This window comes from Pseudoliparis swirei, chromosome 17, assembly GCF_029220125.1.
Source record: "Pseudoliparis swirei isolate HS2019 ecotype Mariana Trench chromosome 17, NWPU_hadal_v1, whole genome shotgun sequence".
Lineage (NCBI taxonomy): Eukaryota > Metazoa > Chordata > Actinopteri > Perciformes > Liparidae > Pseudoliparis > Pseudoliparis swirei.
In genome coordinates, this window is record NC_079404.1 from 9453809 (window position 1) to 9510049 (window position 56241).

At 44.1% G+C, this 56241-nt stretch overlaps 5 protein-coding genes and 2 long non-coding RNA genes across 13 annotated transcripts; 3 read left to right on the forward strand and 4 right to left on the reverse strand.

The window, feature by feature from the left end:
- The first annotated feature begins 1744 nt into the window (after nucleotides 1–1744).
- LOC130207011 (equilibrative nucleoside transporter 3-like) lies at nucleotides 1745–8317 on the forward strand. 2 transcript variants are annotated; one of them, XM_056435369.1, is made up of 8 exons: nucleotides 1754–1820; nucleotides 1960–2075; nucleotides 2763–2874; nucleotides 2962–3378; nucleotides 3817–3899; nucleotides 4200–4426; nucleotides 4566–4728; nucleotides 6398–8317. In XM_056435369.1, the coding sequence occupies exons 4-8, from the start codon at nucleotides 3064–3066 to the stop codon at nucleotides 7023–7025; spliced, it is 1416 nt and encodes a 471-aa protein (XP_056291344.1). In that variant the 5' UTR covers nucleotides 1754–1820; nucleotides 1960–2075; nucleotides 2763–2874; nucleotides 2962–3063; the 3' UTR covers nucleotides 7026–8317. The 2 variants fall into 2 exon arrangements, with proteins under 2 accessions (XP_056291343.1, XP_056291344.1); XM_056435368.1 differs by lacking the exons at nucleotides 1960–2075; nucleotides 6398–8317 and having other exon boundaries at nucleotides 1745–1820; nucleotides 4566–5162.
- Nucleotides 7758–15435, reverse strand: LOC130207010 (prosaposin-like). Its single transcript, XM_056435367.1, has 14 exons — nucleotides 15306–15435; nucleotides 12811–12944; nucleotides 12566–12640; nucleotides 12182–12307; nucleotides 11319–11534; nucleotides 11094–11237; nucleotides 10939–10995; nucleotides 9862–9996; nucleotides 9661–9753; nucleotides 9377–9560; nucleotides 8901–9064; nucleotides 8736–8816; nucleotides 8514–8621; nucleotides 7758–8404 (listed from the first exon to the last, which is right to left on the reverse strand). The coding sequence occupies exons 1-14, from the start codon at nucleotides 15337–15339 to the stop codon at nucleotides 8369–8371; spliced, it is 1587 nt and encodes a 528-aa protein (XP_056291342.1). The 5' UTR covers nucleotides 15340–15435; the 3' UTR covers nucleotides 7758–8368.
- Nucleotides 15436–20142: 4707 nt separating this feature from the next.
- LOC130206946 (uncharacterized) lies at nucleotides 20143–23899 on the reverse strand. 3 transcript variants are annotated; one of them, XR_008834214.1, is made up of 5 exons: nucleotides 23810–23899; nucleotides 23524–23680; nucleotides 21530–21627; nucleotides 21181–21254; nucleotides 20143–20735 (listed from the first exon to the last, which is right to left on the reverse strand). It is a non-coding gene; the product is annotated as an uncharacterized LOC130206946 (long non-coding RNA). The 3 variants fall into 3 exon arrangements; XR_008834212.1 differs by having other exon boundaries at nucleotides 23524–23669; nucleotides 23810–23898; XR_008834213.1 differs by lacking the exons at nucleotides 23524–23680; nucleotides 23810–23899 and adding an exon at nucleotides 22626–22956.
- Nucleotides 23816–27860, forward strand: LOC130206945 (uncharacterized). The gene is made up of 2 exons (XR_008834211.1): nucleotides 23816–24709; nucleotides 27608–27860. It is a non-coding gene; the product is annotated as an uncharacterized LOC130206945 (long non-coding RNA).
- On the reverse strand, nucleotides 27214–31730 carry LOC130206942 (hemicentin-1-like). The gene is made up of 8 exons (XM_056435233.1): nucleotides 31640–31730; nucleotides 31226–31386; nucleotides 31008–31154; nucleotides 30358–30495; nucleotides 30142–30263; nucleotides 28577–28800; nucleotides 28328–28390; nucleotides 27214–27737 (listed from the first exon to the last, which is right to left on the reverse strand). The coding sequence occupies exons 2-6, from the start codon at nucleotides 31347–31349 to the stop codon at nucleotides 28600–28602; spliced, it is 732 nt and encodes a 243-aa protein (XP_056291208.1). The 5' UTR covers nucleotides 31350–31386; nucleotides 31640–31730; the 3' UTR covers nucleotides 27214–27737; nucleotides 28328–28390; nucleotides 28577–28599.
- LOC130206938 (hemicentin-1-like) lies at nucleotides 31720–37860 on the reverse strand. 4 transcript variants are annotated; one of them, XM_056435229.1, is made up of 10 exons: nucleotides 37620–37858; nucleotides 35969–36159; nucleotides 35551–35696; nucleotides 35361–35442; nucleotides 34869–35138; nucleotides 34249–34419; nucleotides 34007–34161; nucleotides 32307–32476; nucleotides 32034–32204; nucleotides 31720–31810 (listed from the first exon to the last, which is right to left on the reverse strand). In XM_056435229.1, exons 4-9 carry the CDS (start codon nucleotides 35419–35421, stop codon nucleotides 32081–32083), a joined length of 951 nt encoding a protein of 316 aa, XP_056291204.1. In that variant the 5' UTR covers nucleotides 35422–35442; nucleotides 35551–35696; nucleotides 35969–36159; nucleotides 37620–37858; the 3' UTR covers nucleotides 31720–31810; nucleotides 32034–32080. The 4 variants fall into 4 exon arrangements, 3 of the variants coding, with proteins under 3 accessions (XP_056291204.1, XP_056291203.1, XP_056291202.1); XM_056435228.1 differs by having other exon boundaries at nucleotides 35933–36159; XM_056435227.1 differs by having other exon boundaries at nucleotides 35551–36159.
- Nucleotides 37861–44168: 6308 nt separating this feature from the next.
- On the forward strand, nucleotides 44169–54530 carry tmem87b (transmembrane protein 87B). Its single transcript, XM_056435225.1, has 19 exons — nucleotides 44169–44694; nucleotides 45619–45679; nucleotides 45774–45865; nucleotides 45957–46091; nucleotides 46193–46246; nucleotides 46420–46588; nucleotides 46861–46922; nucleotides 47316–47499; nucleotides 47590–47689; nucleotides 47809–47902; nucleotides 48942–49013; nucleotides 49837–49945; nucleotides 50099–50157; nucleotides 50257–50360; nucleotides 50442–50515; nucleotides 50628–50698; nucleotides 51846–51898; nucleotides 51996–52026; nucleotides 52729–54530. Exons 1-19 carry the CDS (start codon nucleotides 44545–44547, stop codon nucleotides 52768–52770), a joined length of 1716 nt encoding a protein of 571 aa, XP_056291200.1. The 5' UTR covers nucleotides 44169–44544; the 3' UTR covers nucleotides 52771–54530.
- The last annotated feature ends 1711 nt before the right edge of the window (nucleotides 54531–56241 follow it).

The window sequence follows — 56241 nt, forward strand, 5'->3', positions numbered from 1 at the left end:
CATGAGTAAAGTTGTATTTTCAGAAGCGATATGAAGAATTTTTAAAAATCGAACTTCATTTTTCAGCTTTAGGGCCATATTTTCTCTTTCCACTTGTACCTGAGGACAATTGTGCCTCATTATATAGAGAGCTGAGACAATCCGTCCATTATTTTGCGGGGTTTAAAACAATTAGAAATTATTGAGCTTGATTATTTCGTTGGGTAATAATATGTTTTGAATGTTGAAAGTGCTTCCATTGATCTTTTTCCAGTAAATGTTGATTTCTTTAACTTTGCACCTTTAATTGAAATGTATAAAAATCAGACGCAATCTCCAGGTTAATAAATTACATTGCGTGTCCAACAGCTCCTGGCCGGCCCCTCTGTCAAATTTTAGAACCGATTGCGGCCCGCAAGTCAAAAAGTTTGCCCACCCCTGCGTTAAAGGCTTGTCGAGTGAGGCGCGCACTGTGGAAACGAAAAGAAACATCTGACATGTGGTTCACCTCAATAGTTTTGACACAGTGCGTATCACTCCCTCCAGGAAATACACCACACCTTAGTTCTTCTGTGACTGATGGAGTTATTCGTCTCACGTGCCCCTCAGTCAACACCACCGCCATCAGTCCACCGTCCACCTGTATAAAGACATGTCAACACTCGGGTTGGGTACCGGAAACCGGTGCCAATGTGGTACCGGTTCCAATACAACCGGTATTACCCGGACCGAAACGCAACGCACATTCTGGTGCTTCTTTCCGGTGCCTGAGCCGATTGAAATTGAAAAAATATATTGTTGTGAACTTCTCTGGTGACGCCGCCCTGTCAGCAGGTTACGAGCCTCTCATTTAACTTTGACAGCGGAGGCATTAGCCGTGTGTGACTACGTGAGCCCGTGTGGAGCACACCAGCGTCAGGCTGGGCGCGACGGGGAGACCGTCACCGGTCCCCCTGAACACGTGGAGACCGATTATGACAAGCAGCCTTAACTCAGATTAGTACCGGAACGTTGATTGCAAATCTTGCATTCATAAAAGTAGCCTAAGAAATAATAAATTAGCGTGACAGTCTGCTAGCAGGTGTGTTGGTGTTCAGCGATCCCGGCTGTATACCCGGTGTTACCGGGAATATAATGACGGAGGAATAAAGACCGTGGGGCATCACTTTGTTTCAGTATAACTCTGTGTCAGAAACAACATGCATTATTTACAGTTAAACTCTTTCATCACATATGTTCTTCTCGGTAGGTAAAAAAACAAGGACCAAATAAAATGCTACTCTGACTTTTTTTCAACATGTGTTTTGACTATTTATAACTTTTTCAACATAATTATTGAAATTTAAAATTACATACTAGACACATTTATTGAAAAAAGTATCGAACATATGGGTTGTAGAATAAAGCATGCAAAGTTAAATTGGGGTCTGCGGGTTCCCAAGTCGGTATAGGAACATAGGAATAAGGTTAATTTATAAAGGCCTTTATTTTACAACCGGAACAGAACGGAACTTCCAGTATGTGGGTTGGCTTTCCGAATAATAGTGTGGATTATTTGTAAGATTTGTGTTTATTGTTTTTAAATAAAGCTCGTGCATGGGCTATAATGAGTATTACGTAAATGCAAGTCGCGTGGTTATGTGGTGGAACATACGTGTTCGGTGTTTTTAATCATTCTGGTTTCGACTTTTTAAGATTTTAATTTGAAGGATTCCTACCGGTATTGGTGGTCGCTGCTGTCAGCTGACCAGAAAGGAAGCTTGCTCTGACATGGATTGTTATGTCAGTCTCACACTTTGGAGAAAATACAGGATCACCAGTCGGGGAGGTCCAGCTGTGAGGTATGTGCATCTTGTGTTCAATGAGCCCGACATCCGGCCCGGGCAGAGTGTGTTAGCCGACTGCTCCGTTTAGAGCTGAAGTGCACGCGTCTGCGATTCAGATGCAGCTTTAGCTGAATTAGTGTTTGATTGTTTACAGCCGCATCCGCACACAAACACAACGTGGCCTGGTGTCCACTCGCCTGAAGAGCTCAACAACTGAGACCGCGGCCGAATGGGCCGAATACTATCGCAAATAATAGTGATAACATGTTGGTAAGAACCTGCTTTCCGCAGCTTTTCAGTTATACCTTTCAATTAAGTTTGAGTCCGCGAAATTGGTTATCGTCACGTGATTTTTAGTTCCTTATTATGGCACATGTGACACTTTAGGATGCAAGGTCAGCTTTGTTATGTCAAGTCAGCCTTCCTTAAACCTCCTCAAATAGTTATAGTCACAACATCCTCTTGTGCAAGCGGGTGGTGCTGGCAGAACAAGTGAGCTGGAAGTCTGTAATAGGTCAAACACACACATGACATGTGACATACATTACTTGAATGTATGAAGCATTTAACTTGGTAGAATTGCCAAGCCCCTGACTCGAGGCACGCCAGCCCAGGACCATCTCCTGCTGGAGGAGAGCAGAGGGTCCAAATAGTCGTGTTTCCAGTGCCCCTTCTAATATTGTTGGTGCAACGGTGGCACACTGGCAACAGGACATTGTGTTCATGTCAAATTCCACATTATCTGAATCACCATGAATCATTTTTAAATTGTGAGCTTGAGGCAGCATTGTATCATGTACTTAACAGGGTTTGTGTCAAAAATGAACCGAGTATGGCTTCTCTATTTTGGGACTTGTATGTGTATCTATAAAGGAATACATTTGAGAAAATACCTCTCACTATGCCCACTGATGAAAGATGATCCTCTGGGTTAATAGTGATTTATTTCCATTGCAGCAACTCAGGATCTGAACAGTTGGAATGGTCTCCCCCAACACAGAGATCTCTCCAGACTATGGCTTCACAACTAATAGTGTGTCTTTTCCTTTATGGACAAGCACATGTAGATGTAAGCATCATACAGCCCACTTATTACAATATAATTATTTCACAGTGAATTTTTTTTTTTCAACTTGTAATTTATTTTCCTCCACAGCTTTCTGTTTAATACTTCCTGTCTTCGTGCTCTTAAACTGCCACAGTGTTCCCCATCCCTCTGTTCTTCGCTTTGAGAGTATCCCTAATCCCGTCTGTGAACATGGACGACGTGGAGCCTTTGCTGCCCAGTCTCAACTCCACCGATGTTCCCACCGCTCTTGACATCAACCGTGAGGATGAGGAGAGCGAGGACCGGAGTCCCTCTGTTTCCCCCATTCCCAAACAATCCTCAGTGCCTCTGGCTATGCGCTACAGCCCAGATGACTCCTACTGTTTGGTGTACATCATCTTCTTTCTGATGGGCATCGGCTCCCTGCTGCCCTGGAACTTCTTCATCACAGCCAAAAACTACTGGCTCTACAAACTGAGTGACAACACTCAAGGTGGGAATGAGGGGCAACGGTCAGACCTCGGGGTGAGTAAGAGGGATAGCAAACACAACTACAGCCACTCTGCTCGTCGTGCATGCGTGGACAAGGGTAGATGCACGTTAAGCGCAATTCTGCATGCTATTTTATAGAGCTGTCACGGTCTTGTGACAGATGTGAGGCCCGAGTGTCCTGTCGCATGTCTGAAAGAAATCCATTGCAACACAATTCTACAATTGGAAACGCCACGATGCTTGCCGAGGGAAACTAAGATAAATAGGTCGAGCGCTACGGTCAGGGTGGTGAGGATGATCTGCTTCCTCTGTTTCAAGCATGGGTGGAATCCTATAGAGTTCTGCTATTGTGAGATTAACACTTGATTTTCTTATTTCATCGTGAAAATAAGAAATAAAATATGCTTTTTTACATTTTGTGTGCGTCACTGAGTGTGTGGTCCTCAAATGTTTTGTCTCCACTATTTACAGGACTACTTTGAAAGCTATCTGGCCATTGCCTCCACGGTGCCCTCTGTGCTCTGTCTGATCCTCAACTATCTCCTAGTTAACAGGTCAATTCTCACACACACACACACACACACACACACACACACGCAGCACGTTCCCTTCAAATGATTTTCTTTATCTCTGAATGTCGACCGTGTCGACACATATCACCCTATCAAGGGCCTTACAGATTGTCATTGTGAACAGCACCTCTGCAGCAGAATACACGTGGGGATAATTAATGACTTGCTGTCCTGCATTTGTCCAACAGCCCAGCACCAAACGCGTGCTGCTGTTTGTGTTTTCAGTTGATCAGCCGACCTTTGACGCACTAATGCCTCATCCCCGTACATCTCTGTCGGTAGGCTATCTTCCAACGTGCGGATCCTGTCGTCTCTTCTTGTGATCCTGCTGGTGTTTGTGCTGACCACGGTGCTGGTGAAGGTGGACGTGTCGGACTGCAGGACAGAGTTCTTCATCTGCACGCTGGCCAGTGTGGCTGTCGTCAGCGGCGCGTCCAACCTCTTCTCGGGCAGCGTGTTCGGGATCAGTGGTCATTTCCCCATGAGGATCTCTCAGGCTCTTATAGCAGGTGCAGCTCCTTTGGGTCATGTTGCCTTTTGTAGTATTTCCACATTACCGTCAACATGCACTATTTAGCCGCTTCATTAATGCACGTCTCTTTTGCACTGACTGCACAGGACATTAGTGGAGGTCCTTTCTTGTCTCAGGCCAGGGCATGGGGGGCACGTTGAGTGCAGTCGCGTCAGTCGTGGACCTGGCGGTGGCGAAGGATGCGACCGACAGCGCTCTGGTCTATTTCCTGACAGCCGACGTCTTCGTCTTGCTCTGCATCATCACATCTCTGCTCCTGCCGAAGCTGGCGTATTCAAGGTCAGTAGCAGCCAAAGATGTTGTGGTTCCGAGACAGATACATATGCATCAGCCCCCTGTCAGCCGGCATTCGGATTTGACAAATGTAGGTTACTACACCTTCCCTTGTCCTGTCAAATGACCATTCATCTGAATCCTATAGGCCAGTGAAGGTGTGTGCTCATGTGCCATTTCTCCCAACACCACCAGATGGTGCCAACGTTAGAAATGTTTAAATCTTACACAAAGTGGGTCAAATTACTTAAGAATAATTGTAATAAATAATCTTACCTATTCCAGTGATTGGTTTTGTGCATTTTGAAATGGCAGATACTGTTGGATTAAGGTCACTAGCAATAGACATGATAAACACATCTTTGTCTTTTATTTAATGCTGCATTTAACACAGTTGGACTAATGACTCATTTTAAACATTAAAAGGTTTATGTCATATGTATTTGTCTCCGTGACTAATGGTCCAGTATTGAGGGGTAACGCCATAATTGTCAACCTCAAATAACAAGCTGCGAGGGCAAATGTGCGGTGTCAATGTCGTGTTTCATTCACTGAAAGTGCTTTTTAACTGTTTTTTATAATACATTTGACTATTATGGAAAGGACCCTGCAAAGAAATATTACTTTTTTCCCATAACTTTGAAGGCAACAAAAGATCTCACTCTTTACGTCACCTTGTATGTTGCCTCTCTCTCCGCTCGAGGACTCGGAGCGCCTCAGCTCTAAACACTGGTGTGTGGATGTCATATTCAAAGACATCCACATTATTGAAATCCTCTAAATATGCAGCCATGACATTGAATATCTCCAAACAGTGAGATCCAATCTCTGTACTCCAAACCGCCTGGAACACCCCATTCCACCTTTTTATATTTATTGTTTTGGCAACACAAGATTTCTGGTTTAATTCATTTTATTTTGTACAGCCCAAAATCACATATTACACATTTTCCTCAAAGGGCTTTACAATCTGTACACATAGACATCCCTGTCCCAGGACCTCACATCGGATCAGGAAGAACTCCCAAGAAATAGAAAAAACACTTTCACAGAAAGAAAAAAAAAAGGGAAGAAACCTTCAGGAGAGCAACAGAGGAGGATCCCTCTCCAGGATGGACAGATGTACAGATGGACAGAGTTACAACACATGAATATGACAAATTCTTAATAGTGAGTAGTAAGCATGGACCACGATCCAGATAACCACAATCCATGTCAACAGAAGAAGGTAGAGAGGAGGGGCATCAGGGCACCACGGCAGGAGGCATGCTGAAGAAGGCAGGGTCAATGATGTGGGAGGGCGGGAGGACGAAGATGAGACCAATGGTGAGAGGCGAGAAGGCACAAAGACTCCGGTGAAGAAGTAGAATGAGTCATGTGCATTAAAGGGACGTGAATCTGTCTCCTTAGTGTTGTCAGAATCAGAGCCTGTCGGTGGACGTTCATTCATTGTGCCAAATTGCCCTAAAATGATTACACTGCAGCCCGTGGGGCGTATGCAGCGCTCTCGATCAATACTTGACCGATTTCAGAAACGTCCATTAGTCAAACACATGGGAAAGTAGGATAGAACAATAGCAAAGTATTTAGGTTCAGGGGACAGGTCCAATCCATCTTTTTAAGTTTAAGTCTTGAGATTTGACGTGCGAGTCACTTTATTTGCCGTTCTCTCGAGACACTGCATGCAGGCGGCAGCCGGCATCAGTTCAGGAGTGATGAGCGAGGGCGGAGCCGCAGACACGGGGAGCAGAGTCTCCATCCCGCCGCTGAAGCCCATCCTCAGGAAGACGTGGATGCTCGGTCTGAGCGTCTTCTACGTCTTCTGCATCTCCATCATGGTGTTCCCTGCCGTATCGTCTGGGATCCAGTCCGTCAACAAAGACAGTGGCAGCCCCTGGACAACCACTTATTTTGTGCCGCTCACCAGTTTCCTCCTGTTCAGTGCCGCCGACTTCTGCGGCAGGCAGGCCACCGCCTGGCTGCAGGTCCCGGGGCCCACCAGTCGAGTCCTGCCTGTCCTGGTGCCGTGTCGCTCCGTCATGGTGCCACTTCTGATGTTGTGCAACTACCAGCCAAGGGACCACCTCCACACTGTGCTTTTCGCCCACGACGCGTACCCTGTGGTCTTTAACTGCCTGCTAGGCCTCACCAGTGGCTACCTAGGCACTCTGCCAATGATCTATGGTCCCAAAGTCGTACCTCGAGAGCTGACAGAGGCCACAGGAGTGGTCATGGCCTTCTTCCTCACTCTGGGACTGGCTGTGGGGTCGGCCTTCTCGGTGCTGATTGTGCACTACGTCTGACCAGGCTGTTGAGCATCAACAGGGATATATTAAGTTATACGGCAGATAATTGCTGGACAGCAGAGCCTCAAAGCACGGATGCAAAGTGCACCAGTAAAGCCAGTGGTCTGCCATCAAGGGAGCGGACCGATAAGCCTCTCAACCATTAAGCCTCATAGTAATATGTATTTCCACTGATGTGGCTGATGCTGGGCACCTCGGGCTGCCATGACTTAATTACACATTCAACTTCAGTAGGCGCTTGTCCATTTTTACATTGCAAAACTAAACCAAAGGGATACATTTGTGGGGCATCAGTTAATCCTATTTTAGTTCCACTAATAAAATATTCAGATGGCAAAGCAGCAGCAGTGAGGATTACAGCGGCCACATGATGCACTGGGTTTGTATGCCTTGTTCAGTCTTTAAACTGAACATTAGTGAAGTTCATTATTTTTAAACAAATGCAACTAATGAAATTAGAAACCTAATATTTCAGGTTCCATCTCAAACATACACCCGTTCTGCATTTGCTGTTTTTAAATCTGAGACTGAGCTCCACATTTTTTTGTACTTATGAAATACAACTGAACCATGAACTAGACTTTAAAAATAATATCTGAATTTGACAAGGTTTGTCATTTTATAAAAACAAGCCCAAACACCCTCAGAGCCAGTAAGATTTGATGACAAGCTTGATAGGATGCAGTTAGGGTCATTTTACAAAAGTGAAGAGAAAAAAAAGAAACCAAGCGGATTGGGATCACTTTAATTGTTAAACATTTACAGACTGACAGTTGGCTTACGTTTGAGCATTAGAGATGCTCTGTTAGAAACAGTGATTTACAAACTGTGCAAACAATGGGAGGTACACTCGGTAATAGACACATTTTCCCCTCTACAAAATACAAATTTGTTTTGGGCTCAGACATACTGCCGTCATCCTGAACACAGCAGTTTCTTCCATTTGCGTTCACTTGCCCTAGGGAGAAAGATTCAAATACAGGGGGGGGGGGGGGGGGACACGAATCAGGACAGCAGCGCTGCTGTAGACTTTAAATGATTTTTTACAATCCATGTTCTTACAGAACACACCCAGCAAGCAACATTGTTAAGTACAACCTAAATGATGCAACCCGACGGTGGCGCTTTTTCCAAGTGAAGCAGCAACAAGCAGAGCTGCAGATCACATCTCTCCTCCCTTGCCACACACCCCCAAAAAACAAGTCGAGTCCCTTTCCGCCATGACATTAAAAATATCAAAAGTTTATTAAACAAACTGCAGTCATTAAAAACAATAAAGGGGGACGCAGCACGAGAGTAATTCTTCTTTCAATTCCCTTCCAGGTCAGGTTGCGCTTCCTCTACGCCCACACATGGCGTTTGCAGTGAGCCACCGCCTAAAACACAAACAAGTGGTTAGACAAGCCGTGACGCAAATGCTGAGAAAAAGAATACGTAGTGGTGGGCAATAGTTAAAAAGAGGCCAACAATGACTGAGCCACTCACATTGCAGCGAGACGCTGTCTCCATGTTCTTGCACCAGAACGCAGGGCCCCAGCTGCACGGCTCTGTTCCCAGCAGCTTGCGCTCGGCTTCAGGACAGGCTCCCACTTTCTGGTTTACACACCAAAAAACAGATCAGACACTAGCCTGGTCTACATGAAAGCTACCAAACAAACATGAAGACTGTTCTTATTTAGTCATGGATGAATCTAGTTTACTCTTTACCATGCACACACAGTCGGGGTGGAGCATCTGGAGGAGCAGCTGGATGAGCATCGGTTCACACTGTTGAACCATCTGGTCACACTGTTGACAAAGACACACAAGGGTTTACATGGAGGATTGGTCAAAGGTACAAACTAAGGAGCTCAAACTACTACAACTAATTACCTCGGTCTGGAAGGAGTCGGGCAGGAAGCTGCAGACTTTCCTCACAGCCTCTTCAATCTGTTCCTCCGTTGCATTCTTCTCCAGAATGCCGTCAATGTAATTAACGGCCATCTTGCATACATCGCAATAGCCACCGGTCTTATAGAGAGTCATGTCGAGTGCAGCTGGAGAGAATTTAGAACCAGAGTCACCGTTATTATCCATATGTGGAAGAAAATCTTTGGCCATTGGATGTAAATGAAAACATTTTTTTAAAGAGACATGACAATAAGACGTCGCACCTACCGGAGCATTTTGATTTTAGAGATCACACATGCATAACTTTGACATTTTATAAACACCAGCAAACAATTACTTTAAAACAGCTGGTTAAAGTCAATTGTGTTATGTTGCCACATTCTAGCACGAGTGTGCCTTAAAATAGGACGATAATGGATAATATTAATTCAGTGTGCTTCTGGCGGGTGAGAACTTACGGACAAAAGCACGGCTGCCATCGTTGCAGAGTGCCAACACGGTGCAGATGGTCTTGGGGTCCGCCTGCTGCACCAGAAGCTCAATGATGGCCTGGCCGTAGGTCTCGATCAGGTCCTTACACTGGGCACTCAGAGAGGAGGGCAGGTATGTGCACACCTTCTCCACAGCATGAAGCACCTCCTCCTGAAATAGACAAATGGATCAGAGTCAAACGTACTGCTCCACATCTACAGCAGAGTTGTGTTATGGCCATATTGGATACATCTAGGGGCATAAATCCCACCTCTGTTTTCTGATCATCCAAGATGGACTCCAACTGTTGCATCACAAACTCACAGATGGCACACTTTGGGGACTCGCGGACTTGCACCATGGGCTGGAACAGAAAGAAGCACCGTCTCATGCGCATGTACAATACTGCTCCATCGCATATCATGACTACACACTGGTAGGAGTCAGCAGTTAGGCGCCCAACATGACTTACCTTAGCAGACCCAACCTCAGTGGCTGGGAAAAGCTTGAGTGCCGGCACAACCTTGGCGGGCAGCAGCTTCAGCATGGGAATGGACTTCTTTGTAGCAGCACAGAAGCCAGCATGGGCACAGAGGTCCTTGGGATCCTGAGGACACAGAGATGGTTACTTTAGACGACACTGAGATCAATAAAAGGCCATGTGTCGGTAATCTGCATAGCATTCCACAACGTTGCCACCCATGCAGCAGTTTCCGTTTTACAAAAATAATAACAGCTTATTTGATCTAGTACCAAACACAAAGCAACACACACCCATACTGGCAAAAACATATGCAGCCCTCAGGCATCAAACAAGATCAGCCAGTGTTGAGCCTTAAAACAAAAAAGGAAAGTTGTTTTTGTTTTTTTAAATGGAGAGCTTCTTCAATGTTAGTAAAGAATTAGTCACAACATCTCAGCATACTGTAAACCACGACAGCGCTGTATGCCAACGTCATGTGAATGAACAGACTAGTCCAGTGAAGGACCACCACATTCAAAGTCTCCCATCAGGCACTCGTGTGTCAAGACTTTAGCCACACAAGCACAGTTGACGTAAAGCAGTCTCACGCGTCACAAGACCATCTCCATGCATCTCTACGGGGGTCAGGTGAGCGGCACTACGAGTGGACAGCACAAGCAGCGGGTTAAGAGGCCACAGGCGGAACACAGAAAGACCTACCTGTTCCTGGGGAGCAGCACACAACACCCAGAGCAGGAGAAAACAGAGCAGGACAACATTAATGGAGAGGAGAAAAGTAATTTAAAAAAGGGAGGAACAAGGTAAAAATGAATAAAAAGAACAGCAGAAAGTGATTTGAAGATGTGGATAAATTGAGGTCAGCAAGCCAGGTGGTGCTCCAAGACTGAATAAGGACTTAGCACTGGCAAAACAATACATTATCAAACTCATTCGTTTTGACTATTAAGCTCATCATTAAATATTAGAATATAATGACCAGTTATGTTAAACTGTGGCTCAAATATAAAAAGACAACATTTTTTTTTTTTTTAATGTAAAAGTTCAATGCATTAGGAGGACACTCACCATGGACATGAGCACGGTAATAACCAGGCTACCATACTGGGAGACATACTGCTTGCACTGAAATGAGAAAAAAACAATCGTGTTATGGAATCTTTTTTTCTTTGACAAAGAAAAACATTCATTTGTCAAACCTCCTTCACTCATAAAAGGCTCACCATGTCCGCCAAGCTTGGTCCAAGAGAGTCACACTGGTTCTCAAAATTCTCAATGAGAGAGTTGACAAATGAGGTGTTGGCCTTGGCTTCAGCTTGAGCATCAGTCAGGAACTTGACACAGTCCTGGCACACTAAATCATTTTCCTACGGGGAAGGCAAGATTCAGGGCCAAATCAAGACACTATTCATCAGCCGGTGGCGATAGAGGGCAGTTAAACTGCGTACCTGCTTTGGACCCTCTTGTTTGGGAGACTTTTGCTTTATGCTCTCCTGAGGATAGAGGAGCCCGGGCACATTGAGGAGGAAGGGGGACACTTTCTGTGAGAGGTCCACCAACGGGATTTCATTGGAGACGAGCTGCTGCTGGGCATGAGCCTTAGCCAGGGCTGCCTGCTGTGACTGACACAGCCTGATGGCTGCACACACCACACTGGGATCATCCTAAAAAACACAAAACCTCAATAACTGGAACATTTTGATAGTCACTTTATCATTAAGCAATTAAAAATCAGTTCAACAGAAATCCAATTGTACAATTTATCTAGAAATGTTTGATTGTCTTTGAGTCATTTGCCATGTTGTGAAATTGATTGAAAATATATCAAAGTGCAAAAAACTGTACAATACAGAACCTGTTACAAGCTTAATGTATACTAGGTTTTGAAAAGCACTATCTTTATTCCCAACGTTGCAGCAGGTGAGGGTTGAAACAAAGAAAGTAACACCAAATACTCCCAGTCACGAGGTTGATTACACAACGACGGCTCTGTTCCCATTTAGACTTTGACTCACTTCCCCATCAATAGCCCTTATTCAGCTCACTGGCCTTTGCTAACAGCCACTTCTCTTTTCCATTTTGACACAGAGGGGCAGACGGATCATTTACTTTGATTGGTAAATGAGGCCAAATGAGGAACTGAACTCTAAAAGAGCTTTAACAAGATTTTGGCAACGCATGTTTCATTTCAAACTTGTGATGTTATTCTAACTCTTATTTTAATATTCACAACCACGGACCTTCGCCCACAGGTTTACCATCAATATTCAAACTGACCACCAAGACGTGGACAAACCGGTTGACTGCTCACCAGTTCTCCTTCAATGATTCCTATGAGGATGGGGTAGTAGTCATCCACCATCTCCTTGCACTCTGCAGTCAACCCTTTATCAGGGATGAGCTGGCAGGCCTTCTCCAGGTACCCAAGAACCTCAGCCTGCAACAACATTAATCCTCACATCAGTCTTCCATAGGAGTGAAAGTCTTGGTAAAGTTGCATTTTCTTATCAATTCAGTTTATTTTGTATAGCCCAATATCACAAATTTGCCTCAGAGGGCTTTAAAAATCTGTGCACATCCCTGTCCCTCACATCGGAGGTCAATAGAGGTCATGTGTACAGAAGGAATCATTACAGAGTTACAACACATTGAATGATCAAAGGTTCTAAAGACACTGATTTGGTTTTTATCTTACCTCAGTAGCATTGTCCTTCAGTATCTGATCCACGACAACCAACACCTCTTTACACAAGTCACATGGCACCGTTTTCTGAAAGCACACAATTGGGTTGTGTTGAGTGTCAATAATATCTCCAACACGAATACTACGGAAGACTTGCATGGATGGGACATCCGTTCATGACACATTTCAATAGAATTTTTTAGAACAAACATAAATTGCATGGTCACCTAAATTGGGGGTTAAAGAGAAAGGCTCACCATCTGGGGCTTGTTCCAGACATTCTGCTGGCAGTGAGTCACAGCGCCGCACAGAGAAGCCGTCTTTACATTCTGACACCAGTAGGTGGGGCCACGGGTACACTGCTCAGTGCCCAGCAGAGGGGTCGCTACAACTGAAAAATAAAAACAATTCAACCATCATAACTTTCTGCAGAAGCAGACTCATGACAAAACCATATTATTGGATATACGTCAAAACTGCGTAAAGGAAGTAAACGATGCACACGCCAAAATGGTTAAATCTCCAGACTTAAAAGTCAGTTTGTTCATTTCATTAAGAGCCACTGCCTACACCTTTTTGAGGTTCTCATTCTATAAATAAATAAAAAAAGAAGGTAGTAATTCAAGGAAGACTTCCTTGTAACATTAAAAAGAGGAATTTATTTCCAACTGCTGCTCAGCGGGTTTGAGGTCAAAACAAACCTGTAGAGAGACAACCAAACTCTTGACTGACATTTTAAAACAAGCAGGTCTTAGTTTTTTTTTTAAAGGTACTCATTTTATGAAAATTAATTTAGATCCCATGACTTGAGCAGTCTCAAAGCTACCAAGTCTGATGAGCATGAACCATTGCATTGAATAATTTAAATGCATGAAACTGGCTCTCTGGTTAAATACGATTGTATTTTTCCCTAGAACAGTCATTGACAAGAAAGATCAGTGGGCTTGCTCTGAAGATAGAAGTCCTTCAAACACTGAGGATGATGGGGAATTACTCTCAGAACTGCTTTTTAACTGTAATCAGGGGAAGACACATTAATCCCATTAGCTCTAACTGCTAGTGACATTAGCATAACTCTCAATCTAACACAATTTCCCACCAGCAACCAGGCATTCAGAACACAGCATAAGGGGACCTCATTGACATCAGCTGTGCTAAAGTGGGTTTTAGTGTTTTAGCATTTAATTAAAATACTATCTATTGGATCAATGCAAAAAAGAAAAAGGGTTAATGCAGAGTTCTCCATTTTACTTCAGTGAAAAGTGAGATGGGAAAGAACCTAAAAGTTGGCAGCACTGTTTCTGTTTTTCACCGCCACTATTAAACCCTGCATGAAACAAGGTAGATGCAGATAATCTACTTTCATAAACCTGAAAACTCAGAATTGTAACTAGAATAGAGTTAAAAATGAACATGTTAGAAAAGCAGGACGTAAACGTTGCCCGAGTCGAGGGACTAACCAGCCTTATGGTGATAACGACCATGAATTGCCAATGGAGGTCAAACAAACCTTCTAATAACCAAGTTACACCACTGAGGGCCCTACTGCTACAGTTCAGGCAGGGCACAAGTTAGAGAAAGAAGCACAGTCAGTAAAAAAACAGGCCCATGTTTGACTCACTATGTCAATACGATGATCTTTTTGTTTAATGCACAGTGAGTAATCATCACAGGTCACACTGAAGGCTTTAAATGGATTCAGCATGGTTCAACATCTGTTGTCTGTGAAAGAGTTTGTGTTACAGGCGACACACCAGTAAGAGGAAGTCAAACATGACACTTGCTGAGCAGCATAACTGAAGCCAACCCGTAAAACACGCACAACGAAACCACAGCGTGTGCTCCGATAAATAATTAAAAAAAGAGTCATTCATGTATCATCAAAACAACGGAGGGACAAGTAAACATCATGTAATCTTATTAAAAGCCCAGACGAGCGAGACGTGCATAACTTCATGGCAGCCATAAATTGAATGTGGACTCTGTGGACCCTGGCCAGTGAAATCTATAGTGGGCCAACTGCACACTAGATTTTACTGGCCAGGGTTTTGCCTGATCATAAAGAAGCGACGTCACCACTGACCAAAATCACGAGGAACAAAAACGAGATTGACTGTCGACTGAAAAGCTGAAATGAAAGTGTCCGTTTAAAAAAAGGAGCCCATCGGAACTTGCTGGTCAAACCAAGGGTCGACAAGGAAGCACGTAGTCATTATCTGGTCAAATCAAACCAAACCAGTCGGGACGCACAAGTGTGTGATGTCTGATTTATACACTAGTTTATTTACACACGATCTCCCATAGGATACCAAGTTAACATTAGCTGCTGCTACTTATATAAAAAAATAATGTAACGTAGGCCTATTCAAAGTTCAGAATATATCCTCGCGTGAGAATCAACGTGTCCATGGCTAGCTAGTTAACTAACGTCATGGGCCGACAATTTACATCTTAAAACCTCAACAAAAGGCAAACGTCAATATTCACAGAACAGAGCACGTGTGTATGTTTTGTTATAAGTTGAAATTTTCGTTGGCCGAGGACAAACCACAGACTTCTACATCTCAAACACGCACCGGGAGTACAAGCGAGCGGTTGCTGTGGGACAACAACGTTGTCCGACTCGTTTGTGTTGACAAAAGCCACCGCCGCCTGAGAGGCTTCCGCGTTGAGGCGCAGCGAGCGTTAGCTAACGTCACGTATCGTTAGTTACACAAACAGACGCCACCGAAACAATGTGTAATTGCTTTACCTGAGGACACAAAAAGTAGAGTTAGGAGCAGCATGACTCCGGTGTTTGTCTGTCTCGTCTCGTCTCTGCGCGGTGGCTGAAAGTTCACTTTGGAGCGGCGAACCCTGCAATGCAGACCGGAGGCCGTGGATCCGCCTTTATCTGGTCTCAGTCAGCTGACTACTCAACGAGACATGTGACCGCCTGGGCTTTGCCTGAAGCGATCATACAAGTTAAAGAGCAAAACGTATTTCAAGACAGTTAAATTACACAAATATATATACACACACACACATATATATAATTATAATTATATATAATTATATATATATTTCATAATATATATATTTATGCATTTCTATTTATTTAATTATATATATATCAGGCATGAAAACGGGTCAGGGGTGAAAAAGGTGAGAAGGATAGGCGCGCGCGCAGGGGGGGGGTGCTGGTGACTTCCACGAACATCGATGTTGGACGTTGTATGATAATCTATAGTTCCTCCATTCTGACACCAAGTCAGTGGGCCCTATAATAATAGTAATATTGTATATAATATAGTCATTCATGAACCAACTTCCTTTTTTTTTGGCGTGAACAAGTCTTCAAGTCTTGTGCTCTGCTGAGCCTCGAGTCTGTTCCTTGAGTCTGATCTGCCTCTACCTGGTTGTCACGATCTTCTAATCCAGGGGTGTCAAACTCATTTTCACCGAGGGCCACATCCGCCTCATGGCTGCCCTCAAAGGGCCGGTTGTCACTAACACGGTATAATTCTAACTACTCCAGAACATATTGTTAAATAACTGTCTTTGCATTTGTTTGTTTATTTAGGTGTACTTATATAAATGTATAACTATATATGCAAATGTATTTAATATTATACAATACATCTATTTAATTTAATTATATTTATTTTAACCCACATTACTTTATCAAAGATCAAACAAACATTATTACATTAACTTTGTTAAAAGCTTTTTCACAGTTGAGACAGGTGGTTCTCCACTGGTCTGGGTAGTGGTTCTCCACTGGTCTGGGCAGTGGTTCTCCACTGGTTTGGGCAGTGGTTCTCCACTGGTCTGGCTTTGGGACGCACTATCACCCCTGAATGACAAGCTGAGACCTAAATTGAGGGATATTTTTAACTTCTCAAATGTATTTAATGAAAAGATGTTGCAGTTTGAACCTGAGTGTTCAGAATATCACAGTATGCACAACACAACTATTTAGTAATATTCCCTTTTACAGTCAATTATGAACCAACAAGTGAATCTTAAGGACACAAGAATGCCGTCACATAAAATGACGTGGCGGGCCACATTTGGCCCGCGGGCCATGAGTTTGACACGTATGTTCTAATCAAGATTCAAGATTTCAAGATGTTTTATTTGTCACATACACACACAGGGTGTGCAGTGAAATGAAGGTGGCAATGCTCAGCAGGAATGTGCAAGGGCAACAAGTACACACTATTTACAAATAAAAAACAACACAATATTTACAGTAAGTGTGTGTGTGTGTGTGTGTGTGTGTGTGTGCCTAAGAGGGGCAGTTGTGTGGGTCTATGTGGGGGTCCTGGTGAGGTCGGAGTTCACAATCCTGATGGCCTGAGGAAAGAAACTCCGTCTCAGTCTCTCTGTTCTTGCAGCGTGACTACGGAGGCGCCTGCCTGACCGCAGCAGCTGAAACAGTCTGTTGTTGGGGTGGTGAGGATCCTTCATGATCCTGCCGGCTCTGGTTCTGCACCTCCTGGTGTACAAGTCCTGCAGGGTGGGAGTGTAGTTCCAATAGTGCGCTCAGCCGAACGCACTACTCTCTGCAGAGCCTTCCTGTCCTGAGCGGAGCAGTTGCCAAACCAGGCTGTGATGCTTCCTGTCAGGACGCTCTCTACAGCTCCAGAGTAGAAGGACTGAAGGATCCTCTGGGAAACTTTAAATTTCCTCAGCTGCCTGAGGTGGTAGAGGCGCTGCCTTGCCTTTCTCACCAGAGTGTCTGTGTTCGTTGACCATGTCAGATCCTCGGTGATGTGGACTCCCAGGTATTTATACCCGCTCACCCTCTCCACAGTAGTCCCGTTAATCCCCAGTGGTGAGTACGTCCTCTGTTGTTGTACCCTCCTAAAGTCCACAATCAGCTCCTTAGTTTTGGTGACATTCATGATGAGGCTGTTGTCCTGGCACCAGAGTGACAGATCAGCAACTTCCTCCAGGTAGGCCTTCTCGTCGTTGTCGGAGATCAGGCCCACCACCACTGTGTCATCCGCAAACTTGATGATGGTGTTGGAGCTGAACCTGGCCACACAGTCATTTGTGTACAGGGAGTACAGTAGGGGGCTGAGGACGCAACCCTGGGGGATCCTGTGTTCAGGGTGAGGATTTGGAGGTGTGTCTGCCCACCCTGACCACCTGCGGGCTGGCGGTCAGGAAGTCCAGGATCCAAGCACACAGGGGGGTGTTCAGTCCCAGCTCAATCAGCTTGCCGGCCAGTCTGGAGGGGACTATGGTGTTGAAAGCTGAACTATAATCAATGAACAGCAGTCTCACATAGCCCCCCCTCTGGCTGTCCAGATGAGAGAGTGTGGTGTGCAGTACCTGGGAGACAGCATCATCCGTGGATCTGTTTGGGCGATAAGCAAACTGCAGCGGGTCCATGGAGGAAGGGAGGAAGGCGCAGATGTAGTCCTTTATCAGCCTCTCAAAGCATTTCATAATCTATGCCATACCTGCCATAAATATCATGATACTGATACAATACCATAAAACAGTACCATAAATACGATCCTGGTATATTTATCTATAATAGTAATAAATAAAATATCTGTATGGTTCACTTTTTACCAACTTTTTCAACACTTAACAAATGGCAGTAGGCCTATTATTAGTATTAGCCTACAAGATATTAATGAAACTACATGGAGCCATCATAGCATTGATTATCACTATGAGACTGTTAGTCTGTATCTGACCAGATGATACAGAGTTCATCAGGATGAGCAGCTGGAGAGTTACAGAAACAGAACTTTACAGACTGAACTTAAACATTTCACTTCTGGCATCTTTTTTAATTTTTATTTTTAAAGCCGAAAATTCCGCCACTTAACGGCACTCGCTGCGTAGTGTGCGCAGACAGCTCGACACGGAGCAGCGCGTGCGCTCTGATCGCTCTTTTAATGAAGTATCGATACTAAAAATATGCTAAATCACATCGCTCTTAACGTACGGGTACTTTGTTAGGATCGCTACACCGTGCAGCGTGACAGCAGCAGATAGCGGGCTAACATTCAAGCTAACCTAAACCACCAAACGCTGAAGACATCTTGACGCTGATTGGCCGAGACGCGACACGTGCCCATCAAAGATGTTCTATTGCGAAAAGCACTACTCCACATTTTCTCCGTGTCCCACTCCAATCTCATAAACGCCGGCCGGCCAATTGACCCCCTCCCCCAAAACAAAAACTCTTCGGATCTACACGATTCACGTCAGTCACCTATTTTGGTTTCAAAACGGCGAATTTCGCCGAAAGGTGAGGGATTCTCATGCCTGATATATAATATATTTATACATATATTTATGCATTTATATGTATTCAATTATATATATATAATATATTTATATATGTATATATGTATGTGTATATATGTATATATATTTTAATTCATTAATTTATTTATTTTGTATTCATTTATTTTATCTTTCTTCTTCTTCATATTTATATATATATTTTAGATTTATAGATATATATAATATATATATATATAATGTTTGTATGCATATATAAAAAATTTAAAAAATACAAATATATATATATATAAATTGTATAATTAATTGCAGATACATACATATATATATATGATATGATATACTTTTATTCATCCCACAGTGGGGAAATTTCAAAAATCACAGCAGCGGTGAAAAATAAATATAAAACACAAAACTAAATACTAAAAACTAAATATTATAACTTATACTAAATATATAGGGGGAAAGTAAAGTAAAGTGCCGAGTTTGCCAGGATCTCCAGCGATCTACTGCAGTGTGTTGTGCAGCCTGACAGCAGCAGGAAGGAAGGACTTGTGGTACCTCTCCCTCAGACACCGGGGAGGAATCAGCCGGTGGCTGAAGGAGCTGTGCAGAGCTGAGAGTGTCATGCATGGGGTGGGAGGCGTGGTTCATCAGAGACGAGAGCTTTGCCATCAGCCTCCCGTCCCCCACCACCTCCACAGTATCCAGAGGACACCCAGCACGCTGCTGGCCTTCTTTAGCAGCTTGTTCAGCCTCTTCCTGTCAGCCGCTGCCATGCTGCTGCTGCTGCTCCAGAAGACCACTCCATAGAAGATGGCTGATGGTAGCACAAGTCCTTCCTTCCTGCTGCTGTCAGGCTGCACAACACACTGCAGTAGATCGCTGGCGATCCTGGCAAACTCGGCACTTTACTTTATTTTCCCCCTGCATATTTAGTATTAGTATTTTGTTTTATATTTATTTTCATTGATGCTCTGATGTGCACCGCTGCTGTGATTTTTGAAATGTCCCCACTGTGGGACAAATAAAGGAATATCATATATCATAATTAAGGCTGTGAAACCATTACAATTTTTAATCAGGTTAATCACAGGTTTCTGTGGATTAATCGCGTTATTTTTCACAGGACTAATCATAATGCATGTACGCAGATTAAAACACATACCTAGTATGTTAATAATGCACTATAGACAGTGTCAACACATTTTTCTGCCATCTGCTTCCTAGTGAATGGTGTGCTTCAACTGCATCTTCCTATAAGTTAAATTTGTCCTTAAATCATACATATATATATTTCACTGCTATTCTTAAAAGTGACATTATAGTAGACGGCCTGCGTGTTACCAATTTACAAGTTACAAGTCTTTTATTGTCACATAAGTCATTCCATCATTACACCCCAGTGTATATGAACTAGTCACAAACATTTTAGAAGGAAATAACAAAAAGAAGGAGGTTTTTCTGGCCGTTATTCAACCGCCAGCTTCCCAGTGATCCTGGAGGCCTCCGTCGGCCCCCGCTCGCCACACGTCTGCTGGCTCTCTTGGCTCGCTGGCTTCTCCAGCATTTCTGTCAATAGTGAACTTATTATTAACACGTGAACATCTGGTACAATAACACATGACTCGTTTTATCCTTATTCTTTTCCTTTGAGAACTAGAACCCCAAGATGACAAGTGAGAAAAAAGATGATGGTGATCCAGTTTCTAAGTCTGATCTAAATAGTGTTCTCAGCTGCATTAATGACTTCTTTAATTATACGTGTGTGTGTGTATATATATATATTCTAACAAGAAGATGTCTCCGGAGAGAGCGAGAAATTTGAGAAGACCGCGCCGTTCCTCGGAGGCCCGGGTCCGGCCCCTCAGCGCCAGCAGAGCCTGCGGGCGGACGGGAACCTTGGCCACCCTCGTGCACGCCAGGCTCCCTGCAGCAACACAGTTGACACGCAATCACACGCGTACAGGCCTTTCAATCGGTTCCCATGTGCACCTCACCCCACCTCCTCCTTTTGTAAGATCCCCCTCTCCGTCTTCTTCTGTCGCTTTCTTTTCCTGTTCTCAAACAATGAGAATGAGGACCCCCCCCCCACACTTATTCCACGCCAGACTAGTACTCAAAGAGGTGAAAGGTCAATGGTCGGCACTATATTTTCCTCTCTCCTTGTCCTCATTCAAGGTGAACTCCTCCTCTGCCGTGCAGGTAAATGTTACATGGAAACACTAAATCATGTCGTCTCTATTTAACAACGATGCTTTGAGGAGCGACGTGTGTCACGGAGATCATCTTCCCCCGTGGGCGACGGAACAAACATCCACATGAATGCAGAAGTGGCGGAGAGCTTGAATCCTGAGCGGAGACTTGTTCCTCACCTGTTCCCTGCGCCGTCTTCCCCTTTTGTTTTGGAGCTCTGGTGACCTCATAGAAGGCCCCGTAGAGCTCTGACCTGCAAACAAACACAGCAAACACTCACAAACTATTTCATTTGACTTGCTGCCTGTTTACTGTATGCCCTACGTCACGTGTTTACTTTAAATATCTTTACATTTCAGTTCACATCTTTTCACAAGTACACAAACAGAGTTTCTACATCAGCCCTCTAGTGGCAGGTGTACCACACTGCAGGCCCCTTCCTTCAGCCTTTTAAAACCTATTATTAAAACATTAATTTATAACAAGGCAACAAAAGGGGAATATAGTGAGAGACAAAAGAGGAATTACCCATCTTCAGAGTGCTGAAGCAGCAGGATTTTCATGTTGGGCGGAAGCTCTGCGAGGATGTTCAGGTGGCTGGGCTGGATGGTGAGGTGGCTGAAGGCCTGCAAATCACGTCAAGATCATACGTGTAACTGTGTATTATCAATACGTTCACCCTCGGTCTATTTGTTCTTCATTAGCTGGAGAACATTATTTTAGAAACGATAAAAAAGGTAAGAAGAATTTTTAAAAGTTAGATTTTTTTGCCATTTCAATTTATAGTTCTGAAGATGTACATAGATCTGGCGTAGACGCGATTCTCCCAAATAAAATAAAGAACTCCAGACTTGCTCAGCGACGATGTGATGACGCAAGAGGGAGGGGGGGGGGCGCCCGACCGGGTGCGTCACGCTGTCTGCGTCTGAACGCGATGCGTGAACGTTCAAATGTTATAATTCAAACATGTCGAACATGTCAGAGGATTAAAGAAGTATTTGCTGTGGATGAATTCATATTATATGAAAACTTGAGGCATATGGAGCATTGCTCTGGTGATGAAGCACCATCGTCACTAAAAAGGACATAATTGCAGATTCTTTGCACGTATTACAGCAGTCATCATGAGGAGTGAAGGATTTATTCACTGCTGTCGTTATTAGAAGTGATCTGGAAACTGAAGAAGAGGAGAAAACCTCATTCCGGATCAACTGCCACGTGTAATGTGTCCGAAAAGGTCACAGATGAAACGGTGGCATTTCAGTCACGTCCGTATTAAAATGATGACGACGATAATATCACAATCGGTTTCCACTTTGTCATGTTAATGATAAAGTGCACTATTCACATATAATTTATTCTGAAGACCGTTGGTAATAATAACACAATTAAACACGCTTCACTTGCTTTGAGGGAAATCGAGGACTTTATAATCTCCATTCTTTACAGAAATACACATTTAAACACACCGATGTCGATTATGATTTAACTTCTAATATTCACACATTAAGTCAAGATTAATTCCAGCTGTGTGATATTCATAAGGCTGCAGATGTCCTGATGCCAAATGCCACCCCCCGACAGCATCCATAAATCATGAGTGGGGGGCTTGGTGACCCGGTACCTGGGAGAGGCCGTGGAGGGAGTCCTGCGCCCCCTGTAGTTTGAAGCATCAAGACCTTCATTTGCTTTCACTAGTTCAATGAAGGCCTTCCTCAGCTGGCCCATTCTCAGCACCTCTTGGTTGACAAGCAGCCTTTGGGGAACGATCCTTTCACAGAATATCTTATAGCTGACATCAAACGTGGGCTGACGAAATTCAACCTGCCAGGGAAGATGATGGTACAGTTCTACACGGCCATCGTTGAGTCCATCATCTGCTCCTCCATCACCGTCTGGCACCCTGCAGCCACAGCCAAAGACAAGCGCAGGCTGCAGAGCATCATCCGCTCGGCCGAGAGTTATCGGGCTGCAATCTGCCTTCCTCCAGGTCCTGTTCACTCCAGGTCACTGAAGCGGCCAGAAAGATTGTCGCCGACCCCCCCCCTGGACACTCCCTGTTCGAGTCCCTCCCTCGGGAGGAGGCTGCGCCATCATGACCCACCCCCCGCCCCCACCACAATAGCTTTTTTTCGGCGGTCAGGCTCATCAATGGACCCTGACCCTGGACTGACTGTCACCCCAGGACTACCACCTCTTCTTCCACCTTCCTCTCCTTCCTTCCTCCTCCTCCCTCCTCCTCCTCCCACCTCCTCCATCCTTTTTGATGTTTGTTTGTTTTGTGTGTCATGTTGTTTGCCAAAAAAAAAAATTCTCGTTGTGAAAAAAACATTCATTCTTTGGCAATAAACCTGTTTCTGATTCTGATTCTGATTCTGATTCCTAGAACACATATGAATGAGAAGGAAATAAATGAATATGTGTTGTGATTGTGTGCACATACAACAGAATGCAGATTGAATGTTTACTTATGCAATGTTAAGTTAGTAGCTCCTTGAAATGCAATATAATAAATAACTTACCGGTCTTTCTCTGGTTTTTCAGGCCTCGTCAAAAACCTGGTGTACTGATTATAACAGCCTTTGTGGTACTAAACCTCCAGAGCCACACAGTCTTTGTCTTTTATATGCAAAAGAATACTTTGGTCGTCCTTCAACTCGGCAGCTTTCTGCAATTGGCCTCACCAAAACAAAAAGGATAGCTCAATGAGTTTGTTGACATATCTCACACATAATTGTACCTTTCAGTCACTCAACCACAGTGTGTGTGTGTGTGTGTGTGTGTGTGTGTGTGTGTGTGTGTGTTTACCTGCTGTTAATGTTTCAGCCTTTGACAGAGGATCCCTTTGTCGTCTGCCTGCTCGGTTGACGAACTTCTCCTTTTTTGGCAAATTATGCCCAGGGCAGGAAGAACGGGGCCAGAGCCTGCGATTGGCATTCCTGACCTGGATCGCAATTTTTTTGTTGGACTCGTGCCGCTAGAAGTCGATGGAATGGCCTCGTGGTCTTCCGTCGCTTCTTGTCTCTCACGTGCGAGACGTCTTTCCACCTCTGCCATGAATTTTGTGTCCGTAAATCTACGGTAGCACGTGTGATGGAAGCCAGCATCCTCGGGAATATTGTCAAACTCCATATCAACACAGTGTTTGAAGTGCAGCCACGTCCCGAGACTCTCCGTCCAACCCGAGCCACGTGTGTCGGCTTGTCCTGTATGTAATCCATCGTGTAGTGGTGAAATAATGTACCTCCTCGTGCTTGACTGAAGTAATATGCATAAAACAATGTTTGTTTTTTGATGTATTAAATTATTAATATATTCCGATGTATTTTCTTCGTCTTCCGTACTGCTCGAGGACGCCATCTTGCCATTCTGTTGACAAAAAGCAGCTACCTCATTGGTGTAGAACGATCACGTGTCGAACCGTGCCACCCCTCGTGACCAAGATCCTATTACGCTCTGGAGAAACTAGTTCGGCATAAAACATAGTCGCATCGAGAATCGACGGCAAATTTAGCGACGGACTTTTTTTTGGTAGCTAAGCACGACTCTTTCTTTTTTATGAACTAAATATTGTGTAGATGCGCGACTGTGGGTGTGGCGCGGGATTCATTTTCTAAAGGACTTTTCGTGGTTCACCTTGCGGCCTACATGTCCGTTAGGTCCCCATCTACAGAGAACCGCCCGTCGCTCGAGGGAAGTGAAGAAGAGGTCGGTACCTCTCTGTAAAGGCCGTCTGGTGTAGAGCTGCTGGACTCGGTCTGCGAAGACCTGAACCCGCATGTCGGTCTAGTTAGGAAGCAGAGTCCGATTGTGTTCTAGGCCACATGGTCCACCTCTACTCTAGTACCCTGAATGTAGTGATTGTTGGGTTCCTTTACCGTTTCTATTCTTTGCATGTCCTCATAGCTCGGTGTTCCCGTCCTATTCTAAGAGGTATGTGACTTTATTTATTGTTTTATCTCTTCGGGGTGTTCCGTCAATCCTTACGGTGTTCCCCGGCGTTAAGGCGCTCGGCCCGGCTTGGCCTAGACATTAGCTCGGCGGCGCTGCGTTAGCCGCTAAAGTAGTCTTGGTGTTGCTTGAAGTCCAGTCTCGGTCTCGGCTCTTCTCCCCTCCCCCCGCCTCACCCAGTCCGCCGCTTGCTCGCTTCAATTGTTGTTGAAGTTCCGTGAGTTTTAACGGCTGCTAACTCATCATGTTGGGGATGGTATTCTGTCATGTTCATAATAATTATTATGTTCATAGTCTAAGTACTTTTAGGAATAACGAATCAAAGAACAAAAACTAATTTTAACAAGAAGTTAAAAAAGTGAAGCCCTGTTTGAAGCTCAGCGCACTGAGCTCTGACTCTCCCGCGGGGTTTGAACCCGCAGACCCTGGGTAACCCAGCAGGGGAGTGGCTCCAAGTGCGAGTGCTTTACCATTACGCTACCAGATCTGGCCAGTTAAAGGTGGCACAAAAGGTTAATTAGGGTCCGAGCGACAGACGAAGTCTGACCGAGAGGAACCTATTGTTATTGTTAGGGGAATTATTCTTCTGATTTTTATTTTTGAACATTGGGGGCATATTGGAGGTACGCATCATATCCCAAAACTCACCAAATTTGGCAAGCTTGTCAGGCTTGGTGACAATAGACGGATGACACCGACCTCGAAATTCGGCTTTCAAAAATTGCTCTCTAGCGCCACCTGGAAGTTGCACCGGCGACGCCCCTCACGCAGTATGTTCAAATGACTAGCTTTTATTTTTCCCAAGTCCACTTGGACCTGCTCTACAAAAAAGCCTCTCAGGACCCTAAGCTCCGCCTACTTAAATTTTCGGCCATATTTTCTTTGGTGAAAAACACATCAGAGGCGTTTGCTCCAAAATGCGGGGTCCAATTCATACCAAACCTATTGGAGATAATGATTATGGAAGCTATATCATCTAAGGTCTATCATCTTCTTTTCAAATATATCATTGTGGTAAGGATCTATGGCCCAACGAACATTTTAGGGGCGTGTCCTGTTTTGTAATGCTCATAACTTCAACACTATTGGGGGAAAAAAATAACACTCAGGATATGTGCAGAATGGAGCCTGAAACATTCACAGCAAATTTCGTGCAATTTGAACCGTAGGGGGCGCTACAATAATTCACCAAAGTTGGCCGTTTTTCGCTTGATTTGGCCAGTTTCCACTTTTTCCCCATCGATTATTTCTCCCACAAAACGCCAACAGAATCGGCTAAAAATCAGTTTTATAGAATCTCAAGACTTGAATAATGAACACTGTGAAATAAAACGGACTTTTCGTCGAAAGTAGAAAATTTACGTTTTTTTACTGCCAATAATTTTGTACTATCTGTGATTTCTTTATGTTAAAAACTATTGCTTAAACTAATCCAATACTTCCCCAAAAAATCATGTGTGATGCCAGTCAAGGCCTGAACACATTCACATGAAGAAACAAGCACATTTCTTGGAGGAACACCTATTGATCACCTATTGAGAAATAAAAGCTGGCTCATAGCTCACCATGTTAAGTGTTGGTCTGGACACCTGGAGATGCGTGTTCGATTCCAAGACAAGGCAGCTTTTTTTTCATCACTTTTTTTTTTTACATTGAATTTACATGAGGTGATCTATACTTCACGTAGGGACACACGACGCATGAATATGTTCATAGTTAAAGCGCCACCTAATGGCTCAACTGGACTTCCTTCAGTCCACCCCAAATTTGTTTGACTAGCCCGTCATTTAGAATGGAATAAGAACTATCTCTCTCTTTTTCTCTCTCTCTTTCTCCCTCTCTCTACTCTAACATAACTAACGTCAGTAAACAGCTGGACGAGGCTTTTAAATCACGGATTTCGTGAGTTTTTGTTTATAGGGACACATGATGCATGGATATGTTCACGTAGTTAAAGCGCCACCTAGTGGCTGAACTGGACTTTGTCGAATCCGCCCCAAACTTGTCGCGCTCGTTACAAGTCGCGGCCCGAGTCGAGTCCGACCGGCGCGCCCGGGTCCTCGGCGCCGGCTCCTCGGCGCCGCTCCCCGACCAGCGGGTGAGCGAGGACCCGTTCGACGCTGCTTGCAGCTTTAATTTATCCTTCTCTTTCTTCTTTCCTTGACGCCCAGCGACGGTTTGCATGAAAACAATTGACATACGTAATAATACAAATATAATAACGAGTTAAGAGTGTATATATATATATAAATAAGAATAAATCAGAGTTCATAATAATTAATTCAAAGAGTTGACAATTGACAAATACATAATAGTCATAATAATGTTGGATCACACGTTAAGGTCAAGATTCCAGGTTTCTTTAAACGCACAACCTGCCTGCACTTCAGCCTCTGACACAACAGTTAATTAAACTACAGAATCACACCATCGGTGGTAAAATACCAGCCATTTTCTCTTTCGGGGAAATGACTTAAACACAAATGGCACAATGACATGCTTGAGATGTGACTGGCCTTCTGATCTCAGGGAGCCATTAACACTCGGCTGTACATTGGAGTATTTTGTGCTGCTCATTTACCAAAAGTACAGCAGTCAGATATTACACAGTAAGCCGCTTCATTGATTCCTTTGCACTTGTTTTAATTTGAAAAGCCAGGATCCAGTCGACCGATTGAACGTAGAGGACTACGACGACAGGCGGCGCCCGCCGGTGTGGCCCGAAGCATCCGGCGTGAACCATCCGTGGACAAAGTCCCGCCGCCGCCCACCTGCCTCTGGTCTCCTGAAGCGAGACGGAGAAAATGATCATCCGTCTCCACAGTGACTTAGTCAAGAACATATCTGAAAACATCTTTTGATTTCTTTTGTAGCCAATTAATGAAAATGAAATAAATTGTTCACCTTATGCTAAACTGTCAGTATTTAATTTATAGTCCCTGAAATGATGGAAATCTACATACATGACACACACGATACATGACACATGAGATACATGGCACATTGACATATGGCAGCATATGGTTTTAGCAATAAGGAGGTTCTCTTGGAGAAGCTGTTAGAAGATGCTTTTCAAATCCACCGTGTCTTTAAAAGCACGTTTTAAATAGACTACTACTGAACACATCACTTTTATTATTATTAATATCTAGCAACTGACCACGATGGCGGTACTCAGGTTCTGAGATTTTGTTGGGGGGTCAGAAGCGTTTTGGTTTCCGTTTGTAGTCAGCGTTGTATCGACCAATCACGTTTGAGGAGGCTTCGGTTCAATGCAGGTGAACAGTGGAGAGCTCAAATGAGACCCAGCAGCTATCGAACATGAAGCTTGTAAACTGGCTACTTGCAGGTGTTGTCTCTCAACAGGAACATTACCTGCACAGAAGGGCCCAGCGGACTCCAGCGTGAATCCCTGAGGACACTGGTTACTGCGATCTCCTGGAACCATAAATGCCTCATCGCTCAATTACAGTTTACAGAAACAAACATAAATAAGATCATATTTAAATGTTTGACCGGACTTAACATACAAAAGGAAACATATACAACCTCATATTAACTTGACAACCTTGTTGAATTCATCTCAATTTCCAATAAATTTGACTAATTTCACAGTATTCTCACCCTTGGCGATGCAAGCCTGGATGCTATACTCCAGCGTCTCCTCTAGGGGGCGGTACTGAGGCGTGCAGCGTCTGCACCAGGTAGGGCATCTTTCCCCTGGAGGGGTCGTAGGAGATGCTGTGGTTCCAGCAGTACGGCACGCTCTCCCCGTCGATGCTGAACATGCGGGTGGACCCGGCGTACAGCCGGCCCGCCCCCGTCTGGATGTAGTCCTCCGTGTAGTCCTGAGGCCAAAGCATTCATTTATTTATAAAGTTCTACGGCTTCCAACAAACCAAGAAATGCATTTCTTGTCCAAAATCCATTTGTATATTCCCAACAAATGAAAGAAATCAAAACACATGTCACCTGTGTGCTCCTGACCCTACAGCGCTCCCCCTGATTATATTGGCCTGTCTTAATTGACAGTGGTCCTGCGCCCCCTAGTGGCGGGAGGTTAAACAAAACCAAAACAAACTAAATGGCTCTAATGGCTGTGTTTATGAGGGAAGGACTTTGATATAGTTGCAGTGGGTATCATTTGCATGTGGAGAAACATCTTCACTTGTGCCACGATGTTTCTCATGAAGAAATTATCTTTTTATCCTGCAGGTGTTCCTATAGTGTTAATTCAGTAAAGACAGTAAAACTTCATAAAACGATGTCATTGTAAAGCAGCGGGCGCCGACCCGTCGATCGAGATCGACCGGAGACGTTCCCTGTCGCTCTCAGAGATAAAATTAACATAAATTTAGAAACACATTGTTCCTCATTCTCAAACATTTTCTGAAGTGTGTTCTGAAACGTTTTCTTCCTGACTGGAAGATCGACGTGAGAAAACATCTCCGCCTGATTCATGAACGCCTGAAAACGGATTCTGCTACACAGGTCCGACCTCCGTGAGTTCGGCTTTCCTGCTGTTGCCCTTCAAAACAAAAGCTCAACATTGAGCTTTTTTTCTGTTCTGACGGAGCAATCTGGTTTACTTGAAAGTGATTGCAATTGTATTCATTCTATTGTTTGAAAAAGCATAGATGCAGGAGTCACAAATGGTGATTCTCATATTTATTATTAAAATCCGAGGAAATCTGTAGAGGTGATGTGAACGTAATCACCAACGCTCTGAGTTCAGAACGAATCCCAGAGGAGAAAACGTTCATGAATACCAAATTTGCACCGAAAAACTCGTCAGTGGAGTTGAGAAAATCACAAAATCAAAGACCAGGAGCCGGATTACTGACAGACGGCTTTAGACTGTCAGTCTGTGCTTATGAAACTACAAGCTGACAGACAGAGTTCAGTCACAGACAGAGCACTGACTGGAGTCACATGACTTGATGGCATTGTGATGAGAGCTGAACTTACATGTTGTCAGTGTTGTGCTGTAACGTCAGTTGATAAACAACTTTTATATTGGTAGGCGGAGGTCAGGGATCCTGGGCTCAAAAAGGTTGGTAAACACTGTTGTGAAGGGCCTCTGTCTTAATTGACGGGGCCCTACGCCCCCTAGTGGCCGGAGGTTAAACAAAACGGCTCTTACAAATACATAAAACTGTGGATGTCCCCTGCGTGGTTTATTCCCGTACCTTGATGCTGATGTCAGCGTGCGAGGGCAGCTGCAGGACGTGTCCGTTCACCACGATGTCCAGCAGCAACGCTCCGTCCGAGTCCAGGCCTCGCGCAGCGAGGGTCATCCTCAGGGTCTCACCTGCAGAGAGTACACCAGACGTTAGTCAGGTCCCCCCAAACCCATCAGTCATTAACCATCTCACACGACAGCGGTGCAACCCGTCAATTCTCACCTGTGGCAAACTCCACCTGCGTCTCTCGCCTGAAGACGCTTCCCGTCAGCGCGTTGCCGTTGACGGCCTCGCCCACTTCCTGTGCAGCGGTCCAGTAGACCGGGTTCAGGATGGAGACGAGCGTTCTCATCGCGGGACCTCGAACAGCGAGAGCAGATTCAAATTATTATGAGACTTATTCAGGTGCTCTGGCTTCATGGAGCCAGATATCATTTTTTTTTTATCTCATTGTAAACATGAAAAAGTGATAGAATCTTTTATTTAAACTAACAATGAGAATTTCAAAGCATACAGTTTATAACCTTAAAAGACTCAAATCAATGAGAGACAATAGTTTGATTAAAATAATAAAACATTGATGTCTTTTCATTGAAGTTGCGTTCAACTTGCGGAAAATTTGCGAGTGTGAAAGAGTGAATGGCGACTTATATTTAGAGCGTCATTCGTTTAAAAAGCATATTAATTATTTAAAACTCTATTTAAAAGCATAACATGAACATAGGAATATAACACATTTCCTATGACTTTTCCAAAACTTTGGGGATTTATTTCTTTTGGAACTTTTCCAGGTCTGGAAATAACCATTTACAAATTCCCTGACTTTTCCAGGTTTTCCATGACCGTAGAGCCTGAAATATAATGAAACTGACCTAGTGTCCTCGGTACGTTGGTGATCGTGGCCGTGACGGTTCTGCCACCAGACTGGCCGTCTGTGACGGTGGCGTTGAGGATGGATATGCCGAACTCAATGTCGTTGATGTTTCCTACGATGCTTCCTCGTGCGCTCTGGGGGCCGCCTGACAACAACACAACAGTTTTAGTCGCAACCCTAAATTCTGAACATTCGTATTAACAACAAATGTCTCACCTGGGCAGGCGTGAGCGTTACACCTGGAGAGCTGGGAGGAGTCTCCCGGACACGGCCGACCTCCGTTCCCACGAGGCGGACTGTTACACAGACGGACGCGCCGCCGCCGCAGGAGGCGGAGCATCCTCCCCAGAGCTGCCACGAGGCCCAGCTCCCGTCCACTGCAAGAACACACACAAGTACACAAGTACACACATTCACTCTTTACAACTTTGTGTTTCTCATGTTTTTTTATTTATAACTTTGTGTTTCTTGTGTTTTTTGTTTGTAACTATGTGTTTTTGTGTTTTTTTGTTCACCCTCGAAAAAGAGATTTTTAATCTCAATGAGATTCACCTAAAGGTTTCGTAATTACAAATTTAAAAAATCACCAAAGAACTGTTCTTTGCCTGCCAGTGTAGGACCAACACTCACCTGGACAGGTGTCGGTGCTGCACCTCTGTACCTGCGTGTCTGCTCCTGCACACGCTCTCCCCCCGTTGGCGGGGCTGGGGTCGTCACACGTCCTGTAGCGCCTCGTCTGACCCCCGTTGCACGTCCTGCTGCAGCCGCCCCAGCTGCTCCACGGGCTCCAGTGACCGTTGACTTGACGGCAAAGAAATTACAACGTCAAGGATGATGAAAAAAAGGAAGCGAGATAATCAGAAAAAAGAGCAGGTGTGCGTCAAGATACAAGACATGTTCACATTGAGATGTAGAGAGTATACTGTGAAAGTAAAAGAGCAGGAAAAGCCAGGGTTTCCAGGACTTTTCCAGGACTTTTCCAGGACCGTACGAACCCTGAAGAGCAAAAGTGAAAACGACTCACTGGGGCAGGGGTCAGCGTTACAGAAGTCGATGTGCAGGTCGCTGCCTTCACACTGCCTGCCGCCGTGCTGGGGGGCGGGGCCGGCGCAGAGGCGTGTCCTCTGCTTTGTCCCGCCTCCACATGACACGCTGCAGGAGCCCCAGCTCACCCAGGAGGACCACTTCCCATCCACTGGACGGCACAAGAAAAGAAGGGAGGGAGGAGGAAGTCACTTGGAGAGAACGAACGCTTAGGGACTAAATTCTCTGTCAATTTCATGTGTGTGTTTCTCACCAGGACAAGGTGTCTCCTTGCACACCTGCGTTTGGGCGTCCGTGCCGCGCACTGCGGCCCGTCGAAGGCCGGAGGAGGGCTGTTGCACAGGCGGGTTCTGGACTGCATACCTTTACCGCAGGTGTCACTGCACGGGCTCCATGGCAGCCAGGAGCCCCAGTTACCCGCCACTAGAAGAGAACAGGAAGTCGACATGCGGATCTAGAGAGTCGAATACGCAGATGTGGAAAGTACGTTCATTTCCTTTACGTAATAAAAACAGGTGGGGACAGAGTGCCTGCCCCAAGCGAAGGAGTTCAAGTATCTCGGGGTCTTGTTCACGAGTGAGGGTAAGATGGAGCGGGAGATCGACAGGCGGATCGGTGCAGCTGCAGCAGTAAAAGAATAAGAATATACACTTTTATTAATCCCCAAGGGGAAATTAGTTCTCTGCATTTAACCCATCCTTAGTTATTAAGGAGCAGTAGGCTGCGGTGAAGCGCCCGGGAAGCAACTGGGGGTTCAGTGCCTTGCTCAAGGACACTTCGACTTGCAACTAATGGGGAGAGCGGGGATCGAACCCACAACCCTGCGGTTGCAGGACGGCCCTCTTACCCCAATTTACTGGTCGGTCTACGTTCCAATCCTCACCTATGGTCATGAACTTTGGGTCGTGACCGAAAGAACGAGGTCGCGAATACAAGCGGCCAAAATGAGTTTCCTCCGTAGGGTGGCCGGGCTCAGCCTTAGAGATCGGGTAAGGAGCTCGGACATCAGGAGGGAGCTTGGAGTCGAGCCGCTACTCCTTCGCATCGAAAGGAGTCAGCTGAGGTGGTTCGGGTATCTGATTCGGATGCCTCCTGGACGCCTCCCGTTAGAGGTTTTCCAGGCACGTCCTACTGGGAGGAGACCCCGGGGAAGACCCAGGACACGCTGGAGAGATTACATCTCCCGGCTGGCCTGGGAACGCCTCGGGATCCCCCAGATTGAGCTGGAAAGTGTCGCGGGTGAGAGGGAAGTCTGGGTCAACCTGCTGGGTCTGCTGCCCCCGCGACCCGACCCCGGAATAAGCGGATGAGAATGGATGGATGGATGGAATAAAAACACTTTATACTTTTACTCCATTACATTTATTATAGAGATATTCTACTTTTTACCAATACTTACAGTTTTTACAGAGACTTTATACTTCCACTCCATTACATTTCTAATCGAGATATTCTACTTTTTACTAATTGTTCTGTCAACCAAGTACTTTAACTTTTTTAAGAGACTTTATACTTTTACTCTATTACATTTATTATAGAAATATTGTACTTTTTACGATTATTCTGTCAACTAAGTACTTGTTTCAAGTACAATTTGTGAATTATTACATGTACTTTTACATAAATAAGGACTACTTTACATTACTTTAACTCGAGTAGGTTGTACATAGTCCCGACCACCCTTGTCAGCGCCTACAATCCGGCGTAAAGGAAGCTTGTTTATTAGACCAAAGGCAAAAGATAGAATCGGTCATAAAGCCTGTTGGTTGTAAATGTGCGATGCATTATAGGCAAATAATGGAGATGCATAGCAGTGAAACATAAAGTCAGAACTGACGTGGTATTCAGAAGCTGTGATGTCAGCTGACCGTGAGGATTTGATGAGTTCTCCTGCCTCCTCATACCAACTATTCACGCTCTCCTGCAGCTACAGGAAACGCCTCCGCGACTCACCTGGACACGGCCGCACGCCGCACACGGTGACCTCCGCGGCCTTGCCCTCGCACGGCTCGCCCCCGTGCTGCAGGTCCGGACCTTCGTCCTGTTGCCATGACCACAGGTACGAGAACACTCCTCCCACAGAGACCACTCGGACCAGTTAGCATCCACTGCAGGAGGCGCACAGGTCAAGACTCAGGACCGTCTCCTGTGAACAGGTACTGAGGCGGAATGCTCCGGTCTATCACGGCGCTCACCTGGACACGGCTTCCCCTGACAGCCTCGCGTCTCCGTGTCCGATCCTGCGCAGTGGCGCCCCCCGTTGGCGGGGAGAGGATTGGTCCACCGCCGACGCTTCTTTTGGGAGCCGACGCCACAGGACGCGCTGCACGGGCCCCAGGCTGACCACTCCGAGTGGCCCCCGTGAACTGGAGAACACAGAACGAACCGCACGGCAACTTCTTAGTGTGTTGTACGTTTCTCTGTTAACTGTTGACATGTTTTAGACCTTGTTGTTGACTAATTGTTTTAATTTACTCCTGTAACTGCACTTTGTGACACTTTGTCTGTGATAAGGGAATTATAAATAAACCGTACATACTTATTTACTCACTTCCTCTAATTTACTTACGAACATACATACTCACTTAAGGCAGCTCAGCTCTGTGAGACAAGTGCTTGATAAGCTTACATACTTACTCAATTACTCACTCTGTGATAAGTGCAATATAAATAAACGTTACTTACTTACTCACTTAGATACTTACATACACACATACACACTTACTTATATATTTATATACTTACACACTTACATACATACATACATACTTACATACTTACACACAGACTTTAACCCCCGCCGCGTCTGGCTCACCTCTCACGGTCAGCGTGACCCTGGCCCTCGCTGACCCCAGCAGGTTTCTGGCCAGGCATTCATACTGGGCCGTGTCCTCCTTCTGGGCGCTGCTGACTCGCAGCGAGCCGTTGGACAGCGGGGAGAAGCGGTCGTCGCCCAGCAGGCGGCGCCCTCCCTTCCGGGACCACTCCATCGTGGCCGTGGGCTCCCCCTCCGCCCGACAGTCGAGCACGACCGTGCCGCCGGCGTCCACCACCACCGTCGGCTCCGCCGTGATGGCCGGAGCACCTGGAAGAGGCAGAGATCTACGTGATCTAAGCTTTAAGAAAAAGCCGGCGACGTCACTGTTTAAGTGTCCATTGGACTTGGCCCTGCAGTCAAAGGTCAAGGTCAGGGATGTCTATGTGTACAGACTGTAAAGCCCTCTGAGGATAATTAGTGATGTGTGATGTTGGGCTCTGCTAAATAAACTGAATAGAATATCACTAAAGTGAGAGGGCAGACGCTTACTGTGCACGGTCAGGGCGACGCTCCTCTCCACCACGCCAGCCTCATTCGCTGCCACACACATGCAGTCGCCTGCATCTTCACTCTGTATGAACACAATGAAGAGCTGTTGTTGATGAGAACCGTTGGGATCCCTTTCCTTTGGCATCAACGGTATTCGCAGAACGGATCTCGGTCCGGCGTGTTTTCCTACCGCCGTGCCGTAGATGGCCAGCGAGCCGTTGTCCAGCTGACGGACGCGGTCGCCGGTCTGGATGTTGATTCCGCTCTTGCTCCAGCGGATGGTGGGGGGGGGGGGGCCAGTTTTAGAGCTTCTCTCAGCAGCATAACTGTTTTCAGCTGCGCTCACATCAAAAGGGTTTAAAGGGTTTTCTACCCCTCTGCTAGTCTTCTAAGGCGATAACACAATGTACCACTAGAACACTGGAGATGGGCCTCTACACACCTCTGGAGAGACTTCATTAACACCAGAGAATAGTCATGTACACATTAACCATGTAGAGAGTTATGATTCATTTAATGTTATCTTCATTGATAAAAACGGTGCTGTGAAGAATAAGGACATTTCTAGTGACCCCAGACTTGTGACCGGTCGTTTGTGTTTTTCCTACCTGAGTGACGTCTATCACCAGCTCTCCGGAGGGGAGGATGGTGTACTCCCCTGTGCGCTCGCTGAGGAGGGCGCCGTCCTTCTCCCAGGTGAGGCTGGGCTGAGGGACGCCGTCGGTCACGCACACCAGCTGAGCCGGAGCGCTCTCCACCGCGACCACCTGCTGCTCCCCGTCGTGAATGGAAGGCGGGACTGCGAAAGAAGAGTCACTATCACATGAGCTGTATCCAGTGAGGTTTTTATAAAACATGAAAGAGAAAACCACTAATTCAGAAAGGTAATATCTAATCATACGCCTCAATATTTCTTACATCAGTTACAATATGTGACAGAAACAACCATCACACAAGGAACCTCATCAAATAAACAAATGTAGTTATTTGGAATTTACTACCTCATCATGTATCTCATGCAGGTAATAATGTAACATTTAAAAAACCATTAAAGGAAAACCTCGGAGCTTCAAAGAAAAGGAATTCCATCGATAATACCTGTTGAGAACCCGACGACATCATCGCAATACATATCACTAAAGTTCTTCAATCGGTTACAAAACTCCCGTCACAGACGTAACCGTCACACGAGGAACGTGAGTTTAGGTCACTTGATATTCATCCGACCACAAGAACAAATATCTTCAAACGGAGTTATTTTTCGTGCATTTAATGCTTGGAAGTTACAACCTCAGAAATATCATTCAGGGAATAATTTGTCATTTAAAAAACAATTAAAAGGCATCATATTAACTGTTTGACATGTCCCTTTGGTAGCCATCTGATCTTTCTTTGTATAAATTACTGATGTACTGCACAATATATACATCCTATAGTCCTCCACTGCGTTTCTTTCTTATTGTTCCGTTTGTACTACTTTTAACTGTGTTTCACATCAAGTTTTGCATGTATTACATGTTGTCTCCTGTCTGCGGAGCCAGGATTAGCGGCCGCTAAGGCGTCAGCTAACGGGGATCCAGTTAATAAACTAATAAACTAATGCCCTCTCTATGTCATGCTGTATTACAAGGGGAAATGCCAAAATCACAAAAGAGGCTTTTGTTTCCCCGCTGCCTTCAGGCTCACAGATCGTTGTGATTCAGTGTTCATTCAGGAAAAGTCAATGATAAATTAACCAAAAATGCCACAGAAATTGCCCAGAGATGATGGTCTAGCGCGTAGGTAGCGCGCGCTCACATGTAACGCGGACCCCTCCCTACAGGGTTCGCGCCCCGGCCCGGGTCGGGTCGGCATGTGACACGCGCAAGTCTAGTCCGGTCTGAGGGTGGGTTTCTCTGGATAGAGCTGAGCCCCGTGACAATTGTCCGAAAAAATCTTTTACGAAATTTAAAAACATTTCACATTTTAATTCTCGACCTCCCCGTAGCTTTTGTGAAATACGCGGAATGTTGGCGATTTTTAACGCCTCTCGGCTCTCTGGGCCCCGACATGACGAGTTAGCTCCGAGGCTAGCCGGCGAAGCAGGCAATGCACATCGAGACTTCACAAAAGATAGATAACGGGTTCAACTCACGGACATTAAACAATAATTGAAGCGAGCAAACGACAGGCTGGATGAGGCGACGGGGAGAATAGACGATACCGAGTCCCAGGACTTTGGAACAACAGACAGGAGAATCAAAACAACGCATTACTCACCAAGCATTGAGCTAACGAGCTCCGGTTAGCTACTTGCTCAAGTAGCTACGTGGAGCTCTCTGGCTGTGAGGGAACGATACGGGTCTCTGATTGCCCGAATAGTCCAATCACGTGAAATAAGAAACGATGTCCTTGGCCAGGGTGCACATTTCTACGCCCGAAGATTCACGTTTCATCAGACAATGAGAAGCCGTCCTTGCCGCAACTACCGTGAAATGTTTGCTCCCGTCCACACACGTTAGGGCGGCCGCGCGTACAAGGGGGCGGGGCTTCTCTCCGTGACGATGAGTGGCGATATATTATTTTTGGTCACATTTAACTTAAGTAGTTGTTGACAGGCTTACGGTCTCCCACACACATTTAGCGCGTCAACACGCTTTATTTCTTATTTAAATTATTTGATATATAACGTTTTTTGACAGTATATATTATATTTTTTTCTTCTTCTTTTTTCTTTTCTTCAGCTCAACATTTTCAGAGGCGCGGCGCCCTAGCGCCCTCTATTGACGCACCGCCACATGATGTATGTACAACTATGCTGCAAATTAACCATGAACATTAAATATCAGAGGAAATAAACGGCATTAAATACATATTCATCAATAACCTAGTTAGTTAACAGAGACGATGGGTACACTACATTTAATTAAATGTATGGTTTACATAAGCGTATACTGCCATCTACTGGTAGAAAGGTTCCTCTGCTTCTCCTCATACAGGCTCTGCTTTGTTCATTCAAGAAACGGCACAATGAGGTGGACAACTATAACAGCAACAACTCTATACACACACACACTACTTTGATTGAACTATATTTGAAACTGTTTTGCATTAAACAATGCAACGACTAATTGAAAAGTTGCTGCGTACATTAATAAATATGAATTAAACTGCCAGTAGTCACTACTGTTGGAAACAAGTTAATTATTTATATTACTAATGTTCTTTTTACATTACCCTGCTCTGTTTACTGTAAATAAGAATATCTATAATTTTATAATATTTAATAATTGACGGTCACTCAGACATTTCTTTAGAAGTTTCATACACCATGTGTGTTGTTGTTGTTGTGTATTTTATTCAGTCAATCAAATACAAAACTATATTATTCTATATAATATACAAAACAGAAAGACTGAAAAGGTATAGGTAGAAGAAAAAATGCTTATATATTCCTATCCTAAATTAATATCAAATAAATCAGAAAATGTATGTAAAATAAAGAAAAAATAACAAAGAAAATAAAAAATAAAACAATATATATATACATACATATATATATACATACATATATATACATATGCATGCATATATACACATACACACATACATACAGACATACTTTCACATACTGTACATCTTCCATATAAATAAATGTTACATTACATTACATTGAGCAGACGCTTTTATCCAAAGCGACTTACAATAAGTGCATTTCAACCGAGAGTATAAACAAAGAACAACAAGAATACAGGAAGTGACATTTCCTCAACATAGTCGAACAACAAAAGTACCACAATAAGAGCTATTTAAGTGCCACTGAAGTGCAAATCTGTGTTTTAATCCAGATATAGTCGGAAAAGGTGTGTTTTCAGTCTCCGGCGGAAGATGTAGAGACTTTCTGCTGTCCTGGTGTCAGTGGGGAGCTCGTTCCACCACTGAGGAGCCAGGACAGCAAACAGTCTGGATGGAGAGTGATTAGCTCGAGGTGCAGGAGTCACAAGTCGGTTGGCTGTTGCCGAGCGGAGCGAACGCGCCGGGGTGTACGGTGTGACCATATCCCGGATGTAGACGGGGCCCGATCCGTTCAGAGCACGGTACGCCAGAACCAGTGTTTTGAAGCGGATGCGGGCAGCCACCGGTAACCAGTGGAGAGCGGAGGAGCGGAGTGGTGTGGGTGAATTTCGGGAGGCTGAAGACCAGTCGAGCTGCTGCATTCTGGATGAGCTGCAGAGGTCGGATGGCCTTAGCAGGTAGACCAGCCAGGAGGGAGTTGCAGTAGTCAAGGCGTGAAATGACCAGAGCCTGGACCAGAACCTACGCCGCCTTCTGAGTAAGAAGAGGACGTATTCTCCTGATGTTGTGCAGCATGTACCTACAGGAACGCGTCGTCGCAGTGATGTTGGCCGTCAGGGAGAGTCGACTGTCTCGTGTCACCCCGAGGTTCCTGGCAGTCAGGGTAGGGGCCAACACAGAGCTGGTGAAGGTGGTCGTCAGGTCGTGGGTGGGGGAGCCTTTCCCTGGAAGGAATAGTAGCTCGGTCTTGTCGGGGTTGATTTTCAGGTGGTGAGCAGACATCCACTGAGAGATGTCGGTCAGACAGGCAGAGAGTCGCGCCGCCACCTGTGTTTCGGTCACATTAATCACATTTATAACTCTCAAGAATTGTTCTATAAATAATTCTCTTGAAAACCAAAAAGGAGTTCACCATTCTTACATCCATTTCAACATTAGTCCAAAATTGGACTCCTCCAACAGAAATACATCTTCTTTTAATCCCTTTTTTAGCCTTTTGTACAGTAAACTTACAAACATCTCTCAAATCCACATCAACTCTAGTAAGACCGAGTGGTGGACTTCCGCCGTGGTAAACGCACTCCTCCGGTACCAGTGAGCATCCAGGGACTGGACATTGAGATTGTAAAATCTTATAAGTACCTGGGTGTTCACCTGAAACACAAACTGGACTGGGCTGACCACGCACATGCACTCTATCAAAAGGGACAGAGCACTCTATCTGCTGAGGAGACTGAGGTCCTTTGGAGTGCAGGGAGCACTGCTGAAGACCTTCTTGGACTCTGTGGTGGCATCAGCCATCTTCTATGGAGTGGTCTTCTGGAGCAGCAGCAGCAGCATGGCAGCGGCTGACAGGAAGAGGCTGAACAAGCTGCTAAAGAAGGCCAGCAGCGTGCTGGGTGTCCTCTGGATACTGTGGAGGTGGTGGGGGACGGGAGGCTGATGGCAAAGCTCTCGTCTCTGATGAACCACGCCTCCCACCCCATGCATGACACTCTCAGCTCTGCACAGCTCCTTCAGCCACCGGCTGATTCCTCCCCGGTGTCTGAGGGAGAGGTAGCACAAGTCCTTCCTTCCTGCTGCTGTCAGGCTGCACAACACACTGCAGTAGATCGCTGGCGATCCTGGCAAACTCGGCACTTTAATTTACTCAGCACTTGACTTTATTTTCCCCCTGCATATTTAGTATTAGTATTTTGTTTTATATTTATTTTCATTGATGCTCTGATGTGCACCGCTGCTGTGATTTTTGAAATGTCCCCAGTGTGGGACAAATAAAGGAATATCATATCATATCACATATATATATATATATATATATATATATATATATATATATATATATGTGTATATGTATCTGCAACTAATTATACAATTTATATATATATATATTTGTATTTTTAAAATTTATTATATATGCATATAACCATTATATATATATATATATATATATATATATATATATATATATTAGTCTGTGGCAAGTGCCGCTAGGTGCCAGTACTCAGCGACAACTCAGCGGCAAGTGCCGCTAGGTGCCTGTACAGCGACAACTCAGTGGCGTGTTTGCGAGGAGTCGCCGACAGCAACACTCAAGTGCCAGGACAGCAGCAAGCGAACAACACTCGCGAGAAGCTGTGGGTGGAACAACCATTGTTGTTACGACAGATCAGCTGCCGTTAATCAGTTTTATGATCATAGAATGGAGGAGCTGCAGGTTTTTTCTTTTGTCAAGTGTACAAATAGATAGATCATGTATTTCTTTCGACTTACTTACAATATGCAATAGGATATTGCTGTACAATACTGCTGTACTATATTGAATATTGTTTTGCTACTAGCCTACGTTTCACTTCGTAATATATTACACTTATATACCATGATATGTATAATGTACCCGCCTTTCTTTAATAAAAATATATACATATACAGGCACGTGCACAGATAGAGCCCTAGTGGTGCTCAAGCACCAGCCCCTTTGCCCTGGATGAGTAAAGTGCCCTTTTTGCTGGAGACAATTTTTTTTTATTCATCCGTATTTAAGAATAAAAGTTACTCTTTCTGTCATCAAGTCCCCCCCAAATGTGTTTTAATATCCGACGGGGCATTTATCTGAGTTCTTGTGAGAATTTCGCCTAGACTCGCTCCGCGGCGCTCACGAGCCCCCCCCCCCCCCCCTCCTCTCCCTCCCTCCTCCACTTCCTCCTCCGCGCAGTGCTCCTCCCGCCACCGAACGGGTGCACCTCCTTCTCTGACCCGCAGCACCAGACACACAGGTCATGACGGTGTTTGTCCCCTAACGTTGTTTTGTGATAAATCAACCACAACATTAGCGCTGCTGAAAACATGACGTCACAACTGGTCCGTCGTTTCCTAAAAAAATAAACAAACAAAAACTCCTTGATTTCAAAGCCTCTACCAGCTGTTTACTGACGTTAGTTATGTTTAGAGAATAGAGAGAAGAGAATAGAGAGAAGAGAAGAGAGAGAAGAGAGAGAGGAGAGAGAGAGAGAGAGAGAGAATTCTTATTCCGGTCTATTCAACAGGGGCTAGTCTAGGATTTGCGTGGCCAGACTGAAAAAAAAATCATAAGGCCTCTCTTGTTCAGAGGACCGGGCAAAATGTGGAGGTGGGCCGTATCCGGCCCGTGGGCCTTAGTTTGAGGACCACTGCTCTTGGCTGTTGATGTCTATCAATATCGCTCATTTTGAAAATGACGTAAGAGGGCAATACGGATCTGTATCAGACCAGCGAGGAGGGCAATACGTGGCTGGCATGACGCCCAATCAGAACGCTTGTACTGTTGTTGCTATATAATAATTCATCTTTATTCATAAAGAAAATGTAAGCTAGCTGTCTGATGCTGCCAGAGGAAACGCAGGTCGAGGATGTATTGCATCATCAGTGTATTGAAGCTTATGCTTCAACTCTGTCAGAATTTTTTTTTGGCATTGGGTGCCCTTTTTTTTGGTTTGAGCACCTGCCCCCCAAAATGTCTGTGCACGTGCCTGTACATATATATATATATAATTTATTGTTTTACCATGTCATACTGTTATACCGCCATGAAATTCTACTTCGAGGAGATGCCATTGTTAGTCTAAAGTTTAACACTGGAGGATCAGGTATGAATTTGTCGTGCTTCCCCTTTATGAGCTCATCTAGAGGTCATTCAGCCTGGTCAGTAGATGACATGTTTTGTGAACATGTCGGCACTTTAGCTGTTGGTCTTTAAACTGTAAAGAAATTCAAGTTTCAGTGATTCATGTTCTATACAGTCTTTAACAGTTAGCAAATTTCCGACTGGATGGCACCACAGTACAACTATATAGATTCTAATTAACTGGAGGATACCCTTTAAAAAAAGTGTTGCTGAGTTACATTTCACAAAGATGTTTTATTGCGAAGAGCACCACATCACATTTTCTCCGTGTCCCACTCCAATCTCAGAAACGCCAGCCGGCCAATTAAACCCCCATCCCAAAACAAAAACTCTTCGGATCTACACGATTCATGTAATTTACGTAAGTCACCTATTTTGGTTTCAAAACGGCGAATTTCGCCGAAAGGTGAGGGATTGTCATGCCTGTATTATAATCTAAACACAATTTAACCGCTCATTGGCTCGGGGTCAAGGAGCAAGCGACTCAGACTCCTCCACCACCTTAAAGGGGGAGGAGGAGAAAATAAGAACCCGTGCACGTTTTTTGAGATTCGTCATCCACCGGAGATGTGGATCAACGTGAAGTTCGGCCAACTCCACCCGAGTCCCGCCAGCTCAACCCGGACACAAGGCTCCAGCATGTTGACGGGAATCATACATACTGGTGGCCAGTGCCGCTGCTAGCCATGTTGGTGCCCTAAGCATAACTCCTTCGTGATGCCCCCCCCTCCCCCCCCCCCCCTCCTGAGATAGGAAAGGGCACCCACGGCGAGGGGGGGACACACACCATCGTAGCTTTTTTTGAGAAATTTACTATATCTCTTGTTCTGCCTGTTTTGTGATATACATGCCTAAAAGGTGCCTAATATTTCTATACTGAAATAATATCGTCATTATAATTATTATAAATATGATTTTTTTAGTTTTTGGTGCCCACTCAGGACTTGGTGCCCTACGCACAGCGCGTAGTGCGCGTTATGGGAGCGGCGGCACTGCTGGTGGCCCTCGGGGGCCACTGCCTCTCCAGGATACTACAGAGGCACCAGTCCTGTGTTCCTGCGAGTTCTAGGGTACACATCCAACACAGACACTCCGGAGACCATCACGTCCAGTCCCGGCCGCTCCTGCACCGTCAGGACACTGTTCAGTATCTGGCCGACCTCATTGCCGATGGAGGTCACCCAGAGAGCTGTCCCCCTGCAGTGGCCGGCCAGCTTCTTTGTGATCTGTAATGTGACGGCAGTGATCTTTAAGATTACACTTCTTTTTACACATTATCTACATCGGTATGGGAAAGTAGATTTATTACACATTCTAAATTTATAATACAAGGGGATGAAGGAGGAGCAGGGCTGCTGATCCTTGACTTCAGTACACTTATTTGACAGCTACACTTTGCAGAGAAACATTTGACATGTTCCACAACTACGCGTTACTTTTATAAAACATGAAGCATTTTAAAGAGTGAACAATGATACCCAACAATACATAGGACGTGTTAAATTGCTTTCAACTGCACAGCATGCTACATTTAAATACAGCTCACATATTTATGAATCAGTGTCAATAATCCAACAGAATAAAATATTATATTGAACTTTGAAATGAGGCAATCTGCATGATACATACTTATTTTATAGTTTTTGTATTACTAATACGTCTGAACCAGTAAAGACACTCAGGTTCAGACTCACAACGCAGCTGCGGCGCCGCCTGCAGGGCAGTGATGCTCAGTCCCACACCGACATGGCTGCTGCTGTCAGGATGGGGACGTGGAGCTGTCCGACCAGAGGAGTCCTCTACCTCTGGGCAGTCCTCTTTATACTTTCACTCGGTGCTATACATGCAGTCAACGCAGCACCGGAGACCGGGCTTTGGAAAATCACAGTTTTTAATGTGAGTATTTTTATTTTTTTGACCGGAAACACTGGAAACACTGCAGCACCGGTTAGCTAACTTGGGCTACATTAGCCTCTGATTCTCGTTGTGCTCGCTGCAGTCGTGTCCTCTGCCCTGCCTTCACCGTGTCGCGGTCACCACTCGTGACTTGGGCGTGTTGTCCTTCATAAAGAAAGATGAAGTGTGCAAAGAGCAGCGGGTGTTTCCATTAGCATGCGCCCCGTGGAGAAGGACAGACGTCGGCTAACTAACTAGCTGGCTACAGCTGCCCACACACTCTTTGTAGTTTGACTGAGTTCCCCGAGACAAGCTGTACGTATCTCGGCCTGATCTCCTTATCACCACACAGTATTGCTGCTATATACACGGAAACACACCCCGCAAGTTGCGTTACAATCAAGTGCTTGTGCTGTGGAGTCCCTCCCTTTTCTCTGTCAGTGTTGAGACAGTTTTCAGACTCCATCCGTAGAGAACTTTAGAAAGCCTTGATCAATAATTTAAGTATCGAGACGTTTCAAATCCCCTCTGTTATATCTATCTCTATATCTAGTTGCACTGACTTGGTGTGTTGACCTGGGCATGGTGCCGCCTCGAGAGATCACCAGTTTGTTACAGACAGACAGGCAGGCAGGAAGACAGGCAGACAGGCAGGCAGGAAGACAGACAGGCAGACAGGCAGGCAGAGGTGGGCGGGCCGGTGTTATGGACAATATTACAGTTTCTGATTCTCCAGAACCATGGGCCTCTTCGCTGCTTGACAATCACAGAAAAAGTTGCGTTTGAACCGGTACTCGGCACTGAGCCCCATCCCTCCTAAATGATTAGTATGTTTACATTTATTCTGAACTAATTTCTGTAATCAATAGGAACACATTCATTTCTTTGCCCTCCAGCTCACAAACTTATTAATCTTTCCTGCAGACCTCAAGACCACTGCTGTTAAGAAAATCCATGTATAAAAACACAGACATTGAATTGAAAGGTAAGACGTAAAAAAAAAATCGATGATGACTTATTAAAAAATTTGCCCATTTTTGCCCCTTGTGTTTCTCATCAATCATGTCCCTATCTTTTAGTTGTGCGTTTTGGCTGTCCTGAGGACATGACCTTCTCTATTCACTGGTATTTAAAATACTACCCCTGTCACAATGAATTCAACAATATTGAAGTAAGTACATAAGCCTAATCTGATACTAATTATCTGACAATCTAGCCGTTATTGTTTCTGAAAGCTGAGTTGTAACTGTCATTGTCTGAAGGAAATGTATGGGAGAACACCTCTGAGTCGTGGGGAGGGCCTGGATCCAAATCCTCTCGGACAAGGGGAGTTCATCGAACACAAACACGGCCCCGTACAATGTAGCAATGCGCTGCACTCCTTCCCAATGCTCAAAGTAGGTTTCTTACTTTACTCGCCTCAGTACTGTGTCAAACAGACACGCACATCTTGGCATTTATTATCTCTCAACGTCCAGTAACTGTCTGTGTTTTTCAGAAAGCCAAGGCAGATGCACGTACAGTCAGTCCACCGGTTGAGAGTGAAGTGCCTGTAAGAAAACATAAACACTCTTTTTTAATTTAATTGAATAGTGTAAGTTAAAGTAGTCAAAGATACTAAAAAGTAAGATAATTAACGTAACCTGACAGTTTTCTGTGTCTTTAGTGTGTTGTTTCTTACACAAAAATAGTATGACATGGAATGAACCTATTCTTATCCTGCAGGAAGAAAATGACTCCAAATGGATTACTGAGGAGTTCGACAGCAGCAGCAACTCCAGCAGCAGCGTGAATATCCAAGACAACGTCATAGCCACAACGTGGAAGGACGGGCCCTACTTACTGGTTGTAAAAATTGTGTCCAGTAAACAGGATGCCAATTGGAATTTAACAGGTGAGATTATTTTTTTTACAGATAATCATGTGCACATAAAATATGGTGTCTAGAGGAACTTAAACACCCTATATTATTCTGCATAGAAATGCAGTTCAAAGCATGGATTGGTTGGTGGTGCAATAATGTGCAAAATGTACTTCGCTAATCAGAACATGGCTCATAAATGCAAAGATGGTTTTGCAGCCAAAAATGAAGTCGTCAACCAGAAAACAAACAAACAAGTTAATGTGTTTTGAATATGTGTGTAATGGTTGGATTTTATTTTCCAGTTGATGTGGTGATGAAAGGCAGCCATGGCTACATTTCTATCACCGAATGGCCTCTCATGATTGTAAGTAGAAAACCTTTTGTGATTTAAGTTGCGTGAGAAATATATGTACATTTATATTATGTGGCCATGATACTAGCTATTATGGGGTTTTTAATAGACACTCTTTTTGGTTTGTGCAAATTAGTAGTGACGCAAGAGTCAAAAGATTTAGTTTGCTGCTTTTAAAGCGACAGTTCACCTAAAATACAGTCAGCGCTGGTTCTCCCAGTACAGTACACTCCAGGGAATTGAGAAGATTGGATAAACTCAAGAGCAACATCTGACCCTAAATCCAAGCGAATCATGCTGAAGCTGAACAAGTAGTCTGCAACAACAACAAAAAAGAAAGAAAAACATGTGGGATGACTGCTTCCATATGTGTTTATACACTAACCCCTCACTGTCTGTTTGTAGTTCTACATGGTGATGTGCATAGTGTACATCTTCTACGCCCTGCTGTGGTTTATCTGGGCAGCGTGCTACTGGAAGGATCTGCTGAGGATCCAGTTTTGGATAGCGGGGGTCATATTCCTCGGCATGGTGGAAAAAGCTGTCTTCTGTGCGGAATATGAAAATACTAATACTGTAGGCTCTGCTTGTGAGTGTCTCTAGACCGTCAATACCATTGAGATAGTCAAATGTTTGGTATTGTAAATGTAATGTATTCACCGGTCTCTGTTGCCTTCAGCTCCAGGCTTGTTGATCTTTGCCGAGCTGGTTTCTGCCCTCAAGAGGATCTTGGCTCGATTGCTCGTCATCATCGTCAGCCTTGGCTATGGCATTGTGAAGTATGTGAACATGTGTTTGAACACAAACCTGCTCCTTGTTTGTTAATTTAAAAGCCCCAAATTATTGTAAAAAAAAATCGGGCCATTCACCTTTTTTCTTTTTGTCTGTATTGTTTTAGGCCTCGCCTGGGACAAGTGATGCACCGGGTAGTGGGCCTTGGAATCCTCTACTTTGCCTTCGCTAGCATTGAAGGTGTCCTGAGGATTACTGGGGTGAGTTGTCATAAGAAAATGGAGATCAGTCACTGCCAATGTCAACAAAAAGATATGACACAAAAGTTAAGATTTTAATTTCTTATCAACAATCATAAAAATCCAAAGATATTTACCACAATTTGAATCGGAGGAATCCAATGTATTGTTAAAATATGCCGCATCAAGTTTATTGTACAGCCGTACGATGTGCAGCTGTCTTCTCGTTACGCATCGAGAAATAAAGGTACACATTTATACGATTAGCAATTTTCTGTAAGCATTACTCGATCGCCTTATTTTCAGCAACACTGTTGCTTTTTTCTCTTAATATTTTATTTTCTTCATAGCTATCCATAGTAATGACATGTTCCTCTTGAGCGAAGTAGGCGGCACGATACCGTTCCATTTGGTTTGGTGGAAGATTCTAATGACGAGCGCCACGCCCCATTTCATGGGAACACACACAGACCCAAATGAAGAAACCAGAGAAAGTGGATAACCACCGTCATGACACCCTTTAACTCTGAACGGGGTTTTAGTTGAGCCAGCTAACACTAAGAAGACCTTCGTGGCCTTGGAATGCAACACTCACTGAGTTGCCAAATCTGCTGACCTTGAGAAAGTATCTGATAATCAAGAGTCGAGTCATTATTAAATAATTAAGAATTAGCAGGACTGTATTAAAGCATCGTGGTTTGTTGTCAGATTGAGATTTGAAATGAAACTAATGTAAAAATTTGTATTATTCTTGATTTATTGGCGTGCCAAAAATCAAGGGTCGAGACAATGGCCCTGCTCTCATTTCAGCTATTGTTCTGGCTGTTTTGGATGCCTGTGCCATCTGGTTCATATCCTTTCAGTGTACTGATCAGCAGCAATAATCAGTCGTTAGTATACCCTCACTTGAGCCCTAGTCACTGAGTTTTCTTACCTCTTGGTTTTGATTATTGGTGGTTTCTTCTTTGCACTTTGGTGAATGACTCTATATTTTACTGGCTGCGCTGCCGTCTGTGTCCTCTTCCTTGTCCCTCTGGTCCTGCTCTGTCCTACCTTATAGGCGAAGGACTCTGACTTGGCCCTGCTGGCCAACATTCCCTTGGCTCTGCTTGACTCCTCTCTCTGCTGGTGGATATCCTTTTGTGCACCCACAACCTTTCCCTGTGTGGTTCCCCTCTGCTCCTCGCCGCCTTCACACGACCCCAGTGTAGACCAGGAGAGGTGCATCTCTCTTCCTCCTTTGCCAGGAAAATGAACAGTGAAAGAGCACTTAAAGTACAAGTTGGCTGAGAAAACGAACGGCACCGCATTCCTTATTTATTCTCCACTAAAACGTATAACCACCTTGTGCTTTGTTTTGGTGATTTAACTGCTCTTAAAATCCTCTCATCTCACCGCTTCTTTTCTTGTACAATCAGGTGTTTTTTTGTCTTGGTCTGAGTTGGTAGAAGCGCTGCATTTGCATGCCTACCCACGACCACCCTTTACAGGTGTTCCTGTTTTATATAATATAGTGTGCTACTAGGGTGGACAATATGGATACAATGCTTTATGCTAACATCTTTTAAACATATTTATTATATACTTTAAAATATTAAATACCTATATAAAAGTGAAAGCAGTGAGTTGTTCAAGGCAAAGTTCCCACTCTTTGTCATTATTATTGCGTCACAGTATACATTGTGATATTGCCCATTCCTAAGAAGCACATTAACGGACCTTATTTTAAAAGCAATATGAAAATTCCTCGTAAAATATAAAAATACTGTATACATATATTCCAGTTGTCCACATTATTAGGTAAACCTAGTTAGGATTGGTTAGACATTTACATTATTCCAAATGTAAAGACTTCTTACATCTGTCTGTTTGTTTGTGTGTGTGTGTGGTTCCATTGACTAATTCGTAAGATAGTTAGTATGCAATGCCACGTGTTTACCTTGACTGCCACTAACATCTTTGTCAGCCTGGCACAAACCATCAAGACTCTGAAGCTGAGGAAAAACCCTGTCAAGTTGTCTCTGTACAGGCACTTTACTAACACACTTGTATTTGCTGTCATTGGTGAGTGGGACATCTACACTTTCAATCATAATATTGAAACTCATTGTTTATTATTTCTAGTCGTTTGTGTTTTTATCCGTACTTAACCTGTGAAAACATAAATCCTGAGGAGCACGTGTGTTGTGTCTCAAACGTTTCCCTTATTTCCCTCAGCTTCCATCATTTTCATGGGTTGGATAGCAAAGAAATTTCGGTTTACAGATTGCCAATCTGTGAGTATGGTTTGGATCATTCATCAGTAGTTGTGTTAAAAAACTAAATAAAAGATTAACATTTGATTGATTATTGTTGACCCTTTTCTCTGTTTAAAGGACTGGATTGAGCTGTGGGTAGAAGATGCTTTCTGGAGGTTCTTGTTCTCCGTCATCCTGTTCGTCATAATGTTTTTATGGAGACCGTCTGCAAACAACCAAAGGCAAGAACTACATTAGGACGGTTGACTTCACCAACAGGAATCAAACTGGATACTTTTGTTATTAATCTCACATGTCCACAGGTATGCGTTCACACCTCTCATTGATGACTCTGACGATGAGGAGATTGAGGAATTCATCGCCTCTTCCAACATTGGTACGATAACATGGGGCCGCTGCTTGATCCAGTCCACTGCCAACATGTGGAGTCTCTACTAGTGTTTTTTTACTCATTTAATATTTCTGTCCTACCTCTTCTTTCTTCACAGCTGATGGCATCAAATTGAGATCATCTAAAAGTGAGACAAATGGCTCAGTGAAACCTGCCGAAATAAACCCAGTGAGTAAATTACCGTACATGTCATTTAGCAGACGCTTTTATCCAAAGCAACTTACAATAAATGCATCAACCATGAGTTCAAGCTCAGAACGACAAGAATCAAGAAAGTAACATTTCTTCAAGAAAGTCAAACTACAAAAGCACCAAAAGTACGACCATGAGTACAAGTAATACCAAGAGTACTACCATACGTACAAGTACTACAATGAGTACTACCATACGTACAAGTACTACAATGAGTACTACCATGAGTACAAGTAATACCATGAGTACTACCATGAGTACAAGTAATACAATGGGTACTACCATGAGTACTACCATAAGTACAAGTAATACCATGAGTACTACCATGAGTACAAGTAATACCATGAGTACTACCATGAGTACACGTACTACCATACGTACAAGTACTACCATGGGTACTACAATGAGTACTACCATAAGTACAAGTAATACCAAGAGTACTACCATGAGTACAAGTACTACCATGAGTTCTACCAAGAGTACTACCATATGTACAAGTACTACCAAGAGTACTACCATATGTACAAGTACTACCATGGGTACTACCATAAGTACAAGTACTACCATGAGTACAAGTACTACCATGAGTGCGACCATAAATAAGTGCCATTCAAGTGTAAAACCTGTTTTTATTCAAGTTATAGTCGGAAAATATATATTTGTTAGTTTCCAGCAGAAGCTGTAGAGACTTTCTGCTGTCCTGGTGTCAGTTGGGAGCTCGTTCCACCAATGAGGAGCCAGGACAGCAAACGGTCTTGATTTTGTCGAGTGATTAGCTCGCAGTGACGGAGTCACAAGTCGATTGTCTGTTGCCCAGCGGAGTGAAGTGCTGAGGTGTAAGGCTTGACCATATCCAGAATGTACGGGGCCCGAACCGTTCGCCGCACGGTACGCAAGAACCAATGTTTTGAAGCGGATGCGGGCAGCCAGAGTAACACAACTGTTCTCTTGGTTTGAAATATTTCTGTTTTGATTCGTGTAGTTTATTAAAAATGAAGCGTCCTTGACGAGAGTAGCCGTCCACATTTAGGAAAGGTTGCTGTACAAGTGTCCCGTATTTCAGCAGATGGCAGTATTTACACTTCTTCACACTTTTCTCACCCTCTCTCTTCCACTTTTACAGGAGGAAGACTTGAAGTGGGTGGAGGATAACATTCCGAGCTCTTTCACGGATGTGTAAGCATCCCATCAAATTTAAATGTATTAATCCAGCAAGATGTTTTCATGTAACACATGTGTGACTCTAACGGTCTCCGTTTGTTTGCTTCTGCAGAGCTCTACCAATCCTGCTCGACTCAGACGAGGTAGGAATAACTGTAGAATCTATAAATATATATAATAACACACCTTATTTCTTTAACCAGAAACAGCTGGTCTACACATGTAAAGATGGGTAACTCTGTCCAAAAGCACCAAGAAAGAAAACCTGGCTTGATACTCATTTTGGAGTTACTGTATCGGAGACGAAATGGGGACTGACTTCAGGACTTGGGGACACACAGCTAATTGTTTTGGGGCTTTTATGTATAAGTTTAGTTCATACCTACCTGCATACCTTGATATCAAGCAAATACTTACTGACTGTTCACTCCACCCCGCCCCTGAAGAGGGGAGAGAGAGCTTTGCAACTGAAACAAGGCACCGTCTTCTCTAGTAAGAGCAATGCTCTGCACTTGTGACTGCACCCAGTTTTAACAAGTATGCTCTCCCTGCCAACTAGTGGTGACAACATGCTCTTTCCACAGCCTGTGCTGCAGTGATGTCTCGTGGCCCCTAACTCAATAGCGCCGTGCGATATCACAGCTGGATGTGGTCACGCGTACAAGTAGCTGGCGCGCTGCGCTAGAATGTAATGCGTGACGGGCGTAGCAAGAGTAACTAAGGAGGGGTGTTTCAAACGGTTCATTGTGTCTGGATAATAACGGGCAGTGACATTTGGGTTTTCAGGGGATTTCTTGATAGCCTGGACCATGATGTTTATTTTGTATTTGCATCCCATTTTGCAGGAAATCATGACGACCAGATATGAGATATCAAAGCTGGAGTAAAAAAGATTTCCAGGCGTGGAGGGAGAAGAAGGCAGCTGTCCCTGACTGCAGCAGGGCTTTCTCCAGGATCCCCAGTCGGGTGGTGGTGGTGGTGGTGGTGGTGGTGGTGGTGGACGAGTGCCGTTTAGTTCTTTTAGGGCCTCTTCCCATGCGGCTTCTGCTTGGCGGGCTGGTTTGGGTCACAATTTCAACTTCTCGAGAGCAAAGGACTCTACCAGAGGAACATTGTCTTTTCACTGACCAACTGGCTCACTATTTCACCGGTTCGGATCCGCCTCGAGCCTTTCTTTCCAAAGATAATGTTTTTCATGTTCTATTAAGTACTGTATTCGTTTCGCTTATGTTAATGATTTATTTTATCAGAGAATTATGAACCGTGGGCCTGATGCATGAACATACCCTCACATTAACATTCAGTGTCTTTTTGCGGGTATCTGGACGTTATTGGTTGGTTGTAATAAAACGAGATGCTTATTTATAATGAGGAAATAAGTCGAAAACATTATTTTCTCACTAACACCAAGAATGGCTTATCTGAGATATTTTTGCAGCCATAGGAGGGCAGCACAATTTAACTTGCATTTGTTTCTTTATTAACCACAAACAGGATTTTTTTCTTTTATATCGAAATATCTCAAGCACACTTATTTGTTGCCAACATTAAGAGCCGAGATGAGAAACAAATTCACATACTTTAGATAAAACATTTTGCTCATGCACTTTGAAGTTCAAATCTTTGCCGACATGTAGTTCTTGTACGAGGCCTGAACTGTTCCGGGAGTTGAGAACGATATGAATGAATGTGTTGTTCATGTCTCTGTGTGACGGGGAAGAAGCACAAACTGGATTTTTAATGCAAGTAGATTCAGAAATGTAGAATTGGGGTTTTGCAGCCATGTTTTGAATCTGGATGGGCAGGTTTTATGTGAAATAGGGAGCAATGTCCTGTATGTTAATATGGAGTTAAATAATGTCATTATTTATTTGTAGTTCAAGTGTACTTAAGTTGTTAAACTCCGGTGTGTTTACAACGTGTGCTTCCATGTTGATGCATTTGGACCCTGAACACTTTCACGACGTGTTTGTCCAACAGCAGCGTGTGTTGTATTGCTTTACATTGTTTGCGTTCTTTGCTGGTTAAACAAATACATGTGGTGGTTTCGCAGACTCCCGGAACACATTCATGTTTTGTCAAATAAGTCTTCACTTTTATTTATTCTCTTTAATTAGCTGCCCTGGTGTTTTTGTCGGTGTGGTTTTGGAGTTGGACCTCTGTCGTCATCTTCATGTGTGTTGTTTTGAGTAAATGTAACGGCACGGCTTCCCATATGATGACAACTTGGATAAGTTATGGTTAGCATAAGCACAAGTGGATCACTTGGGACTGATTATGCTGTTCTGGTCTTGGTTGGAAACCTTGACTGATTGTGCTTCTAGAGGCCAGCTGTCCTTCTGTTGTGTAAAGCTGCAGACACTTGCAGTGGACTGCTGTTATTTGTACAGATGGGTCTTGGCTGATTCCTGTTATTGCATAATTCCACAGGTAGAGCGCGGTCTGGATAATATGACTCGTCTTTTTTGGTTTCCTCTCATGGGAGTCACAAAGAACTGGGCTTAAACCTTTCATACCAGCAGTTTTCTTCACTCTTCCTTCTCAGAAAGTGTTTCCACTCATAAAATATTCATCCTACACAGGACACTGTTTGTTTCTTGGTCTATGGTTTTCAGTATTAATTTGGAAATAAAAATGCATATTTTAATATGGTTGTCATTTCTGTTGCATTTATATAATAGTGTTTCTCTCTCAAGCGGTCTTGTTAATACCAGATTCAAGAAGAAATGGGATATTTTAAGGAAAATTATAATATAAACAGAGGACCCAGAGTGACTCAACATTCAATCTATAAGCAATGTGTTTGTCATGTTGACAATCAAGTTATTTTGTGTTTCATTAAACTGGTTAAACCTGTCATTAGAGTCCCATTTTAAAATGACACACTTGTCCAACATGGGCAGCAGTTTATACCAAATGTTGGATTTGTTTTTACCCTTTTCCATTAAAGAAGACATATACTGCAGCAGAGGTATTTAATGTTGGTGTTGTAGTTGAAATACCTCCAGAGCAACTCTACAATTATGAAATGACTAATAAAACCATGATTTATTTGTGGAGACAAACAGAAAAAAATAATTTTAAGAGAATCCCTGTGGGCCCCAGAGAGACCTGGTTATACCATCTGAGCCACTTGCTTCATTCACTCTTTTTTTTTTTTTAAACAGTTTTCATGTATGCTTTTTTGTTTACGCTGATGGTATCAAACAGGATGGTTTTGTCTCAAACATGAATTATTGTGTTACTATATGAAAGATGTGTTGGCCATTTAAAGACTTTCATTCTGCTTTTTATACCATCACATATTTGAACCCACATGAAAGATGACCCACAGGGGACCTCGCTCCTCTCCTGGACAATACAAGGACAGTCAAATTCCTCTGCTGTGCCTTTTTTTCTGGACTAACCTTCCAGCGATGCTCTGGACTCCAAAGTGTTGATGGAGAGCCATACGTAGATGTATAGTGTGCAGGCTGTATCACTTCAATAGGATTTCTGCTTGAATAGGAAAAAGACGTTTCAGGAGGATATGGTGTATATACTGTAGCTGTATGATTTACTTACATTTATTTGTGGTCACTGACGGATCTTTATCAACACCAAAGACAAGACGACACAGAATCTATAGGAACGTAGCGTGCCATCACTTTTTAAAGTTTCAAAACACATTAGCGTTCATCAAACTGGTATTTACTGATGGCATCTGTACTTTTGTGTATATTAATTGAGTGTTTCTGTTATTTTGTCCACTCCTTATGAATGGTGCACTAAAGAGGACGTTTCCACAGAGCCTCAAAGTCACTGTGTTCCTGTGACTGACGTAAAACCAGTGTAAACCACACCATGTGCTGGCTTTGCTTCAAGGCCCTTACTGTTTATTTGTATTGTTACTTTCCAGAAAATGGCTGGTGTTATGTAGCTCAGTGCTCTCCAATTCTCTTCTGCCGCCACAGAATATATAATACATGTGAACATCAAATAGCCCGAGCAGAAGCCTGGAAACATAAGCTGCAATGGGAGCCCTACTGGTTTGGTTACCGGAGGAAATTACTGCCAATAAGGCGTGTTGTCCTTTTCAGAGCAGTGTGTACTGGCGATGTGTTTTCATTCTACCATCCACTCCCTTCTGTAAACATGCAGCGCCTTTATTTTTGTACAATGTAAACCTCTGGATGAATACCTGAGAGAAGAGAACACATGTGGTGGACATTAGTCTCTTCTTTCTCTAACGAGTAGACACACTAAGATATGTTTTTAAAATGTGACAGTCGCTGTTCTTTGTATTGAAGTCAGATAGAAACGCCGTGTGGGAAATGCTGCTTTGCCTTGTATTGTCTGTGAACTTATGCCTCAAGGGT

Coding starts and splice junctions, on each gene's coding strand:
- LOC130206938 (XM_056435229.1), bottom strand. CDS start 35,421: ATGTGTGTGGCAGCGAATGAGGCTGGCGTGGTGGAGAGGAGCGTCGCC. Junction 35,139..35,360: donor CGTCGCCCTGACCGTGCACA/GTAAGCGTCTGC, acceptor TGCCTCTTCCAG/GTGCTCCGGCCATCACGGCG. Junction 32,205..32,306: donor CAAGGAGACACCTTGTCCTG/GTGAGAAACACA, acceptor TGTGCCGTCCAG/TGGATGGGAAGTGGTCCTCC.
- LOC130207011 (XM_056435369.1), top strand. CDS start 3,064: ATGGACGACGTGGAGCCTTTGCTGCCCAGTCTCAACTCCACCGATGTT. Junction 3,379..3,816: donor GGCAACGGTCAGACCTCGGG/GTGAGTAAGAGG, acceptor CACTATTTACAG/GACTACTTTGAAAGCTATCT. Junction 4,729..6,397: donor CCGAAGCTGGCGTATTCAAG/GTCAGTAGCAGC, acceptor CGTTCTCTCGAG/ACACTGCATGCAGGCGGCAG.
- LOC130207010 (XM_056435367.1), bottom strand. CDS start 15,339: ATGCTGCTCCTAACTCTACTTTTTGTGTCCTCAG. Junction 11,238..11,318: donor AACAAGAGGGTCCAAAGCAG/GTACGCAGTTTA, acceptor CCTTCCCCGTAG/GAAAATGATTTAGTGTGCCA. Junction 8,817..8,900: donor CCGACTCCTTCCAGACCGAG/GTAATTAGTTGT, acceptor CTTTGTCAACAG/TGTGACCAGATGGTTCAACA.
- LOC130206942 (XM_056435233.1), bottom strand. CDS start 31,349: ATGCTCCGCCTCCTGCGGCGGCGGCGCGTCCGTCTGTGTAACAGTCCG. Junction 30,496..31,007: donor CAACGTACCGAGGACACTAG/GTCAGTTTCATT, acceptor TCGCTGTTCGAG/GTCCCGCGATGAGAACGCTC. Junction 30,264..30,357: donor GCAGGTGGAGTTTGCCACAG/GTGAGAATTGAC, acceptor TACTCTCTGCAG/GTGAGACCCTGAGGATGACC.
- tmem87b (XM_056435225.1), top strand. CDS start 44,545: ATGGCTGCTGCTGTCAGGATGGGGACGTGGAGCTGTCCGACCAGAGGA. Junction 44,695..45,618: donor GGAAAATCACAGTTTTTAAT/GTGAGTATTTTT, acceptor TCTTTCCTGCAG/ACCTCAAGACCACTGCTGTT. Junction 45,866..45,956: donor ATGAATTCAACAATATTGAA/GTAAGTACATAA, acceptor CATTGTCTGAAG/GAAATGTATGGGAGAACACC.